Below are 68,167 nucleotides of genomic sequence, written 5' to 3' on the forward strand. Positions count from 1 at the left end.
CCTTTTATTCGAGAACTGCAGAACACAGTGTAAAAAGGAAATATTTTCCTTAATGTACATATATCATAAAATGTCAAAGTCTGCAAATACAGTCATGAAGCACAATCGCTACTCATCATCGGTCCTAACTATTACGGTGTTCATTACAAAACCGTCAAGAAGCATGTGTTCACTATAACATTTTCGTCTTAAATTTTCGCCTACAAATTAATTATGTGATTTTGTCAAGGTGTTAACGATCAGTCTATTTGCTAGAAACATATAAATTCTCCGGTGACCCGGGTATGTAATGCTTCATGATGGCACTCCTGGCACTGTTGGAGGATTACGCCAATGGCAGAATAAGGAGAGAACGAGTTTTCAGGGACCATGATGATTTTTTGTATATGAAATAATTCTATTGGAATCTATCATCTCACCTTATAGGTCTGGTATATCACAGCCGTCCCTGAGTGCCATAATATCTGTCGTTTTAAATGGTATACTTAATATGGTTAGTCGATACATCAGGTTCCCCTACACTGTGCGAGAACAGGCCGAAATTAAAATGCAATTTGCAGCAATGTCTGGTTTCCCAAATGTAATCGGCGCAATTGACTGCACTCATGTTGCTATAAGGGCACCATCTGAAAATGAATTTGCTTATGTTAATAGAAAGCATGTGCATTCTATTAATGTGCAAATCATATGTGACTCCAACATGACCCTCACAAACATTGTGGCACGCTGGCCTGGTTCAACACATGATTCCTTTATCTTGACACATAGCAGTGTAGGGAACAGACTAAATGCAGGCGCAGTACGTGATGGCTGGCTTCTTGGTGAGTTTAACAATATTAAAAAGTAGAAACTGTAACAATTTTGTTTTTAATATAATTATAACCTGCAGGCGACAGCGGCTACCCCCTGAGACGCTGGCTCCTCACCCCATTTTTAAACCCGCAGAGCGCAGAGGAAACTCATTATAACGAGGTCCACTCTCGTGCCCGCGCAGTTGTGGAGCGTGCCATCGGCATCCTGAAATGCAGATGGCGTGCTCTGGATGCCTCGGGTGGCAGAATTTTATACCATCCAGCAAAAGTGTGCAAGATTGTCAGGGCGTGTGGTGTTTTGCACAATATAGCACTGAGGAACGGTATTCCTCTCCCTCCTGATCTCCCTCTACCCCGGCATTACGACCCCGAGCCACAGCCCCCTGGCCGACAAGAGGGATATCAACGAGGTGCAAGAATCCGTGAGGATGTCATGCGGCGTTTGTAAAGAAAGACAAAACTCAAGGTTCATGTTTTAACTGCATCTTTTAATGATTGTGCAATTTCTTGCATCACTTCTCTCATCTGCCGTAGCTCATCTGCAACCCTGTTGACAGCGTTTATTGTCTCTCGCTGTAACTGCAGGACTGCGTCAGTGAGTACCCGACCACTTTTGGACGTGCCAGGCACAGAAGGGGCACTGCTTTGAGCCGGACGCTGTGCATCTGCATCTGAGAACCCCTCACCCTGAACCTCCTGTTCACTCACAGCTTCAGACTCCGGAAGGACTGGAGGACAAACAATTGGCAACATTTATCCATTTATCACCCCACACACTCAAATATACAGCGTTAATAATTAAAAAAAAATCTGTTTAACCTTGCTCCTCTGTGGTTTCAGTCACGTCAGTGTCTCCCTCCTTTTCCGACACAATACCACACACGCTGACCTCCCCAATTATAGCCGCGATTTTGCTGTCCACTGATGTGAGATCAGCTGTACTTGAGCCCCCACCAGTTGCAGCCACGCTCTGGCGGTGGGAGGACAGTTTTCTCTTTGCCTCCACCTTGAATGAATGAGAATCTTTATTTCACATATTTTGCATACTGTAAGCACATGTAAATAAAACTTTTTGAAAATCAATATTGCTATTTATATAGGTATATAGCCTAATAAAACACAAATGTAATATGTTGGTAAAAAATTAGTATACCTTCAGGTCGGACCATTTTTTCTTTAACTCTGCAACTGTCCGTTCTGTCCCACTGACACAATTGACGGCAGAAGCAATACTTTGCCACTCGCACTGCTTCTTTTTATTAGTGACCCCACTGCTGTGGCCACCAAATAACAATGTTTTCCGAGCCTCCACCTCCCCTACAAGTGTTTCAATCTCAGTATCTGAGAAATTACGTTTTTTTCTTCTTTTCTCACCTGTCGCCATTATTCAAAGTAACAGAAATACACGTTTTCACTTAGCCTATATATGGGATTCCACTCTCATTTACATGCTGATCAGCAATCATGAGGTGAATTGCATTGATTATTTATGGTTAAAAATGGGCGTGTACAGGGCGTGATATGAGGCTGGTTCACGTACGCACATCTGCGGGTGATCTGTGATTTATAAAGGGAACATTGCTTACAGGTGTGCGTACGCACGGTTTTAGAAATCGGAATATTTTTTGCCGTACGCCATTTTTGGCTTTTGGGCGCACGTAAACTTTTAGTATGGATCCTACGCACAGTTTTATAAATGAGACCCCAGATGAAGTGATTGATGGTGTATGGGCACATATTTAAAATTACAGCCAAACTGATAGCCAAGCACAGGTAGTGGGGGGAAATTAACAACAGGAACATCTGCAGCTATAGGGGGACATTGGTATGAAAGTGGACTACCACGAGGTACAGGACCAAACTGTGAGGGGACCAACTCTATTTTTGACATGCCCTCTAGTATGTGTGCCAGCAAAGGCCAGGAATGGATCTGACTCAGTTTTGTACCAGAAGCCAAGACATCAGGATCTGGAAGGGTACCTAAAGAAATGAATACAAACTATTAGTCTTGAACACATTAAGTTGTAGCTGAGTACACGTGTACACATACAGTGTTGTGTATTACCTGTGTAAGCCCTGTATAGGGTAGACTTAATTCCAGTCTTCCCAGCTGACTTTGGCTTCAGGACAACAAGTTCACTCACTGCCTCTGGATGGACTCCCTTAGTATAAAACAAACAAATGCAGTGTTAAAGTATTCTGGAAACACTTTATAAGGTTATATACATTGACATTAGATTATGACATTAGATTATGCATTTATATGAAATAATAATGAGTAATAACAGTAAACAGATTGTATTAATCTCGGGTGATGATAATTTATACCTTTGTTACTTAATCTGCACTCTTGTGCATTATTAGTCCATAATGCTTTGATGTTAACATGTACTTAGGCTACTTGTTTGTTTGAGTTGATACTATAGTGTTCTTACAAATTGCAGAAAAGAAAAAAAATACATGCCTGTGTTCTTGGACGATGCCATCTCTGTGGCTCACTCGTGCAGGCCAGTGGTGGTGGGACAGACTGTAAATTCAGCTGCACATAGTGGGCCGTCTGATACACAAGTGCTGTCAGATGGTTGCACAACCCTTTACCAGCTGCACAGCTGCACATATAGGCAGAAATACAAACAATCTCTTCTGTCTCCAATGACACCTGTTTGAGAAGACAAATAGTTTAGCTAATGAATTGTAATTTTATGCTGTGAGCTACATTAAAGGGATAGTTCACTTCAAAATGTAAATTAATACAGAAAAAGTTTATGACGGGAGATGTTAGTCCCGTCCAAATCCGTACATGAAATCACAGACGTAGGTTGATAAGAATTGTAACTCAAACGTCGTTTGGAAAACTAGTCCCGTCCGAATAGGGCTTAAGATGCGGCGTGCTGCTGATAGCAACAAACCTGGATGATGACTTCTATCTGAAGCACCAACTTGAGTGGCTGGCTTTGGATTGAATGTAAGGGATGGCTTACCAGCTCCACGACGCACATATTCATCTACATTGTGTTTTTCTTGTCTACGCATCAGGGGTTCAAATCTGGGTCCTGAAGGTGGCTCTAATAAATCATAGCTAAACTCATGAGCATCTTCAGATTCTTCATACACCTTTAATTTGGCGTCTGAAGCAGCAAGCTCAATTTCAAGCTCCAATTGCTCTTTTCTAATTCTCAAGCGAATTTCTTCCTGTTTTATTGCTTCCCTCTTTTTCATTGCTGCAGCTCTTGCCAATAGCGCTTCACGTTCAGCTTTAATGGCTCTTGGAGTTTCAGTTTCCCTCAGACTGATGAGATTACCATCTATGCAATTTGAATGATAGTGTTATGCTGTTTGGGCCTGTTTCTCTTGATTGGGCAGAATTGTTGAGCAGCCAGATAACCTGCCTAACCGGTTTTCGCTTGATAGAATCAAATCACTGAAAGATTCATCCCTACATTTGCATGCTTTGTTTGGATTTGTCTCCACCTCCAAAAGTCCCTCCCCCTCTGAAGGTATAGGTCAGGGATGGGCAACTTCGGTCCTGGAGGGCCACTGTCCTACAGAGTTTAGCTCCAACCCTGAAAAAATCACCTGCCTGTAATTTTCTAGTAATCCGGAGGACCTTGATTAGCTTGTTCAGGTGTGTTTGATTAGGGTTGAAGCTAAACTCTGTAGGACAGTGGCCCTCCAGGACCGAAGTTGCCCATCCCTGGTATAGGTATATAAACTACAATGTATACTGTTTGAGTTAGACTGTTGGATGAACAGTCTCCTGGTCTCTGCTTGGACGAAGGAAAAGTTTCCTACAATAGAGACTTTTATTTTATTTTGTCACTTCGGGGTAGGTACGCGAAACGAATTTCCCTGACAACGCTTTATCTGTAGAGTGGGAAAGGGATCCTCCATAGGGAGAGACTAGTTGGCACTTCAGCACTGCGTTGTCATCGGGTCCAGGTTAAGGTCCTTCGTCAGATCTGGATACGGCCTGGATCCGGCAGGCTGCGGGAAAACCTCGGGATAAACAAAGACACTAAAATTAGCGTAGATGCCATTCTCATGATGTAACGAGTACATCAGGATTTATGGGAAGTGTTCCCGGTTCCGGCTGACCTAATCTATGCAGCCTAACATTGAATTATAGAAGTCTATAATGTGTTATGTGTATGCTATGTCAAAGAGATGTGTCTTTAATCTAGCTTTGAACAGTGTGTCTGCTTCCCGGACAATGTTAGGAAGACTGTTCCAAAGTTTTGGTGCTAAATAGGAAAAGGATCTACCGCCAGCAGTCGATTTTGATAGTCTAGGTATTATTAACTGGCCGGAATTTTGAGATCGCAATAGACGTGAAGGAGTATAATGCGTTAAGAGCTCGCTCAAGTACTGCGGAGCTAAACCATTTAGTGCTTTGTAAGTAATCAGCAATATTTAAAAATGTATGCAATGTTTAACAGGACCTTCCCAAAACAGCGCTGCACGAGCATCCAGTAGTCTCCACTGGTCCCTGTGACTAACTAGCCCCACGTAGAGTAGTTTGGACTGCTCGACTGGCTGGGGTCACATCTGCTTTAAAAAGATGAAATCACCCTCACTGTGTAAGAGTACACGACCCACTTTCCCACTGTGTAAATATTTATAGGCCTCAGTACTTTTATAATTTTTCATTGCTGCTCCATCAACTCTTTCTGACAGGACAAAGTAGTTAAATATGTCCCCATAGGTTACCTCTGGCCACTTCTTCAGATCGTCTACCCATGTTAACAATGACGATGGATGGGACAATATGAGACCATCTGATCATCAGATGAAGTTTTCTCCGTGCTCCCAATTTAAAACATTTACGGTATCAACGTTATTTGTCATTTCGCTAAAGTTTTGGCTAGCTATAAACAATCTTCTGACTACTGAACTAGCTAGCGAATGTGCCGTGTCATGTTGGCGGAAGTCGGATGAGGAAATGCGGAAGAGTGAAGTATTAACAGTGGGCGAGGCGAAATAAGGCTTTACTGTAGCGGAGCGAGAGCTCTTTCCATGTGGAGTCTTTGCATTAAAGTCATTCGAGCAAGTGGATTCTCTCTTCTGGAAGTGGACCTCCTCAGTTCAACTCAGCTGTTATTTGTCAAATAATCACAGACAGAAACACATACGGAAGAACTGAGAGCTCTTTAATTATATTAATGATAGAAGAGAGAGAATACAGGACAGTCTCTGACTCGATATGAAACACTTCTATAAAGACACAACAATATTACAAATAACTCTTCTGATTTCCATGCAAGCTCTGGTTAATATTTGTATATAAACTTAGTACTCTTCTAATATATTCTGTGCACTTTAAATCAAGTCTTTTTAGGGATAGTTCACCCGAAACTGTCCACTGACTTCTAATGTATGTTCCACAGAAGAAAGAAAGATATCCAGCTTTTGGTCGACATGAGGGCATATGCACATTATGTCAGTTTTTGAGTGAACTATCTTTTTAATACATTTACATTGAATAATTTAGCAGACGCTTTAATCCAAAGCGATTTACAAATGAGGAGAACAATAGAAGTTAAACTAACACTATTCAAGTGCTGTGAATAATAGCGTGAATAGTAGTTATTTGGTAAAAGAGTTTAATGTACATGCATTAGGAACACAAGCAAGACTATGACATTAAACTACTTGATGTTGTTGATCTGTCAGTCTATCGAGGGAATTAATGAAAATAAACCGTGCTTTATACAACCCTCCTCTCCATCGTATGATAAAGTCCTGCTGATACAGAACGTCAGCAGAAGCATCAACGGCACATCAATACATCTTTAATAAAACTCTGTTTACCGTATGTGTTTAATGGAGCGCAAACAGAGCAATTGAGTTTTATGAGTCAAGAGTTATCTCTAATAACCCTAAATGTCACAGAAAGGAAGGGTGTGTGAGTGAGAAGAATGACATTGACTTCATTTATTGAGTGCAGATGTTTAAACTGAACTGCAGGCGGTCTGTGAATGAGACACAGGCTTTTGCATTGAAACACAGCAGGCAAACGCTGCACTACTGTCTCGAGAGTGTTTGTCCCGGCTGTGTGTCGAACTCTGATGTGTGTCAGTTCTACAACAGCAATTCATTAAACCTCCAACATCAGGCCTCAAGAACATGTACAATACACAGTCAGCCAGTGGGTTCAGAAACATGAGATATTCAGAACAATACCTAAATATATAAAACAATTTATAGCTGTATCTGTAAACTTGATCTTCAGTAAAAGTCACGATTACAAAGGGGAGAATGAGAAAAGTGTAAGTCAGAAGCACCAGGAACAAACTGCCCAAAATTTTCTTGCGCTGTAGAGAAGTAAGTGATATTGCGCGTGAAAGACCGCGACAAGTGCCAACAAAACACAGAATGACTATCGGGTAGGGGATTAAACAGGCGATCGATTGGGACAGATAGCTAAACAGCCAACGAGAGTTAACGTCTGTAAAGTCTGCAAAGATCAGAGGAACAAACCAGATGATCACAGAAACGACACAGCAGACTTTTAGTGAATGATGAAATCTGTACCAGATAGGATGAGAAACCAGAAGATATCGTTCAAAAGCAACACATGCCATAAAATACAGACCCGCAATCAAACTATAATCATATGCATCCTCCACCTCCGCTGACCCTGTTATTGTCTCCGTTAATTTACAAATGATCTGAATGAGATCTGAAAGAATCAAATGAATAACAAACACTGGAGTGGAGCGATTAGATTTGATAAGAGCACACAACGCAAACAGAGTTAAGATCATGATTAGAATCTCAATGGCTGACATGATCTTGATAATTAATGAGTCTGCAGAATTAAGTTTCAAGAGAAATTCCCTCCTCTGACGTCTCCTTCTCCTTTCATCGCTAAAATAAAATGCTCCACTTGATCCGTTGCTGCTGGCGTTGTGTCCCATTGTTTCATGAAATCTTGACAGGCAACACTAAATAACAAACCAGTCATTAGTTTAAAAAACATGCATTCATTTACTATTTACTACTTTATTGAAAACATTAGGGAAAGATATATGACATAACTTGTTTTCTGTGTGACTGTTGAAATAAAGTTTCCTCAGTTTGCTTTCCATGTTCTTTAGAGGAGATGTGTGTAATCAGGGTTGCCAACTCTCACGCATCTCGCGTGAGAGTCACGCATTCAGCCTCAATCTCACGCTCAACAAAGAAATCTCACGCAAAAATAGACATTCTTCTGTGCTGTATTTTTTTTTCACTCATGTGCACTAAATTTCAGAATTACTATAAACAATTCAGGCTCTTAACTACTGGATGGACCACTAGTTATGGCGCAAATTAGTTAGTAGCTAGCGCTACTTATTTTCTGAGTTAAAATATTTAAAGTTTATAGTGTAACTATTGTTTAACGTATTTTATACTTAATCTTATACTTATGTATAATACTTAAAAATACCCAGATGAAAATGAACCATGCTTTTACTATAGTAAAAGTGTAGTAACCATGTTTCTTTGGTTGGACTGATAAAGTTAACATATGTACAGCCACAGTATTACTACAAATAAGTCAGACAGAAACATCAAAATAAATACATAAAAAAAGACACTTGCATGACACTGTACTAGAGCCTTTTTATTTATTGTTTTGTAGCCTGCAATGAGGCGCTCAGTATCTTCATCGGACCCTACAAGATAAACACGGTACTTTTTTGGCACAACATAAACCCATTAATATTACGAGACAATAAAATATAACTTTAATTAGGGTTAAACATTTGAATTCTTACACTTAAAAACTGAGGGCGCATCTCCGTTGCTGCATCCGACTGCCAGGTTTACATCACCACCATCACTGCAAAGCTCCTCCCTCCCGCACGCAATGGGTTGTGGGCAATATTAGCCGTTAGAGTGTGCATCATAGACAGTAAAAGAAATGGACACAGCGACCCCATTGGAACTCAATTGAGACAAGTGAAGCCCATTTTTAGCGATTTCTTAGCACTTCCTTTCCTGACGCGCAGACTCAAACCGAGCAAAGCGTTACACGGACCACGTGAGCAACCCGTCTGTCTTCTAGTAGCTGTGCCAAGAGAAATCTGAATCATTCCCTTCCGAATCTTGCAGAGACGGAGAGTGTGAGTAGGAATTGTCCATGAGCATGGAGCAGGATCAACTTTTGCTAGGTATTCTGATTAATTATATTGTCATTTTGCCTCTACGTCCCCCCGATTGCCAGCGAGCTTCTCCTCCCGTCCATACGGTAATCTCTCTACTGTGCGACAGAGAGTCGCGTGGTTATGACGCAATCGTTAGCCTACTTTTACAAAAACTGCTTCTACGGGGCCATAACATAAGCTACAAGGTAATGGAGCATTTTATACATTGTCGTGTTTCTTTAGAAATAAATAATGGACAAATGGAGTCTTCAAACGCCTCAGATGTAAAGTTATTCGCTGTCAAAGTGACGCCAAAATGAATGGGAGTCAATGGGATGCTAACTGCAGGTGAAGTTCTGCTACAAGATGGTGGCACGCAGCCGGCTTCAACTTCCGGTCGACTTCCTTCCCGCCTGGTGTGCATTGATCTGCACTTCGAATTCTAACCGGAAATAGTAGACCATCCGGGTATCTTTGGAATACTCATTTCAACATGCTACGATTTGGGACGTACTAATTCTAGTTTCGCATACTATTTAGGACGGATAGTATGCGAATTGGGACTCAGCAAGAGACTGTCGTCCAAACCAACCGATAGCGCGCGCACGCACGGCAGAGAGGGAAAGTCTTACAACTGCGCATTTTATCAGTTGCGGCGCCTTCATCTATAGGCTACACTGCAGCACGACGTATATTCACATCAAATGTTAACGCAGAGGAACGGGACACTGCAGTTCACAAAAGTTCATTATTTGCATGTGCTTTAAAGCCTTGCCGGTTAAACATGTCATTCGCTGCTGATGCGCTGTTCAAATATGCGCTTTACTGAGCGCGTACACTCGACGTAAGCCTGTTACTGGACTAAAAGTTATCTTTTGAGTCTTATATTGCGCTAATACTGTCAAATACAGACAATGTTTACATAAACAAAGTTGGTTATGTCTAAAGTGAAAGCAAACAGAGAAAATTAATTAAAATCTGCTTGTCATATATGCGTGTATATTAGACGCGTCGCGTGCAGTTCTTAAAGAGACAGTAGCCCTAATAATAAACATGCTGCCGCTTGTTCTTAAAGAGATAGTTCACCCAAAACCAAACAGTTGCTGGTCCCCATTGACATACATAGTAGGAAAAAAATATACTATGGAAGTCACAGGGGTACATCAACTGTTTGGTTACTGACATTTTTCAAATAACGTTTATTTTCAACAGAAGAAAGAAACTTATTCAGGTTTAAAACAACTTAAGAGAGTAAATTATGACTTTTTGGGGGGAGAACTATGCCGTTAATGTTAATAAAACGACAAAACACACAGGAAATCATTCACTGCTCTTGACTGAGAACTTTAAGTCTGTTGTGTTTTATTTTCATATTTGTCCATTTAATTACTTTCTTCAATTCTACTGTTAAATACACCTATAGCTGAAAAAATAAAGCACTGTTTATTTCATTTGTATATTAAGTTGTGTATGTGTAATATGTATCTCTGTTCTTAATTTTTAATAACAAAGAAAATAGTGACAAAGATTTTATCTTCGCCACTTTGACCTAAATGTCTGCCATTCTTTTTTATTTTATATTTTGTTACCTATATTTTGTTATAAGGCTTTGTTTTTAAAATAGGGACATTAGTTTGGCTGTAATGCTCAGTCACATGCAAAATAGTAAAACCAACATGAAAAAGAATCATGATAAAATCGTGATTTTTTTCTGAAAAACAAAAACAAAAATTGTGATATTATTGCCATATCGCCCACCCCAGGTGTAAAAAAGTGCCTTGATGTGCTTAGATGCTAAAAATGTGTTATTATTGATCATTATATCACACTACAATTAAACATAATGAAACATTCATTTGAATTGAAATTGTTTTATTAGCTTAGCTAATATTATTTATTAGCTTTTTCTAGAGATTGCAGTCATGCATGACATGGTGAAAAATGACTTGAAATAATACTGAAAATAGGTTGAGATGAATGTTAAAGGTGTGCCCCCCCCCCCCTCCCCCCCGTCGGAGAAGTCTCACTCCGAGCTAAACTGAAAAGTTGGCAACCCTGGTGTAATGTTAGAAAGCTTGAACTACGTGAAATGTAAGATTAAAGTTTGGAAATCCTCCATTTGAACAATATCACAGAAGCAAGAATGCTGTTGTTCTGAATATTCAGTCCAGCACAGCTGCAAGTGTACAATGGTTTATTAAACTAGGAATAAATCTTGAAGAACTTACGTTACTGACAGGATTGTGTGTTTCGTCTGCAGGTCAAAGCAGAAGTTTGTGGAGCAACACACAGACTGACAGATGTTTCACAAGTTTCCACTGCTCTTCATTCACTGCACACACTGTAAAAACACACATCTTAAAGCTTGTGGATCTAATGTAGGAAATGCCTGAGATTACAGACAAACTATTTGATCCAACTTGTGCTACTGTAATTACCTTAAAGACACAATTAACTAACAATGGTGGTTTGAGTGAAAAACCAGTCTAACTTTCACAAACGGTTCGGCTCAACTACGGCGACTGAAGTAATCTGAAAACGCTTTATATCTGATGCTTTCATTTTTAAAGTTCACTCAGCGTTTATTCATATCCTCAGTAGAGTAAGAAACCCATGAATGATCGGAGAGATAAAGCACAGATACGTTGATCTCTCTAAAATATTGATTCTTCTGCTGCTCTGCAAGCCTGTTTGCTTTAAGAAATGGAAATCTGTGTTGCTGACTGACTGAAATCACATTCAGTGTTAATTAAAGGAAACTAGTTTAAGTGCAGATGATCCCAGTGAGACCAGAGGCTGAAATACAAAGATAGTTGACTATAATGAACTCATGGATGAGATGATCTCCTGATCTTCCCTGGAATCATAATGTACAGGGTGGGCCATTTATATGGATACACCGTAATAACATGGGAATGGTTGGTGATATTAAAGTCCTGTTTGTGGCACATTAGTATATGTGAGGGGGCAAACTCCTCAAGATGGGTGGTGACCATGGTGGCCATACTAATGTGCCACAAACAGGACTTTAATATCACCAACCATTCCCATGTTATTACGGTGTATCCATATAAATGGCCAACCCTGTACATCAAACTACAAGACAGGTGAAAAAGACGTAGTATTAAATAGGGCTGGGAATCACTGGGTACTTCACGATACGATACGCGATACATTGTTCACGATACCGATATCATCACGATATGCCGATACTGCGATAATAGATATATTATCAGTAATAACTCACAATATATCATGTTTTAAGAAATAAAAAGTTTTTTTTAATTAGGAAAATGAATCTCCATTTATTTTTTTGGATGAAACACAATAACAAAAACAACTTGTATCTTATGAGTTGCAACAAAACAGTCACAGACACTATTTTAGTGTAACATTGCTGCAATCAGTAGTAGTGTTGTCAAAAGACCCGGTACTTTGGTACTAAAAAAATGTAAACCTCACGGTACAAAGTTTTCTTAAGTACCGGTGGTACCGAGGACCCGTTCAAACCCGGTTCCTTGATGTGCATGCATGCACTGAGCGGGTGCAGTTGCGTGTCCTCTTTATTTATTAAAGCGCTGAGACATGGCGACCGGCGGCGCTGCTGATGTGGTGGCTGTAAATCCACTTGTTGATAAGAAAGGAGGAAAGAGAGACATATGTTTGCGTTCCCCCGAGAAACTTTGCGTTCCCACGCGTTCCCTTGCAAACCTGTTTTGAGCTCAGACAGACACTTCCTGTTTAAAGGGCATGTTGCAGGTTAGAGTACCCAGTGAGCCAATGTATAGAAAAATAATGAAGGAACTAGATTTAAATATAAACATATACTTATAAAACGCTATTTAGGCTTCTGGAGTCGTTTTTGTGAGAAAATTTTACTTCCGCATTTGAAAACCGCCGAACCTGAAGTGACGTAACATGAGGGAGAGCGGTCAAAGTAAACAATAGGAAAGCAATGGATCGCAATGACAGCTCGGAAAGCTAGGGGAATTGTAGTCTAAATGTTTACTCGTATGATATATATAATTCATATAATTTATATATATGATGATATCATATAATTATGAGCCTGATATGAAGTCAAGTGAGCAGGACAGGCCAGGGTTAGACAGAACAACGGTGAGTTGTGGTGTGAGGAGAACAGGGCGAGAGAACAGTGTTAGCTTATAGATGTATTCACGTTAGCCGACGATATGTATAACACTATGCTCAGATCACAATACTGTACAGATTATTATCATCATGTATCAGGCACTAGCAAAGCTAGTATTTAGACCCTTACCTGCATGTGTTGTGTGTGTCAGCCATTAGGAGACAGTTTCCAGAGGAAGAGGGACTTTATAAAGGCTTTGAATTGACCCATTTGGTGACGATGAATACAAAAAATAATCACAATCACAACTGTCTTACTGTATAAAACTTTATATGTAGAAACAGCCAACACAAACATTAAAGTCGGTTTGTACAGATTGAAAATGAATTATAGAACATAATATTTATAATAATTAAATAATATTTATAATAATAATAATAATAATAAGTGTCGGCTGCAGACTAATAACAATCACATAAATGCATTACATTACAAGTTTATGTAGGATATGTTAACCCTCTGGGGTCTAAGGTGTTTTTGGGGTCCTTGAGATGTTCTGACATGCCCTGACATTTGTGCTTTTTTCAGTTGCTTAAGGCGGGCATACACTGTGCGATGTCTGTGCGATTTCAGCAAGGAACCTACTCACACTGAACGAGTAGATCGCATGCGATGTAAAGCCAAAGCTCAGGATTTATGTGCTCACACTGTACGGTCCGAACGTCGAGCTGCGACTTGACTGCTCACACTATACGTGTGAAATATGCGCGAATCAGCACGATAAATCCTCGTGCCGGGTTGCGCCTATGGACGATATAATGTAGTCTATCCAGAGATATTGTCAAAACAAGCATCAGCTATCAATATCAAGAAGATTTAGCATTTCCAATTTATATATAAAATTATTAGTAGGCTAGTATTATTGCATTATTATTAGGGAAGGCTACTTTTTATTATTAAAGACTTTAATTTAAAGTGATAGACTATTATAATTAAATTGCCACGCAACAATTTCATAGCACATCACCGCATAACCAACGCGCTGTGAGGATAATAAAATATAGAAGCTTACTTCTCCTCATTAAAAATTGTCTAAAACATTTAGGTCGATTACAATGAATTATATACATATAATTAATAATTAACAGTCTATAATATGTCCGAATACTGCAATAATTCATCAATGAAAATTAAAAACAGCTTTATTTCAAAAACATTTTTTAACAATAAAAGAGGCAAAGTGTAGCTACATCGCAGGTGGCTTGGAAGAAGTGGGTAATGGTTAATCCATTTTGCAACACGAACTGGAGGTAGCCTAAGCCAGTGGTTCCCAAACCTGTCCTGAAGGACCCCCAACACTGCACATTTTCTTTGTCTCCCTAATCAAACACACCAGATTCAACTCATCAGCTCATTATCACAGGGTTAATGAGCTGATGAGTTGAATCAGGTGTGTTTGATTAGGGAGACAAAGAAAACGTGCAGTGTTGGGGGTCCTTCAGGACAGGTTTGGGAACCACTGGCCTAAGCAACAGTAATTTGTAGCTTTGAACTACAGAACTTAAAGATCTCCCTTTTTTCTTTTTTTTTTTCTTTTTCTTTTTTTTTTTGCTGCAGATGATGTTTTCGCGCAGGCGCAGTGAGGGAAAAAAACACTGAGTTTAGGGCAATCAGTTCGTAGCTCTGCTTCAACTGTGCGATATAGTCACGAGGAGCGACCAAAATTTCTAACATGCCAGAAATTCATCCGACCATCCGATTGCCGGTCGTGAGAGGTTAATCGCCTCTCGTTTCCCCCTGTACACTGCACGAACACTGCACGACAAACGACGCATGACAAAGCTGAAAATCGTCCCGACCTGAAAAAGAGTCGCACGAGTCAGAATTCGGCTCAAAATCGAGCGAAAATCGCACAGTGTATGCCCGCCTTTATAAACATATTCATGGCAAAGGTGTAAATTCACTCTATATAGCACAAACAGGGCTACCATCATATGTGAGCGCCATGCATGTACATGTTTGTATTTTTGAGATAATAATGTTTATGCATGGTTATTGAAAAAACTAAAAACTAAAGTTTCTGAAATAAGGCCATAAAACACATTCTAAATATGTGTCAATAAGACTTTTGACTAATGGATGTCATCGCCTAGAGTTTTTTCTTCAAAATGATGTGAAAATTATCCTGCCTAATCATTCACATAACACAATACATTGATTTAAATTTTGCAAAGCACTTTCTGTCTGGAAAGGCAATATGCGGAGTGGGCGTCAACGATCATGCATATTTAGTGGTTCACACCTGGAGACAATGGGGCCCACATACTTAATGAGCCATTCATTCAGGTGTGTCACAAGAAAGAATGCAAGAGCAACAGTTGGAAGCATCTCAATTCTTTTTTATTTTTCCACATATTGGCCCTCATTTATCAAAAGTGCGTACACCAAATTTCCAGCGTACACCTGGCGTACACCCAAAACCACGGTGACTTTGAGATTTATCAATATGGACGTTGGCGTACGGCACGCTCAAATCCTACGCCAGCTCAGGAGGTGGTGTACGCACGTTTTGAGTGCGGGAATGCGCAGAAAAACAATTCCTAACACCACAAAACGCACTGACAAACTAAAAGATATGATATATTATGACCCACTGTAAAAAAAACAACAACATAGTAATTATAAACTTCAGTGTTTATTTTTGTGCAACATGGACTTCAATGTTTAATTTTTTGTGATTTTACCAAAGCATTTGATTTGTAGGCATATGTATTCCTTAAGTTGCGAGCCTGTGCGCTTTACCTGACGTTTCAAGCCTTGTTTATACTTTCGCCTGGCTCCGCAGCGCGAGTCTCCGCAGACTGCGCGCGCACCTCCCCAAACGGACGAGGCGTTTATACTCGACGCGCTCGCCGTTGTACTATTCTTTGAAACGATGGTTAGGCCAGGGTTAGGCCCGGCAGATGTGCACGGACTGGGTTTAGTAATGAAAGGCTTTCAATGACCAAAAAAATAATTCAGACTGACAAAATAATAAAAATGACATTCTTCTTCTTTTAAATAATAATAATAATACAAATAATAATAACAACATTCTTCTTCTAAATAACAATAAGCGTCATTAACAATAAAAATCTAGAAATCAATTTTGTTTCTTTCCACTTCCCTGGTTTCGCTTTCTCTTTCTCAAAGAAGTTTCTCTTCTTTGCCGTCTTCCGTGTGTCCATGGCGTAAAATGAGGGCGTGGGGGGAGCGGAGACTTGAATATATAGGGGCGTGTTATTCTAATGACGATCGTTTTCAGCCGCAGCATTTATCAAGGGCAGTTATTGCGTACACCTGGATTTCAGAGGTACGCACAGCTTCATAAATCAGGTGATGAGAGGAGTGTAAGCATAATCTTACGCCAATATATACGCCCGTTTCTACGCAAGAATGATAAATGAGGGCCATTGTGCTTGCAATTTGGCCTATAATATCAAAAGGAAAACATGTCTAGTAATTGTGCAGTTAATTCTCATTCTGTATTTTCAGTTTTGGAATATTTATCCTCTCCCCAAATTTGTCACTAATAAAAAACAAAAAAAAATTATTTTAAAGAAAAGGCTTATATTTACCTTTTATTAGTTTGTTTACATCTACCTTGTATTTTTTTTATTAAAAAGGTTACAATTACATCAACAATTCAAGTGTAATCTTTCTTTGTAAAAACTAAAGGATACATTTTATCATACATATTTCAAAGTTAAGGATTCATTACTTGAATATAGCCTAGGCTGCATTGGAATAAACACTATAACATATTATTTGATTATTTTGGAGAAAACATACTATATTTAACATATGAACAAAAATTGGCAAACAAAAGCTTATTTGAGGTGGCAGATATTTTACAGTAAAAATGTATAATCTATCCAAAACTAATCAATGAAATGTTGTCTTTCATATGTCTGTAACATAGTAACTTTCGTTTTTATTATAAGAAATATAAATGTTAATTTGCAGTTTAATACGTTGCTTATACAAATACATTTTATTTCAACATATTTCACTCGATTTTTACTTAGTAGCCTATAGCAATACAGTTTGCTAAAAGCGAAACATTCACAGACAGAAACGATTCAAATTTAAACCGTCTTTTGCCAGTTGTGGTAAACAGCGGCATCTCTGCCGTTCATTCATTCATTCATGCACAGAAACGCGCCGCACTTGAGAATGAAAAAAAAACGTACTACATTATTCCATAGCCTCGGATCTGTTGCTCCTCGTACTTCTGAGGTAAATTTTCCATTATAGTATTATTCCTCACAGCGCTGCGAGACTGTGTAAACAAGTACAATGATCTGATGTGTTTTCTCGAACTGATATGGGGGCGTTCACAGTTTGCAGGATTGCCTCTGTCATTTGCGTTTGAATAGCGCGCGCTCTCCGGGGCGGGGTCACATTACATCTGAATGAGCTCTAATTAGCTTGACTGGAATCGCTCTCTTTTAACCCTCTGGGGACCAAAAACGCGCCCGCGCGTTTTGCTCGTTTTTTTTTTTTAGCAATGAAGATAAACACTAAATGCTCTGTTAATTTTGATCTTTCATTTTCGTGTAATACATCAATCGATCCTGTTCAGTTTCTATTTTTTTTCTGTATATTCACAATAAAAATAAAGTGTTTTGCTTTTTGACAAATAAAGAAAAATTAACATGATGCGATTTCTGCCTTCTCTCTGTCAGTAAACTCCCATTTGAAACGTGTTCGAAAATGATCTATAACTCCGCGAAAATTCAGTCAAACAGGCAAACAGACCCACGGGCATAAAGCTTGAGATCGCATCTGTTAAATGAAGTAACTTATATAAAAAACAAATATTCTCATCTTCTGTAATCTGTATAAAAAGAGAGCGACTCCAGTCGAGCTCATTACGAGCTAATTCACAGTAATGTGACCACTCCCCGGAGAGCGCGTGCTATTCAAACGCAAATTCTGAGAACTATTGAAGATCTGTGAAACGCCCACATCAGCTGTAAACGAAGCGCGTCGCGATCGAGTGAGGCATAATATAGCCTACCTTATGGAGAAAAGATTCCTCAGAACAGTGCTGATATGAGGAGCAATATCTCCTGATATGAGGAGCAGATCCCGCTGAGGAGTGAGGTAGGCTGTTTTCTTTTCTCAAGTGTGGAATAACGTTATGGAATAACGTTAGTGTAGGCCTATGTAAACCGCAAAAAGATGAATCGCATTTCTATAATATGACTCGCCTTTCTGTGAGATGAATGAAGGGTACATATTTGTAAAGACTGTTTAGCCTAAATATAAATCGCGCGTCTGTGTGTGAAAGAATAAACTGCTTTGCTATAGCCTACTGAGATGAGTAAAAATCGACTGGAATATGTTGAAATAAAATGTATTTGTATAAGCAACGTATTAAACTGCAAATTAGCATTTATATGCCCTAATATTTCATAAAAACAACGTTACAGTCAGTCACTTGTTGACTAGATTTGGGTACAGTTTTTAGGCTACTGTAGAATATACTGCCACATCAAATAAGCTTTTGTTTAGCAATTTCTGCTCATATCTAACGTTATATATATATATATATATATATATATATATATATATATATATATATATTTGTCAAAAATAAAGTCATAGACTAAGATGTTAGATGTTCCAATGTTGGCTATATTCAAACTAATGAATACATATGATAAAATGTAGGCCTATAATCTTTTTTCTTTTTCTTTTTTACAAAGAAAGAGTACACTTGAAATATTGTTGAAATTGTAATTATTGTTGTAATTGTAAAAATTTTAATAAAATAGCATATTTACAAGAGAGATGTAAGCGAAATCTTAAATGGTCAATATAAGTCTTCTTCTAAATACATCTTTTGTCCTTGCATTGTGGCTCAGTCAGTCACACCTGAAAGAATGGCTCATTAGGCAGAGTCATTATGCAGAGTGGGTGTAAACTACTCCTCCCCCTCGCATATTGGCTTTCCAAGCAAAACCTGTTTTACACCATTTAAATCAATGTATTTTTTTTTGTGAACGATAAAGCAAGACTATTTTCACATAATTTTGAAGCTAGAACTCAAAGGGACAACATCCAATAGTCAAAAGTCTTGTGGACACATATTTAATATGTGTTTTGTGGTCTTAATTCAGCAACTTTCATTTTAATTTTTTCCAATAACCACGCATAAACATTATTCTCTTAAAAATACAAACATCTACACACAAGTTGCTTGCATATTATGGTAGCCCTGTTTGTGCTATATAGAGTGAATTTACACCTTTGCCATTAACATGTTTATAAATAACTGAAAAAAGCACAAATGTCAAGGCATGTCAGAACATCTCAAGGGCCCCAAAAACACCTTGGTCCCCAGAGGGTTAATGCAGATTTCACAAGATGAGAATATTTGTTTTTTATAAAAATTACTTCATTTAAAAGAAGAGAATTCAAGCTTCATGCCTGTGTGTCTGTATGTCTGTTTGACTGAGTATTCGCTGAGTTATGGTTCATTTTCGGACGCGTTTCAGAATTGACTACACTGACAGAGAGAAAGCAGAACTCGCATCATGTTTATTTTTCTTTATTTGGTGAAAAGCACAACACTTTGTTTTTATTGTGAGTATACACAAAAATAATACACACTTAACAGGATCGATTGATGTATGACACAAGCATATAAGATAAAAAGTAATATTTTATTTTATTTATTTGTTTTCACTGATAAGGAAAAAAACGAGCCTATCGCGCCGGCGCGATAGCCAACCTCAGGGGGTTAATGAATTAAATTAAGACAAGGCACATTTTGTAAAACAGATGTACAATAAGTGATCTCTGACGGATCCGTGAGCGTCATGTTTCCCGTTGGCGGCCGAACCACATGCTGATGGCGGACCGGGCGACCCGATGAATGAGCCGGGACAGTGTGCACATATCGGCAGGATTATAATCATTCGGTCTATAGTGAACGCTACACACTACCGCGTTTTTCAAAGCAGAAGCAGAAGTGAAGTCCCGTCTCTTACCCGGCACAAAACACACACAGGCACGGAAGATCGCACCGTCCTTTTTCTTATTCGGAAACCTGTGGACTCGATGTCCTGACAGGCCATAATTCAGAATCATTTACCACGACGATGATTAATTGAAATACAAGAAGCACCGAAAACACACTGAATCATGACCGCTCCAACTGAATACCAACCTACTCCACACTGAGCGCGAACGCAGAGCCAAACGACTCCCTCTGGTGACGTCATATGAGGCGATGGTGAAAAAAAGCGGGGTTTCAACACGGTCAAGGAAACTGTCACGTTTTCTATTAAATTTGTGCCCTTATGTCTTGCAAAACAATTTTTAATCCTGCATTTACTTTTCATATGGTATTTTCATACAAGGTTATATGAATAAAAAAAAATAAAAAAAAACTGCAACATGGGCTTTAATGTCCCGCTGGCAGTGTTTCAGAGCTCCGCACGTTAATGGAGCATTTCATAGTGTTTGAACTTGGACTCAAATTAAGAGATGCGGTCAATGCTTAACTCAAGGAGTTCAGTGAAGCTGGCAATATTCACATAGGCTATTCAAACTTCCCTATTCTTGAGCTAAACGTTGTTAAAACACAAACGACACCTATTCACAATCACAGTAGGCTACAATTCTCCTCAAAACGCATATAATATAGGCTAAATGGATCTCTGTGAGCAGACGGATGAGAGACAAGTTCAAAGGGACCATCTGCAAAGTGCAATATAACCCAAAAAAACGACTACAGCATCAACTTAAAGTCAAAAATACAAAAATAGTCATTAACTTCAATGTTACAAACTGTAGTGCCAGCCAATTCAGTTTAAACATCAATGGTGACCCACTGGTCATACTACACTGCTTTTGCACATTTTATATTATAAAAAATATTCAATTACTTCACTGTAACACACCAAATTTAGTTCACACATCACTAGGTTACTCTAATGTTGGTTATAGGCCTACAACACTTAGTTTGGGAAGTAATTGCACATAAAAAATAAGTAGGCCTGTTCTTTACACAAATTATATTGGTACTGTACGCAGCTTTTGCATTATATTTGCTTACTGAATTTGATGGCATTACACTGTATAACAGTGAAGTTATTTAATATTTGTTCTAAAAAGGGTGAAGTTATTGATTTTATTTCATAATAAATAATAATAAAAAATTATGCATTTTTTTTAATCAAACTAAGTAATGTAGTATAACCAGCAGGAGAGCAGTGATGTGTGAACTGAATTTGGTGACAGTACAGTGCATCACAGTGAAGCTATTGAATATGTTTAATAATATAAAATGTGCAGAAGGGTTTTGGGATTTGCACTTTACAGACGGCCCCTTATTTGGACTTGCCTCTCATTCGTCTGGTTAGAGACAAATTAAAATTATAAAGCTCGTTTTGATGAGAATTGGGTTGTAGCTCGTTGTCTAGGTTACTGTGATTGTGAATAGATTGGTGTAGATTGTGAATTTGTTTAAATTCTAACAATAGCATAACACTCGTGACTAGTCCTGGGGTGCGTTTCCCGAAAGCATTGTTGGCCAACTATGGTCGCAAGTTCATCGCAATGTCCATTGAACTCTATTGGTAACGACGGAACTTGCGACCATAGTTGGCCAACAATGCTTTCGGGAAACGCACCCCAGATTGGTTCCAGAGCCGTTGAATGGTTGTGATTGGTTCTTTATGATAATGAGCTCGCCTCACCTCACTCAGAGCTTCTGTTTATCATATGCTGTGCGTGTGTACGTTATATGTTACTTGAATGTGATAAAAAGTCTAAATTTAAACTCTTAAAATATATAGAGCGATCGTGTCTCTGTAGAGGACTAGGAGGAAACCACGCGACTCATATGGGTTAGGTGATGTTTATTGCGATGCACTTTCTGAAATGTGAACAGATCTGGTGAATCGTTTATGAGAGATATGTAAATCTCTCAGGTTTCATTAAAATATGTCAGTTTTTCTTTCAAAGATGAATGAAAGTCTTAAATGGTTTGGAACGACTGAAGGGTGAGTGATGACAGGATTTAGAGGTTTTGGGGGGAACTAATTAATAGAAAACGTAGTGTTGTTTTTAATTTTACCCAGCTTCTTCTTCGTGTGACTTTTTCATTATATTGTGATTCTAGGTAATTCTATTAAATTTGTATTAAATTTAATTGGTCATTTCTGTTTCTTTGGTTCAGCCGTTTGTAGGCCTGAGTTTGTAAGTGTATTATTCACTTCTGCAGAATTGTTTTTCTGTAACTTTTGTGATGTTTATTTATTGAGTGATGTTATATTTATAGTGTACTTTTCAGTTATACAGGTATAACAGAAATGTTCCACAAAAGTGTATAATATAGCTCTGCCATAGCATTTCACTGATCTTTCATGTATTATAATGTATTTTGTTCAAGAGATTATATATACTACTGTACTTTTTAATGTACTCTAGATATTTATTTGCAAAGTACACAACTGGATAGTATATTAAAGTTTTCTTGATTTCAAAGTGTATGTCTTCACATTTATATTTAATAATTTTTGCACTTTTAATATATCATTCTGTATACTGATTAAAACAGCTTTATAATAATCTATTAGTGTAATGCTAATATCTTTCTAATGAGCTGAAATGCTATTGAAATGTTCTTGAAGTACATTAAAATTAAGCCTCAAATATGTGATAATTAGTTTAAGAAATATGAAAGTATATTTTAAATGAACTGAACTAAATGTGCTTGAAGTGGTTCCATTTTAGCACAATTTAATATATTAAAATATATTGCAAATAACTTAAAATTGATCTTAAGCATATCTTGAAATACACTTAATATACATTTGTCTCAAAATAATACATTTAATACGCACTTAGTACAGTTTAATTTAAATATATTAAGTATGTTCAAAAAAGCACAATTTAAATACATTTCCATTTCAGCTGGGAAACAGATGATGAAGTTTATGAGCTGATCACATCATCATCAAATGAATATCAAGATCCTGAAATGGAAACTGGTTCCGACAGGACCTTAAAGAAAACTTCCAAACCTGCTTTAAACAATTCCATCTTAATTTCTTTAATTTCTTCTACACATAATCAAGCACACTAGAGAGTCAACAAGCTGAACAACATGTGCTAACGTTTGAATAAAGGCTGAAACACAACGACACAATAATTCCCACATGAGATGACATGATCTTACCGGGAATCAGACTGAAGACTGAAGACGCTGCTCATCAGGAGATGATGGTGTTTATGAGCTGCTCAGCGTTCTTTTATAGCCTGAATTAACTCCAGAAACACCAAACAAAGATGCATTAAACATCATTAACAGTTAATGCACATGCAACCGCATCAGCACTCAGCAAACCAAAGTCCACAATATAAAACCATTTCAAAAAAGACACAAGTGTTATAGAAAGGAGAATATGAACATCCAGAAATACAGTGATATAATACTAAGATTTTGTCATACTGTAAGTTGATCAAATTATGATTACGCAGTAAGGGCTGAATAAAAACATCAGTAAAGACAAAATATTATAACAACTTTTACTACCGAAAACAAAATCACTTTATTTGCAGCTTCATTCCAGACACAGAAACCCTACAGCATACAAAATATAAACACATTAAACAAAATACAATAATAATAAAAGACACTGATGTGTGTGAATCTCCACATCAATCCGTCAGTAACGTTGAGTTAGTTTGATTCTGCACTACGCTTTAATAATGTTCCACTAATCTGTGTCTGATTCAAATTATTGACACTTGATGTAGGGATAAATTTAAAGCATATTTAGGCCCCGTTTACACGTATGGTTATTTTGAAAAACTGAGAAATTTGCCTTCGTTTGTGCCCTTCGTTTACACGCAAACGGAGAATTCGCCTCTGAAACCGATTCTTTCTAAAAACTCCGGCCAGAGTGGAGATTTTGGAGTTTTAGGCAGCTGACGTCACATTATTCATTGCTGTTGTTGCTATTTTCGGGATTCTGATTGGCTAACGTGGGCTTGAGCTTCTCGTTTCACTGCCACCTACAGGTTTGGCATGCTCTTGATGGTATATATACTAGGGGTTGCACGACTACTGATTTCTGCTAGTCGATTTCTTATCAAAACAATACTCGAGTTACTCGACTACTCGTCGTTCAAGCTACTGTAAATGAAAAGACATGAAATAGCTAGATCTTATCAATAAACATTTATTAATTCATAGCCTAATGCAACAATTACATAAGTAAACTCTCAAAACATTATAATTATGACATTTCATTTTTAAATTTTCATGTAACAGTCTAAAGCCAAATAAATAGCCGTTCTTGCCTTTCATTTCACGTCTGCTTCTAGGGGCCGTTCACATATCGCGTCTTTTCCGCGCTCAAGGTCGTAGGCGCGCGGCGAGCGCGCTCATAATGGAAGCAACGTGGTGCGCTAGTTTTTCCTTCTCATCTCCAGAAATATATCTAGTAGTAAAGCTAATGCAAGGGCTAGAAATAAATTAATCCTTTGCTGAATGATACTTCTTCGTCGTCATCATGGAGAGCGCAGTTTGGTTACATAGCAACGACAGACGCCACGGGAGCGCAAGCACTTGTAGGAGACAGCGGCACGGCCGCGCTTTCCACAAGTTTTTAGACACAATATGCGAACGGCCTCTTGCAGAGTTGGTCAATTACAATATTTTTGTCATCCTTGATGAAATACTTCCACACATCTGACGTGTGGTGTCTGTTGGTGACGTTCGCCGTTTTTAATTCATTTATGGACGCTCGAGTAGTCGATTGTTTCCGACAGCGTCGACTAGTGGTTGAAGTAATCGATCTATCGACTACTCGACTAGTCTATGCAAGCCCTAATATATACACAGGTTCGTGTAAATTAACACTTTTCTGAAAACTGACAGGTGTGCAAGGTGTTATTTTTGAAAATGGAGAGGGCAAAAATGTCAGTTTATCAAAATAGCCAGCCACGTGTAAACGTAGCGTAACTGTATCCACACGAGAAAAGGGCATTTCTGATAAAGACTTACAAATCATTACAATTTGTCCTCACCTGCATGCACTTCCTCTGTGTTCAATGTTCAGTTTCCATGGTTACATCATTATTAGCTCTTTGGTTTCAGCTGTGTTTCAGCTTTAGTAGCTCGTTTCAGTTTATTTAAGCCTCACCCTTGCCTTCACTCTTGGTCCAGTCTCTGTTATGTTTAGATGTGTTTGCACTGTCTGTTTGCTTGCTTTTTGAAATATAATTAAACTTATTAGTGTTTTGTGAGAAAGAGTCTTCTGGCTTCAGCTTCCCTGCATACATCGTTACAGTTGTGTTAAAGGGGCCATTGAATGCATTGATTCAATATTTTAAAATGTTCTCTCCAGATACGGTTTTACATGTTCATCTTCAACCCTAGGATTTGTCCCTAGAAAGAATGGGCTGTTATTACCTTATTTGTCAAGTCAAGTCAAGTCAATATTTATATAGTGCTTTTCACAACATAGGTTGTATCAAAGCAGCTTCACAGTAATAAATTAAAACAATACATCAATGTTTGTTTCTAGTGGAACGTCCACGTTTGGTAATGCTGATCAATAGTATAGTTGATTGATTAATTAAATTAAATTAACCAAATATCCCCAACTGAGTAAGCCAAAGGCAACAGTGGCAAGGAACCGAAAAACTCCATCAGGTGACCTAATGGAGAAAAAAAAAACTTGTGAGAACCCAGGCTCAGTCGGGGGCCAGTTCTCCTCTGGCGTTTATGAACTATAGAGACCGGATTTAACTGTAAGATTAAAAGTATTATATGAATGCCTGGCTGAACAGATGCGTCTTTAATCTAGTTTTAAACTGGGAGAGTGAGTCTGAGCAACGAACAGAATCAGGAAGACTATTCCAGAGTTTTGGGGCTAAATGTGAAAATGCTCTCCCTCCTTTGGTTGATCTGGATATCCTAGGTATGACCAAAAGCCTCGAATTTAGTGATCTTAAAGAGCGCGATGGATTATAGGGCGATAGAAGATCCGTTAAATAAACTGGAGCTAAGCCGTTTAGGGCTTTATAAGTCAGTAGCAATACCTTGTAATTAATACGGAACTTTATAGGTAACCAATGTAGTGATGATAAAATTGGTGTTATATGATCATATTTTCTTGATCTAGTAAGAACTCTAGCGGCGGCATTTTGGACTAACTGTAGCTTGTTTATTGAGGTTGCAGGACAACCGGCTAATAAAGCATTACAGTAATCTAGTCTCGATGTCATGAATGCATGAAATAACTTTTCTGCATCAGAAACAGATAGCATATTACGTAGCTTAGCAATGTTTCTAAGGTGGAAAAAGGCTGTTCTTGTAACATGAAATATCATTTTCAAAAGACAGGTTGCAGTCTAATATAACACCCAGGTCTTTTACTGTAGAGGATGAAGTAACAGGACATCCTAATATGTTAAAGTTGTACCGTGAGAGGTTTTGTGGGTGTTTTTTTGAACCGATGATTAGTACCTCTGTCTTGTCTGGATTTAATAAAAGAAAATTGCTCGTCATCCAATCTTTTATATCTTTAACACACTCTGTCAATTTGGATAATTTAGCGTTTTCATCCGGCCGTGATGAAATATAGATTTGAGTGTCATCAGCATAACAATGGAAACTAATTCCATGTTTCCTTATAATATTTCCAAGTGGCAGCATATTGAGAATAATAGAGGGTCTAACACAGATCCCTGCGGCACTCCATAGTTTACTGGAGTTATGATCGATTTTTCTCCATTTAAATAAACAAAATGGTAGCGGTCAGATAAATACGATCTAAACCAGCTTAATGCTTGTCCTTGAACACAAGTATAATTTTGTAGTCAATCTAAGAGTATTGTATGATCTATAGTATCGAACGCAGCACTAAGATCAAGTAAAACTAGTATTGAGATACAGCCTTGGTCAGAAGCTAAAAGTAAATCATTTGTGATTTTAACGAGCGCAGTTTCAGTGCTATGGTGCGGCCTGAATCCAGACTGAAACTTTTCATAGGTGTCATTTTCTTGCAAGAAAGAGCCCAGTTGAGCGGACACAACTTTTTCTAGTATTTTAGACATAAAAGGTAGATTTGAAATGGGTCTATAATTCGCTAGATTATGTGGATCTAATTGTGGTTTCTTAATGAGAGGTTTTATAACTGCCAGTTTAAATGTTCTTGGAACGTAACCTAAAGATAAAGACGAGTTAATAATATTGAGGAGAGGCTCTTCCACTATAGGTTACACTTCTTTCAATAGTTTAGTTGGTATAGGATCTAGTAAACATGTTGTTGTTTTAGATGAAGTGATAAGTTTATTTAACTCTTTTTGTTCTATAGTTGTAAAGCACTGTAATTGTTCTTGCGGGGTGATAATTGAGGCTGAATTATAAGGCGCGATTGAGGATTGAACGTTTACAATTGTGGTTCTGATTTTTTCTATTTTCTCAGTGAAGAACTTCATGAAATCATTACTACTAAACTGTAACGGAGTATTTTGTTCAGGAGACATCTGTTTATTTGTTAGTCTAGCCACGGTGTTAAATAAGAACCTAGGATTGTTTTGGTTATTTTCTATTAGTTTGCGGAGATGCTCAGCCCTGGCCTCTTTTAGGGCCTTTTTATAACGTGACATACTGTCTTTCCATGCGATTCTAAAGACCTCTAAATTAGTTTTTTTCCATTTACGCTCTAAAATACGGGTTTCTCTCTTTAGAACATGCGTAGTATTGTTGTACCATGAAGCTTTACTTTTCTATCTGACCTTTTTTAATCTAATGGGTGCAACAATATCCAATGTTCCAGAGAGAATGGTGCTCGTAGTGCTAGTTAATTCCTCAAGTTCATCTGTTTGTTTGGGTTCACTGAGCAGCTGAGACAGATCAGATAAGCTATTTGAAAAATTATCTATGGTGGATGGAAGGATTGTTCTGCCTAATCAATAACACGGCGCAGCATGATATATTACAGGAGTATGTAATATGCAAGTTACCATGTAATGGTCAGTGACATGACTGTGTCGATGTGTATGATTAAAACAATGAGTTGGTCCGGTAACGTTTTGCTTGACCCCAAAGGAGTTTAATAAATCTGTAAACGCAGCCCCTAGCGCATCATTTGAATTATCTACGTGGATATTAAAGTCTCCAACAATTAATGCTTTATCGAAATTAACTAATAGGTCTGAGAGAAAATCTGCAAACTCTTTTAGGAAATCAGCATAAGGCCCAGGCGGTCTATATCGGTAGCCAAGGCTAGAGATAATAGGGATGTTTTTCTTACATCTGAGAGCGTAACATTTAGTACAAGTACTTCAAACGAAATAAACTTATAGCCCGTTTTCTGAGTAACATTGAGAATATCTCTATAGATTGTTGCAACACCGCCGCCACGACCAATCAGACGGGGCTCGTGCTTATAGGAGTATCCTGATGGAGTAGACTCATTTAGACCAAAATAATCATTTGGTTTAAGCCAGGTTTCAGTAAGGCAAAGTACATCGAAGCTATTATCTGTGACTATTTCATTTACAATAACTGCCTTAGGTGTGAGTGATCTAATGTTTAGAAGACCTAGCTTTAGAAATTGTTTTTGATTACTAATTGCAACATTTTCTGGTTTAATAACAATTAGATTTTTTCTAGATCCTGCAGTAGATTTATTATTTGATCTCACTAAACGAGGAATAGACACATTTTCTATGCAATGTTCAACGCTATTTATATCAGTTAAATTGGTGCAGCAGAGACTTTGTTTTGGACTTTTGGTTACTAGTCAAAAGGTATTTAACATTTTGGAGATGTTATCTGACAGAAGATCCGATCCGAATCTGCTTGGGTGTAAGCCATCAGCACGGAAAAGCCTAGGACGCTCCCAAAACAGATTCCAATTATTTACAAAGAGCAGTTTCTACTCATTGCACCATGACATTAACCATTTCATTTAGCGCGAATAATCTACTAAACTTGTCATGACCTAGTCGGTATGTGGGAAGCGGTCCTGACACAATGATCGTTATATCAGGCGATGTGCTGCGTACCGTATCGATCAGATTCCTGAAGTCTTTCTTCAGAACCTCCGTCTGGCGCAGCCTGATGTCGTTCACTCCCGCGTGCAGGACAACAGTTCCGACGGCCTCGTTCAGAATCTCGGGAACGCGAGCAGCGATTTCAGAAACACGAGCACCAGGAAAGCAGTGACTATGCACCTTACTTTTATTTAACGTAGCGTGTACGTGTCGAACGATGGAATCGCCGATGATCACAGCATCGCGTTCTGTTTCGCGAAGAGGGGAGAAGCGGTTTTGTGTGGATAAATCGAAAACCGGGAGGGTCGGAGAGAGTTTTCTTGGTCTAGACCTGACTCGCGTCTTCCGCTGCGGAACCATCCAGGCTTCGTGGTGGCGTGTTGGAGCCGGAGTGAACGAGACCATGGCTGATCGCGACCTCGACGTTCGGGACCGATGTTGAGAAACGCACGGAGTAGACGAGGTTGGAGTCAGCGGGTTAGTAACGTTAATCACTGATTTGTATGCATCGGCGTGTGATGTTTCAAGAGCCAAACGCCGGTCTATTCAGCTCGGCTTTTCTCACGAAAAGGTCGTGGATCTGGTTCTCAACAGCTTCCAGCTCAGACTGCACCGCGTGCAGCTCAAATGTGTCCTCACCTGCACCAAAAAGTAGACTACTTACATTTGATATATTCGCCATTTTAACAGATGGACAGTAAGTTAAGTTAGCAACGACGCTACCAGTGCTGCTATCAATATTAATACTAATTTATGGCTGAAGTCTTGGATATAATCCGTCTTTTTAGTGGTACGGGTGTAGAGCAGATGCACGATAGGCGAAAAAATGTTTGTTTGTAAATGAGTGCGGAGAAGACGCGTTCAGCCGTGATCCACGGACGTAACCTATAGGAGTATCCAGCGTTGGATCACTAGGCTTGAGACGCGTCTGCTCAACAGTCCGCGTTGTAACTATGAGGTGAGGAAAAGTAGAAAATGTTAGTTGTAAGTGAGTTTAACCCTCTGGGGTCTAAGGTGTTTTTGGGGTCCTTGAGATGTTCTGACATGCCCTGACATTTGTGCTTTTTTCAGTTGCTTATAAACTATAGGGTACTTATAAACTATTTGCATATAAACTATATGCAAAAAAAAAATTACACACTATTTAGCACAAACAGGGCTACCATGAAATGTGAGCAACAAGAATGTACATGTCTGCATTTTTGAGAGAATAATGCTTATGCATGGTTATTGAAAAAACTAAAAACTAAAGTTTCTGAAATAAGGCCATAAAACACATTCTAAATATGTGCCAATAAGACTTTTGTCTAATGGATGCCATTCATTCAGGTGAGTCACTGAGCCACAAGAATGCAAGAGCAACAGTTGGAAGCATCTCAATTCTTTTTAATTTTTCCACATATTGTGCTTGCAATTTGGCCTATAATATCCAAGGAAAACATGTCTAGTAATTGTACAGTTAATTCTCATACTGTATTTTCAGTTTTGGAATATTTATCCTCTCCCCAAATTTGTCACTAATAAAACACAATAAAAACTAGAAAAATGCATTTCCGGAGGAACTGCAAAGTGTGCTTGCTCGGGTGCAGTGCACTAACGTTAGGTAGTGGATAGATGCGAGATGCGAGAAAAAATGCGAGAATGCGAGAAAAAAGATGTAAATTGTATGTATGTATTTTTCACGTTTATTGCGTTATTTGATTTTTAAAAAAGATAATAAAAACACTTGCTTGTCATATTTATTTACTTTTTACATTTATATGTGAAAATAAAAGCGAACAAAACACTACACAACACATTTTTTTATTCAAATATAGATATAACGGTATATATAAATAAATAACCAGGCATCTGGTCTTATAAATGATTGTTTTCTAACTCGCGTGCACCATTGCCATGGTGACATTTTTGTTTATTTTTCATTCGCGCTCTATCGCCTTATCGTGTTGGAGTGTGGGAAATAGTAGTGTCTCAGCAAGTGTACATGTACACTCGAATTCAGAGAGGATTGTGGGTAAAAGTAGTGAAGAATGTAGGGAATGATGTCGTTCACTCAGAATTCGGACACCACTACAAAATGGCCGACACCCTAAATAATGCACTATATAGTGGATAGGGAGCGATTTCAGACACAGCTCTTGTCATCATGGAGAGCGCGGTTCACGGTTGCATAGCAACGACAGACGCCACAGGAGAACAAGCGCTTGTGGAAAGGAGACAGCTGCGCTTGTTTTTACACATCTAATGTGCGTTCCATTCGACAGGGTCCATATGCAGTGTTCACTGCTCCTCTGCTCCCTGAGCACGGTATATCAGTTGAAGTGGACTTCACTGACAATACCCGCTCATTTGAAACGCCCTGCAAATGTCATCAAAGAAAGTCAACGACGGAGTCGCGCAGATTATGAAATAACATAAATATATATAGGACTACATTCATATTTAAATTTTTATTATTATATTATATATTTACAATTATATTGCACTATTTTACAACTATCTAAAATAAAAATCACTTTACTTCACAAACTAGCTTAGCTGGCTGCATTCACTGAGGTAAATTATAATCATCAAAAATAGTATATGTAATATTCACAACAATAACCGTTAAAAATACTGTCATTTGTATAACAATGGCGAAATGTATGAATACTTACACACATACGTAAACTCCTCCATCGTTAGTTATGACCGTTCTGACTGGTGATGACGTGGAGCGCGAAATGACAGTTGGGTGTGTGATCATGGCTCTCCACTTCCTGTGAAGTGATGTATCGATGTTCCCTTATTCCCTATGCCGTGCGCAGTGCCCTTCGAACTGAACATGTTCGCTCCCTTTGGATTAGAATCTCACTTAAGATGGCGGAATACCCTGTGAAGTCCACTTCGCAGTCCACAACGCACCTCTAGAGCGACGTTGTTGATTGTTTGAGCATGTGACTGCGCGTTTCTCCTTGTTTTCTATTGTTATGCGCAGCATATTTCCCGTGCGCACAAACACAGTCACAGACAATGAATTGTTTGTTCGGTTAGCGAAGAAGAGCATGATGTATTTTGTATAAAGTGTTGTTTTGTTTTTTTGTTATTAACTGCTTTGAGAACTGGAAATGCACAATTCATGCATACAAATCTGTATATATTAATAAATACAGATGATGATTAAATTAGACCAATGCAAAAAACGAAATTCATGCCTGCATTTATTAAGACAAACCTAGTAAAAACGAATGCAGTCTATACACTGACTTGGCAGCTCTGTGAAATGTAATACAACAGTGCAACCTACTGTCTAAATGCATTAACATTAAAAGTGTGAGGAAACTCTTGCATAGACATAGGTAAATGGGTTTGTCTATTAGCCTGAAATAATTTTTTTTTTTTTTAAATTCAGATCTTGTGCTTCCTCACATTGGAGTCCCGAGTTCATGTATAAAGTTTGGTTTCGATAAAATTGGTGAATAACCACAACATATTATTTACCGCAGTGAACACAATCAAATATGCCATATCATATTTTATTTCTCAACAATGAAGTATTATATGTCGATTTAAGATGATTTTTGTTTGTTTGTTTGTTTGTTTAACGTTATGGCTGTAACAATGTCAAATATTTGCCATTGTTCAAATCCCACAACCTCACCCCAAGCAATCCTCAAAAATAAGTTGTCACTTACCCAGCATGAGACCAGACCACAAAACTGCCTGAGGCAGGAAATATTTGACAAGGTTAGGCATGAATGTAGGTGAATGATACTCATTTGGCTCCTCCTTTTCATCCACAGGTGCGTTTGCCACTATTTCCGCAAAATGACTTTGAAATGTTGTGGGTCCCATGGTGATCTGCAAATGAACAGATACTTTCAGTCTGTATTTAAGCAAACAAACATCTGGATTATTAAGTGTGGTTCTATAATCGGAGGGAAAGAGGTACTGTATCAGTACTTGATGCTATATGAAATCATGAGTGACGATTTTTGAGGCACATATGTCATCACATAAAGCCAATGCTACATGGCACTTCATGCTGTGTCACTCAAATGCATCAAGCTAACATCATACACCATGATATAAATATGTTATAACTACATTGAAGTGAACCAGAAACATACAGCTGTACACTGCACAAATCAGACAAACCTCAAAGTCATTTTCTGCATTTTCTGCATGGTCACTGCTTTCATAAAAGACAATTGTTTGCAACCTGTTCTGAAGGTTTTGGAAGTGTTTTTCCACGTTGTCACCACTCTGAGGACTTGAGAACAGGACTGTCATGTAGGGCTGGGCGATAAAACGATAGCGATATGTATCGCGATAGACACGTAATCAATATCAATAAAAAATGCGTTAGATAAAACGTTCGTTTTTTTTTTTTTTTTTTTTTTTTTTTTTTTTTTTTTTTTTTTTTTTTTGCCGGAAGAAATCAGAGATTGTGAAGCAAGTTTGGTTCCATGAACAAAAGCACTCACTCTCTGGTAACCTAGCAATGTAGGGGGTGACACGCCAACAGCCGGTCATGTAACATGGTTGCGGCATATCGTTGTCTCGTGTTGGATCTTTCAGTAACAGAACCGGCGTGGAGTGATAAGTGGAAAATGAGTGCAGCAGCGAGCGAGGAAATTGTTGATAAAACAGGAAAAGTCAGCTCGGCAGTATGGCAGCTTTTGGGATTTTCTAAGTCTGACAGACCAGTGTCGTCTGGAAATTATGCAAGACCGTCGTCGGTTTCTCTACGTTTATTTTATTATGCTTTATTATGCATTTCGTACGTATTCTTTAATTTTGCACCTTAATGTTTAGAGATAATTAAGTGTTTGTGATTTTAGACTTATGTTTTAATTATTTAATTATTTTAATTATTTGAATGTTTTCCATGGTTGTGTTGACATTTCTGCCTTTATAACTGAGGAAATTATAATCAGAGGAAGGTTAAGTTTAAAATAAAAATGTTAAATGTAATATATTTTTCTTCTGGTCTTTATTTTAAATAGGTCATAAAAAAAATCAATAATTATCGATATGACCGATATGAAACGCTTATATCGTGATACAGTTTTCAGCAGCGTGGCAGCACTTGTCAGGAGGCCAAAAAGATGCATGGACAGTCTGTAGTGTTTGGGGGAACTGACAAACACGATAAATGTAAGTTTAACATGTATTACAGACAAAAACCATGAATACCTCTCAGAAGAAAACAAAAGTTGATCTTTGTCATGCGTACATTTAACATGTTAAAAGAGTTTTTGGTTCTCTTTGTAACGTAAAGTAACATTACAGACCTTCAATACACAGGCAGAAGTAATTAGCTATGTTGTAACATTCATAATTTTTGGTAACACTTTTATTTTACAGTGTCATTGTTACAGTTACTTTAGTAATACCTATGAATTATACTATAATAACATGCAATTAAATACTAAACCAAACCAAAGCCTAACCCTATAGTACATAATTACTTAATATGATTTAGTACTCAAATGTATAATTGCAGTGTAACAAAGACACCTTAAAAATAAATTAAAGACAATTATTGAATTCCATTCAGTACTTTAAACAATTTTGATAGTAACTACTTTTGTGAGTTTGTGGTTATATGGTTCACCTTTTAAAGAATAGTTCCACTGTAAACCATGACCATGTCCGTTCAATTGTTTATTCCAAAGTTAATTAATTATTTTATGTGACTAACCATGTATGACAACACAATATATGTATAATCAACTTACTGTTTCCTGCAGAACACTTTTGCATTCTTCATGATGTGGCTTAGGCAGCGATGAAGAATTGGCATATTCATGACCTCTTTCAACTGTCCAGTGACAATGTCATAGTACACACTGAGCAAGCTCTCCAAAGAAAGTTTACAAAAAGTGTAGGCAACAGCTTGCATCAGAACAAGGGACCCATCACACATAATCATCACAGGTCTCCTCACAGATTTCCTTCCAAACAACTTGTAGTAATCCGTTTGAAATGACTCCATAAAAAATAACACTGATGCAGTGGTGTGTTGGCAGGTGACATACGTTGCAACAGGGATAGGGGAGGATCCTTTAATAGGATGCCTCACCACCAACTCATACACATAAAAAGGTGCTGATTTCCCTCGCGCTTTTTGTATAATGCTTCCTGTGGCGTCAATATACACAATATCATCCTTGCATCGTTGATGGTACAGTCTGATTGTGTTTTTGGACCACAGCATGACTCCTTTGGGGTGTAAGATCACCTTTTGGAGAACTTCATTGTCTTCATCCATTTTGTCCTCCACCATTTTGAGAAGACTTAGTATTTCGTGTTCATGCCTTCTGCATTTCTTTCGTGTCATGTAGGCTATGTTTTTGAGGACTGCAGCTGTGGGTGCCTGGTCTCTGCATCCTGATTCAAAGACTTCAGGTTGGATTTTGTCCAGACACTGCAAATGTAAGGCCCTTGGAAGCACTAATTCGAGTTGTTTTCCAAAAATGTCTTTGTTATCAGCCCGTACATATCTTCTTTTTAATTCTTCCATACTGTGACAGACCTCCTCTCCCTGAAAGGTCACCCAGACCTTGAGGGTACTAGTCTATGAGCCAGGGGGGTCCATCGATATCAACGGGGGGGGCAAATGCTATCATTGTTTTTTGGCAAGGTATACACCCCTAGTATTAGAAAAATCACGATAGCAGTGCAGCGGTGGTAGCGAAATCACTTTTTTGAGCTCATGAAGTTACTAACCCCCTAAAATAAATTCCGTTTTTGAAATCTGGTGTATATCTGGTTTAGGCTCATGCTAGGGATATTGTCAATATTCTATGGATGGATAGATGCTCTTTTATATTGGATAGATGCACTTTTATGATGGACAGATGCTCTTTTATAATGGATAATGGATAGATGCACTTTTATGATGGACAGATGCACTTTTATAATGGATAGACAATAATAGATTTTTACAGCGATTTTACATTAAATATATTATAAATAGTTTTTCCGAGTGAGAAATACAATGTGTGGCGAGAGGGCGTAACAAAAGGCCGAAATGAGTGACTGTCACGTGACACTTGAGAGCCCTGACTGCACTGTAGCAGTTACTGTTACACGGTTTAACCTGCAAGCTAGCTAGCCTGCTAAAAACACCAAGCTTACATTAGCTACCTCTACTATTCCCCACCAATTCACAAGCACAAGAGAAAAAGTATTTTGTACTTACATTTAATACCCCTGGAACTCAATGGAAGTTGATTCAAACTGTCAAAATCCATCAACATTCCGTGCATTAGCTTCTTTCTGACATTCTAACTGAAAGTGGGTGAATATCAAAATACATGATAGAAACATTTTGTTAAACCACTTACAAGTGTTATGTTGACAACACCATTGACTACACTATTGAAACAATTACTTTTTATTACAACTGTACATGAATAAACAGGCCATTTGGCCCTGGACTAATAGGGTATTCTATTTGTCCATTCTATTTTGAAGACTTGTACTGGCTGCACAAGTCTAATTTAAGGCTCTCACAAATAAATAGTATGGGTATATTATACATTTTCTGAGTCATCAGAGTGCCTTGAGTATTGAAGTTGTTGAGTTTTGTGTCCGTGATGTTCTTTCATGCCACAGGGATAAAAGAAAGCATACAGTTTAGGCGGAAATTGTGGAAAAATGTGTGTTATTTTTGGTTTAAAGAAGTCTTGTGACCTCTGTGTTTGTCAGACAGATTCAGTACTGGGCTTAAATGAAAGCCTAAAAGGTCCCCTTTCCAACGATACCAAGCACCATATTATAGAATATTGATAATATCCCTAGTTTTACGTCCCAGGGCGTGAGCCTAAACCAGATATACACCAGATTTACCTTGCCAAAAAACAATGATAGCGTTTGCCCCCCTGTTGATACCGATCAACCCCCCTGGCTCATGGACTAATAAGGACAACTGAAACTCAACTCGACACTACAAAAAAAAAACATAATTGACAATGACAATCCTTACTGATCACAATTAAACATTAGTGTACCTAATATGTATGATGGGTGTGACAGTGTCACACTTATACCTTATAGTAAGTAGTAAGTGGTGCTTTGCATACCCCTCCCACCCCCCCAAAAAAGGGCTGCTGCTTGATGTCGTGTTGGTAGTAAAAAATTATTGTGGAGGTGGTAAAAAAGGTAGTAAAAGGTAGTAAATTCACCTCTATGATTCCTGCATATACCCTGTTGTTGAAGTCAGGATGAATTTTAACTGTTACTTTCTTTGCGTGGAATGAAGAACACGGAGATATTTTTTTCTTTGTTTGTGGTTGTGTGGTAGTTCTTCCTTTGAACATGATATATTTAAACTGACAGATTTGAACAATAATTTGTTTTATTTTAGTCACAAATGTTTTCCTTAACATGTACATTAATATAATGGCAACATGAGGGTACTTTAGTACAGGGAGATGTCAGATGATTGGATTGGATTTCCCAAAGAAAATTCTTTCTATTACTAAAAACAAAATTATTCCTCCTGTAAGAAATGTTAGGCAGCCCTCTTGTTACCATATTTAGTGTATTAGTGTATCAACTTAAACATGTTACCGTGCTCCCACTGATGGGCTAACCTGGTGCAGAATAGCAAGTAAACAATAAGAAACATCTTGTAAAACCCAGTCCAGATTAGCAGCAGGTACAGTATAAAATCAGAAACAGTTCTTGTTTGGGAAAATGATCATATCTGCCTTCTCAGGCAGGATGCGTTCTGGACAGATCTCCTGCTGTGGAGAAAACACGTTCGCTGGGTGTAGAAGAAGCTTGAACGCATAAATAGGAGAAAGTGAGATTTGACAGCAAAGTAGGGCTGCACGATTAACCTTTATCGCATCGATATTGAGGTTTTAACTCCCGCAATAACCTAACCTCAGGAGTCTGAGGTTTTTCCCCCCGCCTCTGACATTTGAGTGACAAACCTATTAGCCAATCAAAATGGTCGAATCTCGCGTTCCTGGCTTGCTGGCCAATTAGAAATGGCAATGGAAAGTTACAAGGTTGTATGCAGTGCACCGGCTTTCTGGCAGCAGCAAAGCAGCTAACACACAACGTGTACCTCGAAAAAGCTTGTAACTGCGCAGAAATGGCCGAAGGCACTTCTTCACTTGTACTTCAGCTGTTTGGACTTATTTTGGATTCGCGAAGAACGACGTGGAGCAAAAGAGTGCTAAAATATGTCGACGTGCCGTGGCCAGATCCAGAAGAAACACTACCAATCTATACCAGCATCTTAAAAATCACCACCGACACCAGGGTTCCAGACTGCGACCAAAATGGTCGCATATGCGACCATTTTTTGAGAATGTGCGAGTTAAAATTTTATGTGGTCGCATTTGTGCGAGTGCATGGTCATGTAGCCTACTAAGTTAAATTCACGCATGAATTTTCTGCATTGAACTTGTTTTAGCGCCCGCCAAAGTGAATTTTTGTCCCGCCAAAGTCTTATTTGATCGGTGAGTAATGTAGATGAACTGCTGCGCTTGTGAGTGACAGGGCGCATGTTTAACTGAAAGAACGAGCAGAGAGAGAGAGAGAGCCGGTCGCGCGCGCATTCTCTCTCTCTCTTCGGAGCCAGGCGAAAATATAAACAAGACTTCACCGTCTCCAAACTAAGCGCTGTCTTGCTCTCTCTCCCTCGCACATATTAATCAAAATAAATCGACACGGTGGTAAAAGGTCGGAAGACCAAAGTTTCATGTGGATCATTCGGAGATTTTTTTTTTCCCCTGAATTATCGCTGGGTGTGAATTGTGCTAAATAAATTGAACTGAAAAGCGTTCCGGACATTTAACTGACAAAAAAAAAAAAAAAAACTCTTTAATTAAACGAAAAAAATATCCAGTGATGAAATGTTTTCTGTGTTGACAGAAATCTTAGATGTCCATGTCCTAACTGCTGGGATAATCACACAACGCGCATGACACGTCCAATTCGCGAACTAATGACTCCTTTGAACCGATTCATTTTAATGAATGGTTAAAACAACTGATCTTTCCAACAGTGAACTCAGGAGACGTCTGAATCGGAGTATAACTAATCAGTAACACTTTACAATAAGGTTATATTTATTACATAAATTACATAAAAAGTACAGTTTGCTTACTCAAGCTTTAAAATAAATAAAACCAAAAAAATCGAAAATCGCACCGCAATCGCAATATTTGTCAGAAAAACCGCAATTAGGTTTTTTCTCAAAATCGTGCAGCCCTACAGCAAAGGATAAGTCTTTTTTTGGTTCCACCACCATGCAGCAGGGTCCTCAGACATAAGGACCGGTGGAACTTTCTGGTATATCTGCAGCTCTCTCTCCACTCGTTTCTTGATGGACAGGTTTGCAACTATGCTTTTGGGAAACGCTCCCTAGCTCAGTATCAATTAGCTTAGATCTATTGTTATTGCTTAACTAACCTAAATGTTGGTGATTCCACCTCTGAAAAGGGATGCAGCCTTTTCACGATGTGTGCAGTGACCTTTCTGTGGCACTCTTCCTTTTGTTGCACCGACATCTTCCCCCTTACCGCTATGGTGAACGGAGTAACGTTAGGCTCAGCACATCGCGGAGTCGTGGAGTCACCAGCCTGGCTAACGTTCGCAATCTCAGGCCGTAAATTGTCTATGAACAAAATATGTGGGCTAATTTGTTAGCTGCCTCAATGTTGCCGCAGGACATATTATTTATTGTAAATGTATTGTTTTACTTACCGGATTCGGACTGCAGTGCAGTCACTGTGGTGCCAGGCTGGGGGTCAGAGCCAGAGGAAGAGGCAGCGGAGGACGGTCGGCGCAGTGCGTCAAAGACGGGGCACACATTTATTTCTACTCCATGAACTCGGAGGTGCTTTATCATGTTCGACGTGCACCCTCCTATGCACGAAACAATCTTCTCGCAAATATTGCATTTTGCCGAGATTTCGTTTCGTTTAGAAAAGTGAAGCCACACTTTGGACCGCCGACGCACGCTATCCATGTTCAACTCGCTTGGTTATGCCAACACTTCCGGTGGACGCTTCTTCGTTGGTGTTCAGCGGTTTCTTCTTCCGGTCGGCGGACTGTGAATCGAAACTAGGAATCGAAATTTAAACTTTCGAACAATTCCGGGAAAATCGCAAAGCTAGTCCCGGTTCCAATCAATACTCGATACCCAAGCCTAATAGTGAATTTAAAAGTTTTTATCACATTTCTGGCAAAATATCTTCTTGTGCAATGTCAAGTCAAGTCATCTTCATGTATATAGCGCTTTTAACAATGTAGATTGTTTCAACGCAGCTTTACAGAGATAAACGTATAATTTAAGGTAACAGAGATTGTTTTGGCTTTATAGCTGTTCTTTAATAAAGTTATTTTCCAGCTAAAGTTAGTTTTGATTGATTTGCTTCCGTCGCAACAATCATTTGTTATTAAATTAGGGGCCGCTAAAACAACACCATTCTCTCTACACAGACTTTAAACACGAACCTGTGAGAAACGCTGATGGCGTTCACATGCGCATTTATAATTGGTTCTATAGTTATGTGCGTTTGAATATATGTGTGCAGAATGTAGTTACAGGGTAATTTTGACATCTGTGGGTTGTGTGTGTATATATATATAGTACAGGCCAAAAGTTTGGACACATTACTATTTTTAATGTTTTTGAAAGAAGTTTCTTCTGCTCATCAAGCCTGCATTTATTTGATCAAAAATACAGAAAAAAATGTAATATTGTGATATATTATTACAATTTAAAATAATTGGTTTTCAATTTATTATACTTTAAATTATCATTTATTTCGGTGATGCAAAGCTGAATTTTCAGCATCATATATATGGCTGTATGTAAGTACAGTATGATAAAAATGTCATTTATTGGCTTTTCTTACTAAACTACTTAACGTTAAGCCAAAAAAATAGTTTCTGCTATGATTTTAATTTAGAACGTACCATGTAGTACTTAAAACTTACCTTATCACATTGTATTGCAATGACACTTAAATGTCAGGGCAAATATACTGTGTAATTAAAAGTTTTTTTGTTTTGTTTTCTTAATAAGAGTACCTTTCTCTGTAATTACTGTGCAAATAGTGTTGTTTCGTATTGTTACATAGTAAGTAGTGTTTGTTACCCGTTTCAACTGTAGTTACAGGGTAAGTGTAACTCCTGCGTGCTGTAAATTAAAGTGGTGCTTGTTACCCCCTTGTTCTGTGTAGTTACAGGGTAAATGCAACATTAAACCAGTATGCTGAAACAGACAAACCTAGCTTCACCATTAGCATTATAAACAAATTTCTAAATTGGTACTTGTAAATGAACAGTAGCACAATTAAACCAAAAACATTTATTAAAACAAGTTTAACAATTAACAATCACAATGTTGAAATGACATCAACACTGTACAAACTGTAAACAGAACAGAAATAATCTTGAAATCACACTGTACAAAGTGTATAAATAACAATAATCGCCAACAGTTGAACAGAGAAAACAAACAATTGGTTTAAACAAATTGTACACAAAAAAAATCAATGCCGAAACATTTTTTTTTATAGGTAGCAGCTTATTTTCTTTTTTCATGTCCTCACTTTAGGGAAGGCATTTTGAACAGGGTACACCGCGCCACTTAAATTACACGGCGTGGGACACACTTCATGGACGCTGCGCAACAATTTTTGGGGGGTCCCGTGACGCCCCTTCCTGAAAGTCTGTAGACCCCCCAGGGGCCATATGGGAGGGGCCAGAAGTTACCTCCCCAAAACCGCAGTTTGGGCATCGGACACCAGGTGGCTCACCAACGTCCCACCCGCAACCTATTCGACGGGCGTCGAATAAGTTGGGGGTGGGCGTCCACGGAGTGCCTAAACATCCCCCTTACAGCATATTCACCCTTACACGCTCCACGGCATTGGCCGAAGTCGCAGGGTGGGCGGGGACATCCACGAAGTGCCTATTTGTCCCCTAACAGCCTATAATTCATTCCTTTTGTCCACAAAATGCCTATGGTGTCCCCTGACAGCCTATTCTTCATCCCTACGTCCACAAAGTGCCTATGGTGTCACCTGACAGCCTATTCTTCATCGGTTTGTCCACAAAGTGCCTATGGTGTCCCCTGACAGCCTATTCTTCATCCCTACGTCCACAAAGTGCCTATGGTGTCCCCTGACAGCCTATTCTTCATCGGTTTGTCCACGAAGTGCCTATGATGTCCCCTGACAGCCTATTCTTCATCGGTTTGTCCACAAAGCGCCTTTGTTGTCCCCTGACAGCCTATTCTTCATCCCTTTGTCTTGCTTTCCCACCTGTAACTTATTTAACGGAGCCCCTGTAGGCTCCCCGTGGACATTGCATTAAAAGGTCATATTTCATAAAGTGTTTTTTTGTGGTCAAACCTACTGTACACCACTCAGGGGACACAATACAACACACTGATGTATATTTCACCCATTAATTGTGCAAAATTAGCATACAATTCAGCTGTCCACGGACACTGTCAAATAAGTTACAGGTGAGATGTTTTTGTTGAAGTCCCATCTGTAACTTATTCGACAGAGCCCCTGTAGGCTGTCTGTGGACATTGCATTGAAAGGTCATATTTCATAAATAAAGTGTTTTTTTGTGGTCAAACCTACTGTACACTACTCAGGGGACACAATACCACACAATGATATACATTACAGCTATTTATTATGTGTTATTTGTATAAAATTCAACTGTCCACAGACAGCCTATAGGGGACCCGTCAGATAAGTTACAGGTGGGATGTTTTCGTTGAAGTCCCATCTGTAACTTATTTGACAGGGCACCTGTAGGCTGTCTGTGGACAGCACACTTATGGGTCATTTTTTTTGAATTACAGTGATTTTACGAGGTGAAATCTACTGTACACCACACAGGAGACACAATACAACACAGTTATGTACATAACAGCTATTAATTATGCAAAATTATATTAAAATTCAACTGTCCACGGACAGCCTACAGGGGATCTGTCGAATAAGTTACAGGTGGGATGCTGTTTTGACTTAGAAATGTTCTAACTCTAACCTCTCCGGGCATGGACCCCCACCATGGTCCACCCTCGGCCTGACGCGGAGAACCAGAGCTCCAAGCAGGGACCCCCACCTAGGTCCACTCTCTGCCCGACTTGGAGAACCAGAGCTCAGGGCAGGGACCCACACCATGGTCAACCCTCTGCCCGACTCGGAGAACCAGAGCTACCCCACAGCCCAGGCCTCCACCCTCACACGAGCACCATGCGAACCCGGGGGTCCCAAACTTAAGCCCGGGCATTACTGTCCCAGCCACCCTGCACCACCAGAGAACCGGGCCACTGGTAACCCAAAATCAACTTAGGTTTTGGCGGCCGCCCTGGTTCTCTGGTTCCCTCCGGCCGAGGTTCACCAGCCTCAGCCCACCTCAGGGAACCAGAGCTCCAGTCAGGGACCCTCACCTAGGTCCACCCTCTGCCCGACTCAGAGAACTTGAGCTTCGGGCAGGGACCCCCCACCGTGGTCCACCCTCTGCCCAAACTATTCATCTCTTTCTGCAGCGCTTTTCCATAGATTGTTTGACCTTCTTCGCCGCCTCTTTTGACTTATTCAGAGCAATAACTTTGCGAAGTTGCAGAGGTGAGATCACCAAAATGTTGGGGTTTCAGGATTTTTTTTTAACCACAATTTGTATAAAGATGATTCTCAACTACGTTAAGAAAGATATAATGGAATGAGTTGATACACCATTTTACTTTATGCAATATGTGGGTAAAATGGCCATAAATTAATATTCCCATTCAATGCAATGTATCTATACACTGTATCTAAGTATATTTATTAGAAAAAAAGCACACAAATATAATAACAATATAATAACAGAATAATAATATAGAAAAACAATAGATTAATAATATTTAAACAATAAAAAAACACATTAAAAAGAGAAGAAAAAGGTCAGATGTAAGGGGAAAAAACTATTCATCTCTTTCTGAATAGGAAAAGTGGCGCTTTTCCATAGATTGTTTGACCTTCTTCGCCGCCTGATCTATTCAGAGCAATAACTTTGCGAAGTTGCAGAGGTGAGATCCGCCGTGGTTTTAGTCTTGCTTTAAGGCCCAGAGAAGTCATGACCACCCTCAGCTGCTTGGTTTCCTCTGTCACCTCAGCCGCCATTTCTCCAGAGCCTTGTTGTTCCTCCTGTCAAAGAAAATACATGAAGAACAATTTATCATTAGTCTGCAAATCAAGACAACATGTATGGATGTAGTCTCATTACATGATATCAGTTTACCTTATCAGACCCCTCCGGTACAGCATCATCTGGGCTGGTGCTGCTCGACGTCACGTCGAAATCCCTAGTAGACCGCTTGCGGGGCTGAGGTGCCCTTTTCATGGGCCGCTTTCTCTTCTGCGGTGTGTGGGCTGTCTCGGGCGGTGACCGCTCCTGTCCCTGGAGCGCCGCCTGAAACAGCATCCGGTGCTCGACGGCCTACTTCACCGACAAGTTTGTTACATAAAACTTGTCAGCCGTGCGCACGTCATGGCACATGAACTTGGCCAACTTTTGTCTGTCTTCAGCCGCGTACGTGAACTTGGCCTACAAACACAGAGGAAAAGAAGGGAAAACAAAGGCAAATTGGTAAGATAAAATATTACACAGTGATAACCAAAAATATGTGCTCATGTGAGAAGACACTTACGTGGCTGGCGATTGACGTTCTTATGTCAGTGAATGTCGGGCATCCAGGGAGGCCCATCTCCTTCCACGCCTCCTGGAAATACCCATTCAAATTCTTACATGGGTTGGGCTTTGAGGTAAAAAAAAAGAATTTGGCATCCTCCCCGCCCAGCAGTTTGTCCTTTATGGCCGGAAACTGATGCGCCCAGGCGTATTCATGGTCAAGAAGGGCGATCTGTGCTCGCCCAAACTTACAGCAGGATTACCGGATTACAGCAGGACCACGAAAATGTACGTCTACACACACACACACACACACACATACATTCCTGTACATCTATCAAAGTGAGGACCAAGTCATTTAACCTGAAAAGTGAGGACCACAATTTCTGCTGCAATTACAGATAAATATATACTATATTTCAACACTAGGTGTGTCCATGATTCAAGTTCTTACCTCAGCTTCTTAAAAACACAAAGGAAAAGAACCAGCATTTTACCAGCAGAGTGAGGACATTTCCATGGGGGCGCTATTGAGTTCATTTCTGACTGAATTATTTTAACTACCTTATTTTTTAGCTTACATTTATTCTTTGCTATTTTATGTTCTAGTGTGGACAGCTCCTAGTCATTATTCAACTGAAATAACTTCAGCTGAATAATGACTTAGAGCTTATTTACTGCTGCATTAAATTCTATTTACATAATTGATAACTTTATAATGTTATCTCTGTAAAGCTGCTTTGAAAAAAATCTGTATTGTATAAAGCACTATATACATAAATGTGACTTGAAAACTAATGCAAGTTTCAGATTGAGGTTCATAAACAGTCTACCTAAACATTTATGTTCAGTTTGTTCCATTTATTGATCTAATTAGATTTGACCAAATTTTAGCAATATACATAACTATCCAAAAGCTACAAATAAAACAGCAAGAGATGCCATCTCCAGTGACCAGCTCTACATTTATTTATTTTGTGAACATATGGTCCACCAAAAATAGCATCTTAACATAATATGAACAGAACAACTGGACGGCAAGCTTTCAAAACATGATTTTCCGTGCAGCAGACTTCCTTTTTAGAATTACAATTGAATTGTAAACAAAGTTTTTAATATCTCTCCAAGATCTTTCCTTCAGGGCCATTTCCTCTTCTAGGCACCTCATGCAGTCCAGCTTTCCAGGAACCCTGCGCTCTGCCATGAACTTTCCCAGGTGTTTGTTCACTGACCTTCTCTCTTCTTCACTCCAGGGTCTCTTCAGGATTATCCTGGTTGTCTCTACAAATAACAAATACAATGTATATTGTGTAAACTTAAAAACAGAGACCTAAATGTAGGTTTTTTAAACTGCTTTTGCTTGCTCACAGTCACAGAAAGTCCCCAAATGTAACATTTGTCCCTAAGGTGTTCAGTATGACACAGAGCTAATGGATTGTTGATTAAAGGAAATGACATGACATGAACAATCAATTTTGCCTTGATGTTTTGACATATAAGAGGTCTTTGTACCATTAAAACATCCAGCAAGTTTCAGAGCTTAAAATAAAGATTAAAAAAGTCATGACTCCTTTCATTTTTACGATAATCACTGTTTAGTAGGGGTGTAAAAGGTATCATGGTTTAAAAAATGTGCTGTGCCGTGGAGAGAGGGCACTTTTTCAATTTATTTAATTGTTTGTTCTCCACATTGTGCACAACAACACAAGGAGCTCATAAATAGATTGGATACTAGAATTTAAGGTGCTCTATGTTAAGTTTGGCTGAAACAGCAATAACTGGAACTGAAACCACGTAAGAATGTAATACAAAGAGCATCAGGATTCAGGGAAAGACGCGCCTTTACAGCACTTGTGTCTCTCTGTGGTTTTCTGCCAAAAAACTGAAAAGTAAGTAGGCTAAACACAGAGAACAGAGAGCGAAACTGATTCACCTTTATGACTGGATATGTTAATTGTAATGAAACAGCCCATGTGTGCTGAATCAAACAGCCACATGCTCTACAGACATCTAATCTATACATTTTTTTTAAAATGGACTCGCTTTGTGAACCGTGAGTTCAGTATTATATACTGTACCAAATCATGAGATGTGTATTGTTACACTCTTACTGTATAGTCAAATAATTGTTCTAATAATCATTAGATTAATCAATTATCAAAATAATCGTTAGTTGCAGCCCTATTGCTGAGTGATGACAGCAGGTTTCCCTGTTTTACCTTCTCCACCTAATCTAAACCCTGTAGCTTTGGCCTGATACTGGGAGCTAAAGGGCTCTCCAAATCATACATGCAATTCATCTTATCTCTTTAAATAGCTAGATTTTACTTGCATGTAAGCTCTGTAAAATTGATTTGAAATAATGTTTGTGGAAAGCTCTATACAAATACAACTAACTTGACTTAAAATAAGAATAAACACCGGTGCTACCCGCTACTCTTTTGCTAAGATTTATGAAACTTACCCATTAGTTTCCCCCTTCTTAGTCAGTTTTTCTGCACTTTTCTTCATCTTCTTTGGTGAGGGCCTCGTGGCCCGGCTTGTTTCCTGGCTGTGATCTGCAACAGACAAGCATTAGTACCTGTTACTTTAAAGCTAGGGTAGGCAATCCTGTAGAGCTAGCCAGATTTGAAAGTGGCACCTCTTCTAAGCTCCGCCCCCTCCTGTCAGTGCTCCGTCCAAAGCCACGCCCCCCCCACAAACATGAACGCGCATCCACATTTGGAGTCAGCTGCACTTCACAGGAAAGCCGAGTACTTCAGCACATTATGGGCATCAACCAAACTACGTCATGTCTCATTCACCTGTAAGTAAACTATATTATTATTAAAATGAATGAAAAAAAAAAAAAAAAAAAAAAAACATGGCTATTGTTAGTAATGTTACTCGCAGTTTTCAGGCTAACGTTACACGTTTGGTGTTGTATGAACTCGGAAATGTAGCTACGTCTCTTTGGATAAAAGCGTCTGCTAAAGTAAATGTAAAAATTTAACGTTTTGTTTTGTTACTATCACTGGCAAACGTGAATTTTATGTTTTTATAAATCTTCGTTATTTTGGTTGTTAGAGCTTCCACGACGAGAGCATTGGATCTGATTGGGCTAATACAAGCTACAACAGTAACTACGTTGCCTAACATAACATATATCATGGAAATAACAAATCCCCCCGAAGCAAAACAAATAATTACCTGTCCAGCAGAAAGACCGCAACCTCGGCATCGCTTTTTAGGCCCTTCAGCTTCCTTAGTTGTCTCCAGCGTTCAAAGGATGAACCGATGTTGACCCGAGTTTGTCCTCTGGCTTTATCAAGCGCCAGTTTCGTTGCAGCCTTTTCTGCCTCAGACTTTCTTTTTTTAGCCTTTTTGTCAGGGCGAGTAGTTACAAGCAAAGCTGGTATTGGTAATTTTGGCTGCATTTTGTCTGCCATTGTGCCGCAAACTCCTGCTTAGTCGGTGTAGTGAGCTTAATGTTTCCGGAAACGGTGACATGTGATGAGCGCACGTAGGGCAGCGCACGCAGTGGGGCGCGGGCACGAGACATGAAGGCATCTGATTGGTTCTTTACATTCGCACCGAATGGCAGTGATTGGTCAGAGTTTTTACTGTCCTGCAGCTGCTACAGAGGTCAGATTTTTTTAATTCCTTTTTCTGAACACATAATGTATTGACTACTCTCAGAATGGAAGGACCATTTCACCCAGTATAAAAAAAAATGCTTCTGAACAGGATCGCCTACCCTAGCTTTAAGTGTTGACAGTAAATCTGACTACTAAAAGCTGTCAGAGTTCCCAACTGTAAGCAGCAGACTTTCCTTGAACTTTAAAATGCAGTTATAGGGGAGATAAATGTGTTACAGTTGAACATTGCAAGGTCTTCTATTGTGCTTTCCAACCATAGTGTTTTACAAATCCTCATCCTCAAATGTTATATGTTAGGCTACATGAGAAAAAGTTTACTGATCAACTTTACTGTAACATATTCTTGATTAGTAAATGGCTGGTTAAAGTATGAAAAACAACCATTAGGGTCCTATAACTAAAGGCAGGTGTTCTGTAAATGATTATTTTTGTCTTGAGTCAAAAAAACAATTTTTGACTCACCATCTACATCTGAACCCCTTTCCGAACCCCCATCCGAACCCCCATCCTCACTGCATTGGGCAGGAGTTTTTTGAGGGGAAAAGAGGTCAGAACATCCGTCTGAAAAACAAAAAGTGAAACCATCTTCTGCAGTGTAAGACATACTGAAAACAACGGCTGTATCTGTAAGAAGAAGAGCTGAAATTTTCTCAGTTGATCCAAGCCCAAACAACAGATTAAACAACCACAGATATGTGAACATGATCTTTTGATGGACTGTTAGATTCACTTGTCTAATCTTTTTACAAATTGTATTTATACAGTAATTTAATGTACAATACATGCACACATAGCCTTGTGGACAAATTTATGAACACATTCATTTTATCTGTGCTGTTGTTTTAACCCTTCTGTTTGATCAATTATTTTGGCTGTTTTAATAAAAAAAAAATAAAAAAAAATAATAATAATAATTCGGGACATGTGCTTCAAATAAGCTACCATTCAACCCCTTGTTTAAATTACATCTGTCGCACTGCTTTTCTGTATCTTATAGTGTTGTCAAAAGTACTGACTTCAGTACCAAATATGACTATACCAGCATTTCCCTATAGCATTTTGAGTGCGGTTGAACAGATTCTTAAAGGGTTAGTTCGCCCATTTAAGACATGAAGTTGTATGCAATCCTTACCAGCACTATAGTGCATACACACTGACCCACTCTGTGGTCACCTCCCTGGTCAGAGTTCTGGCCGCTCGAAGTTTCTCAAGAAAGTATTCCCGGTTAGTTTCCGGGGCCTCAAAACTGTGCGTTATTACGTGAAAAAATGATATGCGTTTCAAAGCTTGATTAATTTACATCACAAAAAACACTCCCGGCAAAATTCATACCTCAGTTTTAATCGGCACTATTTTCTTTCCACACGTTCCGATCAGCTGTTCCATACACAATCGAATGACAACGACGTAAAATTACAAAATGAACAATGGTGCGAACTTGTAAATTCCCAGGTTGTGACCACAAGAATGTGCCGGGATCACCGTTCAGATTCCATCGTTTTCCGGTCTCGGATATAGCTGTGAGACAGCTTTGGCTGGTTGCCATCGGCTACTCTGCGGAGCTAAAATATCCAGAATCAAGGATTTTCATGTGTGCAGTGCTCACTTCAGCGAAGACGATTACATCCCCAACCAAGGAGGAAAAAGAAAAAAAAAGATTTTAAAGAGTTTTGCTGTACCGGTACCACAGGTAAGCTCTATTTACTAACTTTATGATCCCATGTCTAAACTGTATGGTAAACAAGCTGATGTTTAGACTCCAGTGGAAATCACGTGAAAAGAGTTCTAATATAAAAACAGTATAGGGATATAGGTACAATTTGCTGAGAAAAATATTTGATTTGTACCATTGTTCATTTTGTAATTTTACGTCGTTGTCTTTCGATTGTGTATGGAACAGCTGATCGGAACGTGCACACTGTTGACGTTGACAGCAGCGCGGATTGATAGAAATGGAAAGAAAATAGTGCCGATTAAAACTGAGGTATGAATTTTGCCGGGAGTGTTTTTTGTGATGTAAATTAATCAAGCTTTGAAACGCATATAATTTTTTCACGTAAAAACGCACAGTTTTGAGGCCCCGGAAACTAACCGGGAATACTTTCTTGGAAAACTTCCAGCGGCCAGAACTCTGACCAGGGAGGTGACCACAGAGTGGGTCAGTGTGTATGCACTATAGTGCTGGTAAGGATTGCATACAACTTCATGTCTTAAATGGGCGAACTAACCCTTTAAACACCTCTGATTGGCCATTGTGTTGACGTGCTCAACGTATCTGTCTCTGATGGGCTACAATGATTTCAATTCACACTGGACTCGGAGTCGTAACAGGAAGATTTAAGCACATCAAGAGCGTTAGATGAAGTGGCAGTGGACCTACAGTACAGTCAAGTGAGAGCAAATCTTCAAATGCATCATATTTTTGCCAGCGATGAAGATCTTTATTAGTTGAACATCTTCGTAAGCTGTCTGTGAATGAATGATTCCACAGGAGTCAGGACGATATATTCGATTTCATTTCACTCAGGTAATACATTTTACAACCAAACAGATTATTACGCCACGATACTAGAAAGTATGACATTACCTGTTTTTTGGACATATACATTATACATTAATTTACATTAAATAAAGCTACCATTGTTCACAGTTTATGAACACCCGCCATCCCGTGGTAGTTTGTGTGTATTGCGCAGTGGCGTGCGAACTCGACTTGAAAACGAATGCCTTTGCCTGCCGTAGACAGTTAACCAGTTTAAACATGCTTGCAGAAATATACATTTGATTATATTTTGGAGAACAGTCAGAAGAAGATCCGTCGATGTACCGTACTTTTTTTTTCTTTTTTTTTGTGTTCAGATGTTCAGTTGCAGTCATGAGCGCGAGCACATGTGAAGAGTTTTAACTCTTTCTTCTCTGTGTCAAATGCCTTTGAATGCAACACTCTGCAGATTCACTTTATTTCGACATTGTCTAATAATCCAAATGTAGTTGTATAAATTACTATTATACAAACCAGAGGACAGGCAATGATTTCGAGCTATACAGATGGCAGAAATAATGCTTACGTTCTGTTTTTGTTGCAAAGATAGCTGATAATAATAGTCATTTAAATAAACAAAATCTAAATAATATCATTTTATATGACGACTTCAGTGGCAAAAGCCTCTAAGTACCATCTGAAATTTTCTTCTAAAAGAGCATTTTTATCAAGCTTGTATGTTTATGTGCACACTTAAATGGTAATGAAAAGTAGCCTACCTATTAATTGTCATTAAAGTGAAATTACTGAACTTAAATATACGAGCTTGATAAAAATGATTGTTTTAGAAGAAAATTTCAGATGGCACTCAGAGGCTTTTGCATCATGAAGTCTTCATATATATATAGGCCTATATGATCCGAAGTAACTAGTTACTCACTACTTGAGTAGTTTTTTCATTGGATACTTTTTTACTCTTACTCAAGTAACTATTAAGATTATTACTTTTACTTTTACTTTGAGTAAATATTTCTAAAAGTACTTGTACTTTTACTTGAGTACAGTTTTTGGATACTCTACCCACCTCTGCTAATAGCACCGAGCCTGCGTTTCCACTGTCGGGCCAGAAGCTCCACAGCGCTTCACTAAAACACGCCCGTAACACGCCTCTCTGGAACAGCGTCACACTAACCCATCATTTCACCAACAAATATAAGTTTTATCAGAAAACTAATCAGAAATCACTGGAAACAGCGTTGAAAACAAACATGATAAAAGCGGCCGTTTGCTGGCATTTTTGTTGTTTACTTGAATATTTAAAACCCAAGCATCGATGTTTTACCACAGGTTTACAATAAAAAGTGATACATTGATCATAATTAATTAATTTATGTCAAAATTGCACATTAGTCACTCAGAAATAAATTACTGTTCGGTCTATTTCACAAACGAAAGAGGAGGTAGAGGACACTTATTTCTTCTTCAGTCACGTCTGTTTCTGTTTATCTGGTAGTTACAGGACATATTTACATCACATTTATAAAGAATGATAATTTCTACAAATATATGCCACCAAAAAAAACGACCTGAGGAGCTTTAGCACTCTCTCGACTACCATACAAATATTTTCAGTCAGAGAAACAGAGGAAGCTCCCGAAAACAAGTTGCTTTATTTTATGATAGTCCGGTATAAAGAGACGTAGGCTACTGACAGATAAAATAAAAACATGACTGTGATAGGCTTTATGATTGGTCTGATTTCTTTAAGCGTTCAGTTTTTTTATTATGCTTATCTTCAAGCGTTTACTATGTTTACTATGGTAATGGTTAGCGCGCATAGTCTTTTGCATCACAAACAGAAGGCATTCAAACATGAACGCGAGTTAAATTATTTTAAAAGTCTTTAATGCTGACAGAATCATCTGCCGCTGCCGTCTCCTGACTCCTGGCCGTTGGCCCCGAGTAATAGAGATGCGCGGATGGGCTATTATTTCATCCGCAACCGCATCACAAAACTCATCATCCGTCCGCCATCCATCCGCACCACGTTTTTGACCACTTTTCAAAACCGCACCCGCCCGCCATCCGCTGATTGCTGTATACATAATATTTTTCATTTGATTGGTTAAACCGCCCGCCACCCGCCCGAATTGAATTAAAATATTATTTTTCGTCACGTCATCCGCCCGATCCGTGGAGTCCGCGGTTGTAACCGCCAACAGCGCAACTCTACCGAGTAAGCCCTGATCAAGCCCCGGAAGTGACAGTGGAAACACGACTGGCCCTGGCACGCACTAGCATGGCCCGGCCCTGGCCCGGCCCTGGCCCGACAGTGGAAACGCGGCTAATGTTTGTATGTGTGTGTTTGTTTGTTGTGGAACATATCTCTTAAGATTAACTTATATGGTGGCAATTGAGTGTTGTCTTTTTTTGTTATTGAAAGGGTTATTTAGCTTTTTTGTTGAGCCTGAAGCTCATTTTTTCTGGGTTGATTTTTTTGGCTTGTCAACCTTTTCTGAGGGCAGACAAGGCACTAGATTTCTGTCTGTGATGTCTTCTGTAGTTTTGGTTTGGTTAGTGGAAGGTGTTTGTGTTGTGTTTGGTTGTTTTTTCACTTTTTTTGGTTGTTGATCATCTGTAGAGAGCTTTTCCTGTGCAATGTGCTTCAATGTATGTGGAGTGTTTTCTTAAGATGTGGATGCACAGAGCTCTACATCACTGATGTAGTTTTCTTCTCTTTCTTGGGTTTGGATGGTGATGGTTTTGGACAGTGCTGTTATTTGGTTTTCATTTGTGTATTCAACCATGAAAGGGCCTGCCGTTATCAGGAATTCTTCAATGTCTTGGGAATCCATGTTGTTGAAGTCACATTGGTGTGTTAGGAATCTGTTGAGTATAGAATTGTTAATTGAAATTCCAAGTTCTTGATTATCAGTACTGAAAGTGAGTGTGCCGTTGCATTTTGGTAGGTAGCTTCCGGTCTTGCGCAGTATTTTGCATCTGTGGAATTGATTTTTTGTTGTGAAGTCTTTTTGTGGGCCGTGGCATTTTGGGCACAGCTTCAACAAGTTAATTACTGCACCTTCAACTTCTGCAGTCAGATTGTTTAACCCCCTGGGGTCGGCTATCGCGCCGGCACAATAGGCACGTTTTTTTTCCTTATCAGTGCAGGAAAAAAAAAAAATTTAATTTTTATCTTATGATCGATTGATGTATAACACAAGCATATGTTTAGTGTGTTTTTCAACACTCAATTGCCACCATATAAGTTAATCTTAAGAGATTTGTTCCACAACACACAAACACACACATACAAACAGTGACTGACATATTTATACACGCTTAAACTTGCAGTTGTTCACTACTGAAAATGCCCAAGATCACATGTTTTCTTTCTTTCTTTTTTTTCTCTGGAAGGAGTTCCAGAGTTCCACTGTTCAGTTACAACGACATTACAAATGCATCTCTTATTTTATTAAAGACATAATTATAATTGATATAAATTTTATATATTATATTTTTATAACTATTTTATATAATCTATTTATATATTTTATAAACATTCACTTAAGTTAGTATCATCCATTTTTTTAACTTAACAGACAGTAAAATTAGGATTTACATGATGACGACAGCAGCAGCGACGCTGAAGGAGTTCTCACCATAGACAGTATATAAACTGGACACAGCGACCCCATAGGTTTCAATGGAGAGAAGTGAAGCAGATTAGAAGCCCTCATTTCCTGATTGCCGAGCGTACTGCGCAGACTCAAACTGAGCTTGACGACGTGGATGTGACGTGGCCAGCCTGCCTGACAGTTGTAAGTTTTCTAGTAGCTGTGCCAAACGAAATCTGAACCATTCCCTTCCGAATCTTGCAGAGACGGAAAGCGTGAGTAGGATCTGTCCATGAGCTGGAGCAGGAGCAACGTCATGACACTCTATAGGCTTCTCCCTTGACTTTATCGGACTTTATGCCTCCACGTCCCCCCCGATTGACTGCGAGCTTCTCTTCCTGTCTCTACGGTAATTTCCAGAGAGTTGCGTGGTTATGACGCAATCGTTAGCCTACTTTTACAAAAACTGCTTCTACGGGGCCATAACGTAAGATACAAGGTAATGGAGCCTTTTATACATTGTCGTGTTTCTTTAGAAATAAACCATGGACAAATGGAGTCTTTAAACGTCTCAGATGTAAAGTTATTCGCTGTCAAAGTGACGCCAAAATGAATGGGAGTCAATGGGATGCTAACAGCAGGTGAAGGCTTGTTAGCCAATGGCGGCTCCCGGGGGTACCTTCACAATAATATGAAACGCTGCCCCCCTGGTTCTCACGCAGTGAAAAATACATTGCAGAGCAGAGAGGAGACTGACAACACGCCGGCAGACAGGACAGAGCAGGCTACTTTTCGGTTACGTTTGATATTAAACATATTAAACAAAGTCTCAGCTTTCAAATTTGGTAATTTTTTAAAAGAAATTTAAACAATAAATACCATTTTGTTGCTCTTTAATGTGCCGTGACAGATCGCTGTAGAGCATCAGTTAAAGCTGTTCTTGTGAACCGATCATCTCTTCCTTCTAGTTAATTTATAGCCTCAAATAAACATGAATGAACATAAGAAGGAATGTTGTTTTAACCGCGGAAAGGCGTCAGTACACTCCGTTTTTCAAGTTCAAATCCTCCTATGTTAATCTACTCTCCTGACTGCTTTGTCGGACAAAATGGCGGATGGCGAAGTATGATTGGTCAGATCACCTGTCAATCAAGCTGAGCTACGTCGGTTGGTGACGCCCCTTTGGAAATGATTTGTCTACATAGCTTCTCCAGACCCTACACTCAGTTTCAACTGAGAAGGGTCTGGTTTTAACCAGGCTAGGTGAGCGCGGCACAGCAAACCAATCACTGTGCAGGCACGCGGAACGCGTATGTCACCCCAGCAAAAAGCAATACAACAAACTCGTGTTTACTGTGTGCTTCCGTTCTTTTACACCATGGTACTAACGTTACCCTTCACATCGCATGTTCCGGCGATGTGACTATCGCTCATTCGCACATCGCGATGTCGATGTTAAAACAGAATATCGTTCAGCCCTAAGCTGCATCACAATAAACTTTATACATTTCAAGGTCTTTCTTTAACATAGACAGCCAAAGCTCACAATATTAAAATCTAGGGCTGGTCCATGATTTAAACATCTAAAAAAGGGTAATCCAGTGAACAGAGCATAAAATCCAAAAACCGAGAGACAAGTAAACAGAACGCTCAGAAATGCAGTACAAATAAAGCAAGACTTCGCAGTGAGTGAGTGTGAAAACCAGGCTATTATAGGGCCTGTCCCAATACCTCCCCTTACCCTAGATTTCTGCCCTAACCCTTGTTTTTGTGTGGTGTGAGGCTATTTTGAGCCTGGTTAGTGGTAGTAACTAGCGATTTACTTTTACTTACTCTGTGCCCCATATACTAGCGTTATAAGCTAATCTGTTTTTAGAGATAAAACTCTTTACATTCGATTTTCATGAAAACGCATCCCAGGGAACAATCGACTCGGTAACCATGTGTTAATTACCCCTAGGTTCATTTTTCACCGGAATTGTCCTTTAAAGTCTATGTAGAGAGAATGGTGTCGTCTTAGCGGCCCCTGATTTAATAACAAATGATTGTTGCCACGGAAGCGAATCAATCAAAACTACATTTAGCTGGAAAATAACTTTATTAAAGAACCGCTATAAAGCCAAAACAATCTCTGTTACCATAAATTATACGTTTGTCTCTGTAAAGCTGCTTTGAAACAATCTACTAGGGGTGTGCAAAGCAGCCGGTATTTGTATCTGTATTTGTTGAGGGGGGAAAAGTATTTGTATTTGTATTCGAGTAAAATTCAAAATAGGTGTAAAAATCCAGTTTTTTTTTGCGTTACACTTTTAATTTACGTTATAGTGTAAGTATTCTTTAATTATATCTATTATAATAATTATGGATATGCAATATGTAAAATATTTTTTTCAAAACGGCATTCAAATTTAATTTTAAAAGGGCTTTTTAAACCTGCTAAGAGTTATCCAGCCAAGAATAAGCCTAGAACTGCTTTTCTGACGGACTGATTCTGACGGACTGATACATTGGTGAATCCAAGATGGCTGCATCTGTTGGTAGGCCTGATATGTCTGGCTTGAACAATCCGTCAAAAATCATGAAAATGACTTGACATCCAAGCAGAAAAGTGAAGTTTATGGCTTTATATGGACATTGGGATTTAACTTGTATGAGTATTTCCCATAATTGTTGATGTTTTGGGGCACTTTTGATAATACATGTCAAGAGTCTGAAAACCAGCCAAATTTAAAATGGAGGATGTCAAGAAAGCCTTGAGAGAACTGGCAAAGAAAATTGATGGAATGGCTGAAAACGTGGGCAAGATAAGCGGTTTGGTAGAGGATGTGAAGAAATTAAACAACCTACTCGCACAGAAGGATGAGAAAATTGCAGAGTTGGAGAAAAGAGTTGATGACTTGGAGCAATATACAAGAAAAGAAGACGTGGTCATCAGTGGCCTAAAAACAACACACCGCACCTACTCCAGTGTCATCCGAGGGGAAAGCAGCAAAGCTGATCTAACAGAGGGAGAAAAACAGACGCTGGAGGAGCAGGTGATTAAGTTCTTCAATAGCAGGGACATCTTTATTCATAAGGAGAGTATCGCTGCTTGCTATACCCTCCCCAAAGGAAACGGACAAATGGAAAGAACCATCATTCTGAGATTTGTAAACAGAAAACAGAAAATAGAACTTTTGAAACAAGGAAAAAAGCTAAAGGACACACAGGTGTATGTGAATGAACATCTCACGAAAAGGAATGCTGAAATAGCTAAACATGCAAGGGCACTGAAGAAACAAAGGAAAATCCATTCAACATGGACAAGGGAATGTAAAATTTGGATACGTACAAATGCTTCATCTGGTGAGGAGATGAAGGTCCTGCTAATCCGGGACCTCAAAGACCTGGAGAAATATGGCAGTGTTTAGCCAACAAGAACATTCTCTTGAGGTCCAGATCTATCTGATGGAGGTTTGTTTTACACATAAAGAGCCCAACTTGGTGGTGGTGAGCAGATCTACACTTACTTGCAACAATCCTGATACAAATTATGAAGGTTTTTTTCTCCCTTTTTGGTTGAGACTGATGGTCGACTTATTGTTTTTCCAAGTGCTTTTCTTTATGTTCCAGAGACTTATATTGAACTCACTTTCTTATTACTATATGCCTACCTGTCGAATAATAATTTTGCAACTTCTCAACTTTTTGTGTGAGATTGGGAAGAATGTTCGCGACCACATTGAACAATTAATATGCTGGAACGAGATATAGACCCGGAAAGTAATTTTTTTGACCAAGTAACTAGAAATTGTTTTTATTATACTGAATACCAACTTAAGGAAAAATTTAACTTGGAGAATGGTATATCAATTGTACACTTCAACAGCAGGAGTCTATATGCAAACTTTGATAAGATCAGAGACTATTTGCAACATAATACTATGCAATTTAATATAGTCGCTATTTCTGAGAGCTGGCTCAGTCATGACAAAGGGACTCACTTTGAATTAGAAGGCTATCACTTACATTTTGTGAATAGAGTGAACAAAAGGGGTGGGGGAGTTGCAATGTTTGTGGATAGCAGGTTAAAGTATATGATTGTTGAAAATATGACGACTGTTATTGATGACATTTGTGAGTGTATAACGGTGGAAATCAATATGGGTAAAATGAAGAATGTTATCGTTAGCTGTGTTTATAGAGCTCCCAACTCTGGTATTGAAAGTTTTAAAGAAGTGTTTGTGGCTATGGTTTTGAATGCCAAGCAGAAGGTTGCTTATTTTTGTGGGGATTATAATATAGATTTCTTAAATCCAAGTAAATCACCTGCAATAGAAGAGTTTATAGATGCAATGTATAGTACAGGCCTATATCCATGTATAACCAAACCGAGCAGAATTACCACCCACTCAGCAACAGTAATAGATAATATCTTCACAAATAATATGAGTAGTAATTTAGAAAGTGGATTGTTAATAAATGATATTACTGACCATCTGCCAATATTTGTATTCCATGAATGCAAACACGATAATTTAGATACCAGCAAAATAAATATACAGAGGAGATTAAGAACAGAACACACCCTGAATAAATTAAAAAATGACTTGTTAGCTCAAGACTGGAAGCATGTTTATGAAGAAGGGGATGTTGACTTAGCCTACAACTCATTTCTAAATACCTTTTTGACTTTGTATTATAAAAATTGTCCAATTCAGCAATCAGAGTTAACAACTAAACGTCCATATAAACCCTGGGTTACAAGGGGTCTGATGAATGCCTGCAAAAAAAAGAATACTTTATATAAAGACTTTGTTAAGCATAGAACTGAAGAGAAAGAAACTAAATACAAGACATATAAAAATAAATTAACAGTTATCTTAAGAAAATGTAAAAAAGATTATTATAGTAGATTGCTGGAAACCAATAAAAAGAATATAAAGGGTACGTGGAACATCTTAAATTCAATTATCAGAAGGAAAAAAACAAGTATTGGATTTCCAAACGAATTTATTGATAAGGGTAAAATAATTAAAAACAAGGATGAGGTCGTGGCTGGCTTCAATGAATTTTTTGTGAACGTAGGCCCTAATCTGGCTGATGAGATAATCCCTCCACAAGTGGGCGATGTCTCACAATTTCTTGAAGAAAGAAATCCAGCAACTATTTTTTTGAGAGACACTGATAAAACCGAAGTACTTGATATTGTTAATAACTTTAAGAATAAATCATCAAGAGACAGTAATGATATAGATATGTTTTTAATTAAACAATTAATTGTAGCAATAGTAGATCCCATAGTATATATTTCGAATCTCTCTCTGAAATTGGGTTTTTTTCCCACAAAGATGAAAATAGCTAAAGTTGTTCCTATCTTTAAATCTGGTGAACAGAATCTTTACACTAACTATAGGCCAATTTCATTGCTTCCCCAATTTTCTAAAATTCTGGAGAAGATATTTTCCACCAGATTGGACAGTTTTATTGATAAATATGGGATCTTAACTGATAGTCAATATGGTTTTAGATCAAATCGTTCTACATCTCTGGCTCTAATTGACCTGGTGGAAGAACTAACAACTAGTATTGATGATAAGAAGTTTGCTATAGGTGTATTCATTGACCTTAAAAAGGCCTTTGATACAATAGATCATCACATTTTGCTTCAAAAACTGGAAATGTATGGAATTCGGGGAATAGGCCTAAATTGGATAAAAAGCTATTTAGAACATAGACAACAATTTGTGCAGATGGGAGAGGTACAGTCAAAGCTCCAAAATACAATGTATGGTGTACCACAAGGTTCAATACTAGGACCAAAATTATTTACATTATACATAAATGATATTGTTAAAACTTCTGATTTGTTGAAATTCGTAGTCTTTGCAGATGATACCAATATATTTTGTGAAGGAGAGAATCTTCAACATCTGTTGAAGATTGTCTCTCAAGAGTTGGTTAAGCTTAAATTGTGGTTTGATTTAAACAAATTATCTCTCAATATAAAGAAAACTAAATTTATGATTTTTGGGAAACGTAGAATTCCTGAAGACTTAACTATTGAAGTACTGTGTGATAACACCAGATTAGAAAGAGTTTATGAAAACTCCTTTCTGGGAGTAATAATTGACCATAAGCTCAGCTGGAAACCACAAGTCAATTGCATTAGTTCTAAATTGGCAAAGATCACTGGTATACTCTGTAAAGTGAGACCCATGTTGAACCAGGAAACAATGTATATTTTATATTGTGCGCTTTTTCTTCCTTGTTTGTCCTATTGTACAGAGGTGTGGGGCAATACCTATAAAACCACCCTAAAGACGATATGCACTATGCAGAAAAAGGCAATAAGAATAGTTTGCAATGTTGGCTATCATGCACATACAAATGATTTATTTTTAAAATTACAAACATTAAAATTTAAAGACATAGTGGATTTTAAGACCACACAAATTATGTATAAAGCTAAAAACAAAGTACTCCCTAATAATATTCAAAAATGGTTTAAGGAAAGAGATAGTAGATATAATTTAAGAAGGAGAGGAAATCTCTCTCAATCAATGGCACGTACTACACTTAAAAGCATGTGCATATCTGTCAACGGGGTGAGGTTGTGGAATAATTTACCTATAACAATTAAGGAAAGTAAACATATTGTGCAATTCAAAAGAAGGTTTAAAATGTCTATATTAGAAAAGTATATAAATTAAGGTGGACATGGGACAAACATCTCATTTCCTCTTCAAGAGGTTGATTTGAATTACCATTCGTCTGTTTCTTGCCATTTTGCATATATTTAATTATTATTATTATTTTTTTATATTATATTGTGTGATTTATATTCAGATAAATGTACTTTAAATGATTACGTTTTTTCTTAATAAGGATAAATTATGATATCTTGCAAGAGTAAACAGTAGCCGTTTCAAAGCTAGATGTGTAAAAGGGGAAGGCAAATATAAGTTAGCTTCTTCCTTCTCCTTTCTTGTTTTTTTTTTCCATTTCTTTTGAACATGTTGAGACTTTGTTTTATTGTTTTCTGTCAAAATATGTTTTGTTGCTAATGATCATGTTCTGAAGAAGAAAAAGAAAAAAGAAAAAGAATAAAGTTCATTCATTCATTCATTCATTCATAAATTACATAATGACGGCTTTTTATTTCATTTCTCATCTCCATAAATATATCTACAGCTAATGCAAGGGCTAGAAATCAATTAATTCTTTGCTGATACTTCCTCGTCATCATGGAGAGCGCAGTTCGCACATGAGTTCGCACCATAGACTGTAAAAAATAGGTTCGCACCGCTTTCTCCTTTCCACAAGCGTTGTTCTCTCGTGGCGTCTGTCGTTGCTATGCAACCGTGAACATAGGCGCGCCTGGAAAAACGAGTGCGCTGCTCTCTTCTATTATAAGCGCGCTTGCCGCGCACCTACATTTGAAGTCTGCACGCGCAAAAAAAAACGCGCTATGTGAACGGCCCCTTATGACAACGTGACATTAGCCTAATCCAAAATATTTCCATATGTGGCTCTTTCCTCCTTTCTTATCAACAAGTGGATTTACAGCCACCACATCAGCAGCGCCGCCGGTCGCCATGTCCAATGAGGAAACGCAGCTTTTTGATATAAAGTTTTTCTTGTTCCCGAATACAAATATTTTTTAAAGTATTTGTTCGAAATAAGTATTTGTAAAAAACACATTATTTGTGCCTTTCCGAATACCATATTCGGGTTCGGCTCCACCCCTACAATCTACATTGTTAAAAGCGCTATATAAATGAAGATGACTTTACACTACTACAACTGCTTCTACTACTCCTGCAACACCCACAAGGTGGCAGTTAGCGACACTCAGACTGAACCGATGACGTATCCACACAAACCGAGGCCTCGTTTGTCATTAGTCACGTGATTTTCACAACACAAGCCTCGAATCGCGGCTTCATCTGGCACACCCACTTTTTCTCGACACAGGCTCCGACGCCTCGGTTCAAATGTCACATCACTACCTGTTTGACCCTGATCTTGATTATTAAAGATAATCTGCAAATGGATCCACATGCTTCCAACCCCTCATTACATTAATAAGTCACAAGTTACATACCTTTATCCAGTGTAGCCTACTTGTCAGGAGAATCACCTGGTAAGGACACAGTGGTATGTTAGTAACTGACCAATGCAAGAAACACAAATCATAGCAAATCATTTAACTATAACTATAATTAAAAATAGTTGCACATTTTCTTCTCTCCACAAACACTGCAGGTAGTTGACCTGCCGATCAGACAGCTAATTGTCTTCAGTTTCTTGTCTTCGCAAGTGGGCTGCGCTCTTCTTTGCAGTGTCGGATGGGGCCTTTCCATCAATCGCTTGGTTACCACCCTAGTGAAGAGCCTTAAGAGCATCGACCTGATGGTGATCGGTCTCCAGTTACCAATCTCCATCACCGCTCCTGGGTCAGATGTCTTTGGAATTAGCACCGTTCGACTTTTCTTCAGACGGGTAGGAACGACTCCAGTGAACCACCACATGTTAAGCAGCTGAATGAGAATCTCGCACCTAGGGTCCCAATTGACAATATCCCCTTTTCCGATCCCATCTGGGCCAGGTGCGGAATCGTTCAATGCCTGTCAGAGGCTATTTTGGATTTTGCCTTGGGAGAGTGGTCCCATGAGGCGAGTGTTGTCAGCACTCACCTCGGCCCTGAACCGGCCCAGTCCTCGGAAGGGGGATGGTCCCCCCATTTGGCCTGGAAGGTGTTGAATACAGTTTCAACAGGTATTGGACATCGCCCTTCAATCCTTCCATCGAGTATTTCTGCAGTGAGGCGGGCCGGGTCATGCTTGAACCTGTACTGGCAGGTGTGGTATGTGCGCTTACGAGAGAGCTTTCTTTTGGCGCCACCTCCGGTACCTGGGCCTGGACCTGGACCTACTCTGTTGCGTTCGCGTCCTTCGGGTTGGACCACTCTCCCGCCCAGGGACGCATCTCTGGAGTATCCTTTGCATTGCCGCTTTGACCAATTCGGGTAATTGGTCGCAGCCAACCAACCAGGCCTTAACTCTCTGGGGTCGGCAAACGCGCCCGCGCGTTTTGCTGGATTTTCTTCACATTGTAGCACAATAAACTTAAATTACTCCGTCATTTATGGTCATTAAAAAAAAATTTATGATATTTCTACTTTTGTATGTGTCCACTTACAATCAAATCAAAACATTGTGCTTTTGTAAAATAAAGAAAATAAACAGGGTGTGCGTTCTGCCTCTCCGTCGCAGTGAACTTCTTTTTCTTGAGCACGTCTATAAACTGAAAAAAAACTCAGTGAATACTTGTCACACATTTATGAGCCATATACCTTTATAAACATTTAAGTGTGTACTTTCAAATGATCGGATTCAAACTGAAAACAAATATTGTCTGTTTAAGTAATTTGTATAAAACCAACAAGATGTCCAGCTTCTCAAACGCTTCCTAGTTATTTTTAATTTGGCCACGCCCACGAGCGCAAAAGATATTCACATGCAAATCTCCACATGGAACGCGAACGCGCTCGTTACCTCAACAACAAAACACCAAAACACTTCACAAGTCTCTGCTTTTCGTCGAGTTTGAAAGACGCGCCGTGAGCTTACATTGGAATTACCTCAGAAGAAGAAGAATGTGATTTGAAGACAAGAAAGATGTAAGGTAAGAAATTCGTACATATTAGTTTGTTATTGTTGCATAAATTTCACATTGCAGTTGAACTGTTGCTAGATATATGGTGAATATTATAATATTTAGACCCGTGTTTACTGTTACTGTGTTTGTGGATATCTGATCAAACGTAGATACAGTATAATATATATATATATATATATATATATAAAAATATACAGGGTTTCCGCGGCGTCTTAAAAAGTCCTATAATTCTGAACTTTAAATTTAAGGCCTTTAAGACCTAGGATGAAAATCTGGCCGTTTTTAAGACTTTTAAAGTCTTTACCCTTGATCATTTCCAGAAACGCTAGCCGCAAAAAGTTATTACAAAGTAGCAAAAAAGTATAAATTTGTACCCCACAAAGCGGAGCCCTAGAGAAGGGATCTCCAACACGTCGCTCGCGTGCTACCAATAACTCGTAGCTTGATATGAGCTAGCTCACCAGGGGCCGTTCACATATCGCATCTTTTGCACGCTGCTGCTCAAGTTTGTTCAAATGTAGGCGCGCAGCAAACGCACTCAATTTTTTTGGTTGTTTTTATTTATTGAACAATACCAATTTATAAAACCAAATTGGGAACAATAAAATGGCATTACAAAATATACACTTTTCCAATCATATCTCCATCATAAACGTTGATGTATGTGTATATACATCACATACAATAACAACAAACAAAACAAACATTCTTTAGTGCGCTCATAATTGAAGCGACACGCTAATTTTTTTACCAGGCGCAACGAGATGAAAAAAATCTAAACTTTTCAGAATGCCACAAACACCGCAGGTTATGTGACAAGAACCAACCAATCACCCCTTTCCATAACAACATTGAAAGCTCAGTCAACATGAAGGATGGGGGTGCACCCAAACACTACTAATAAATATAAGCTAATGTGTAAATGTCAGTCATTATCGTTTTTGACTCATTCTTTTTATAAAAAAAATATTTAAAGGCTGAAATATGAGGTTTATCTTTGTAAAAAAAAAAACTTTTTTTGTCAAAACTTTATTTGAACTTATACATGTTAAGTAGATAACATGCTGCAAAACACTCTTAAAATCTGGCCATCATTTTTAATAGTATTTTAATGTTTACGTAAACAAAACGTGCACATTGATGCTAATCAATTTGTTATTTACTGTTTTTCAACATAAAACTTGTTGAATTGACTTCATTCTGTAGTATTAGTACTTTTTGAACAGGATTCTGTGATAACCGTGATAATTTTGGTCACTTTAATCATCTCATCATTCCCTATCTTATGATCTAATATGATCAACTAAAATCAACAATAATTGTGTTTTTACAGTATAATATGCAAGTACAATTTTCTATTAAAAAAACTACCTCTCCCTCTCTCTCACACACACATCAGATAATCCTAGATAGATAGATAGATAGATAGATAGATAATGCGTCGTGTAGGTCTTAAAACTTAAATGCGTCGTGTAGGAACACGAATATACTACAATTGACAAAAAAATTCTAGACACTACAAATACATTTTATTTTAAAATGCAACAAATATATACACCAACCATTTATATTATGTAAAATACCTTTTATCATGTTAAATTAGGTTAAATAAACACACTGAACATGCTAAAAAAATATCTTTTATCACCTACAGATCTCCAGATTAGAGGCTGCAACATGCAACCTTCAAGCAACACAATCACTTTTAGAAACAAAGAATGCGAGGTCCAAACCTGCTTCATTGCTGATACAACTGCTGATATAGAACTGGCATTGTGGGAGGGTCATATTGACTTAGTAAAAACAAACAACTCCTACACATTCACAAATCTCACCACAAGATATTTCAACGGAAAGACAACAATAACTACAACTCGGCAAACCACCATCATGCCATTGGAAATGCAAATTGAATTTACCCCGCCAGATGCAACAACCCAGAAGGCAACCTTAAACATACAAGAACATCTGTGCATCCACATCTTAAGAAAACACTCCACATACATTGAAGCACATTGCACAGGAAAAGCTCTCTACAGATGATCAACAACCAAAAAAAAAACAACCAAACACAACACAAACACCTTCCACTAACCAAACCAAAACTACCGAAGACATCACAGACAGAAACCTTTAGTGCCTTGTCTGCCCTCAGAAAAGTTTGACAAGCCAAAAAAGTCAACCCAGAAAAAATTAGCTTCAGGCTCAACAAAAAAGCTAAATAACCTGTTCGCGGCATCCAATAGCCACTCGTGACTCGCTCGCACTCATTTGTACTATCAGACGTTAGCTACCAAAACAATAGACTGACGATGAGGATCGTATCTTGATTTCAGCTTTATTGTAGCTTGATATGCAGCAATGAACGCAATACGGTCAACAGAAAGTTGGCTCCCGTAACTCGCCCCTTCCAAACACAGCATCAAACAATCCGCCAAAGGAAATAATAAAGAAAACGGAAGTGATCACCTGTGCCCACGTGACAGTGAATAACCAATAATAAAGATCAAATAATTAATGCTCCTACATAACCCTTTCAATAACAAAAAAAGACAACACTCAATTGCCACCATATAAGTTAAACTTAAAGGTCCCGTTTTATACCCCTTTACACAATATGTAAAATAAGTCTCTGATGTCCCCAGAGTGTGTATGTGAAGTTTCAGCTCAAAATACCCAACAGATAATTTTTTACAGCATGTTTAAATTGACATTTTTTGGGGCTCAGAAAAACGCGATGTTTTAGTGTGTGCCCTTTAAATGCAAATGAGCTGCTGCTGGACGACCCAGGGGGCGGAGCTTCATGAGCTCGCGCTCAGTCTCTCAGGACAATTTCAGCTCACGGAATGATGATAATATCAGAAACTCTCAGTAACGGCGTTCATTTCGAGTCGGACAATAATGCCTACAGAGTCAGAGTGCTGTATAGAGATGAAACAGGTATAGTTTAGTAGTTTAATTACAGTTATTATAACGTATTTGTCATCTGCTTGTAGGCTATGTATCCATTATTTATTAATAGCCTACAAGTCTGCTGTCTGAATGATGATCAAACATATACTGATGAGTTTAATAAAGTTTATTGTACATCACACAAAAGATGAAGCGTCAGTTTTACTTCAGAAAATCACCGTAAGAGCTGAGTAAACACAGTAGCCTAAGTTATAAGAAGTGCGCAAGTAGCCAGTAGAGTTGAGGGAGCATTTCTGTGGGCGGAGGTTAGTCAAGAAACGGTTCTAGTGACGTCATTAAAGAAGGAAGTAGAGGGATGTAGTCCAAACGAGCCGTTCACTGTAGTCAACTTCTGTTAAATAAAATATCTCGCTTGGCATTGAACTTTGAGCTTTATAATTTTACAGATATTATTTATGCTCTAACAGCAACATTACACACTAACTTAAGTTTGAAACATGGGAACACGAAGAACGGGACCTTTAAGAAATATGTTCCACAACACACAAACACACACATACAAACATTGACATATTTATACACGCTTACACTTGCAGTTGTTCACTACTGAAAATGCCCAAGTTCCACTGTTCAGTTACAACGACATTACAAATGCATCTCTTCTTTTATTAAAGACATAATTATAATTGATACTATATTTTATATATTTATAAACATTCACTTAAGTTAGTATCATCCATTTTTTTTTACTTAACAGACTGTAAAACACTATGTTGTTGTACATTGTCTTTTCAGTACATTGTTTTAGTGTCAATTAACATGTGCTATCCATTTAGATTTTTTAATCTTTTTTTTCAGTTAAACCATACATTTTAGTTATTTAATATTTACAACTAAATTATATATATAATTTATTTTTTGTATTTTAAGATTTGCCATTTTAGTTACTTTTTGTATGTTCAAACATTTCTGGAAATAAAACTGCTTTAATACCAGCAAAAATGTCAAATTCATCTTTTAATGTCTTTAATTGCTTCTAGCTGCAATTGATCTGACACTCCCAGCCATGTTTGCATGTTTTATCCTCTT

At 38.5% G+C, this 68,167-nt stretch overlaps 1 protein-coding gene and 1 long non-coding RNA gene across 2 annotated transcripts; both read right to left on the bottom strand.

Moving 5' to 3' along the window:
- Positions 1-2,529: 2,529 nt before the first annotated feature.
- Positions 2,530-3,546, bottom strand: LOC307157304. The gene is made up of 3 exons (XR_013820924.1): positions 3,277-3,546; positions 2,878-2,974; positions 2,530-2,792 (listed from the first exon to the last, which is right to left on the bottom strand). It is a non-coding gene; the product is annotated as an uncharacterized lncRNA (long non-coding RNA).
- Positions 3,547-42,953: 39,407 nt separating this feature from the next.
- Positions 42,954-44,858, bottom strand: LOC307157600 (uncharacterized protein; the record flags this gene model as incomplete). The annotated part of the gene is made up of 4 exons (XM_079869530.1): positions 44,785-44,858; positions 44,376-44,681; positions 44,113-44,281; positions 42,954-42,970 (listed from the first exon to the last, which is right to left on the bottom strand). Exons 2-4 carry the CDS (start codon positions 44,556-44,558, stop codon positions 42,954-42,956), a joined length of 369 nt encoding a protein of 122 aa, XP_079725656.1. The 5' UTR covers positions 44,559-44,681; positions 44,785-44,858.
- Positions 44,859-68,167: the final 23,309 nt, after the last annotated feature.

The sequence above is a fragment of the Squalius cephalus genome, assembly GCF_949319135.1.
Source record: "Squalius cephalus genome assembly, chromosome: 4".
NCBI classification, from domain to species: domain Eukaryota; kingdom Metazoa; phylum Chordata; class Actinopteri; order Cypriniformes; family Leuciscidae; genus Squalius; species Squalius cephalus.